Here is a 70,325-nt window from a genome sequence, read left to right as displayed (position 1 = left end):
TCCAGCAAGAATTTGCAAGCTCTCAGTGAAAGAACTGTCAAAATGTCTCTCTCGAATCGCTCTCTTTTGCTGGTTCTTTGTGTTAACAGACGACTTCCAGCAACAATTGGTACAAATTGTTACAAATTTTAGGGTAACCAGACACAGCTAATAAATGTAAATAATGACAAAAACAGCTGTTTTTATATTTTTAGGTTATGTCATGCGAAAATAACACTTGCAGGTATGAACGCACAAATTGAAAATTGTATGGATGACGTCAATTTTGACAAACATAGAGAATGTTGAATGGGTGAAAGAAATGACAGCTCATATGACATTGATAGATGGTGTAAACAGCCCTTAAGTACCACAATACATATCGAAATGGGGGAAATTCCCTCTACTTGTGTCATTTGCAATTATTTTTGCATTGTTGTTTTCAGTGTGTCCATGTTGCTGTGTTTAGCAAGATCGTATTGATACCAACGATTCGCATTCCATTTTAACAACAAAAGAAAATGTCCTCAACAAACACAGAGGTTGGAACTATGGAAAAAATTCGTAATAACCGATACATTTGGAGAATACCTCTCACTGGAAGCATACTTAATTCTCCTGTAATTAACGTGTATAATGATGGTATAAAATCCGAATGGAAATTATTCGGTATGTGATCAGGAGGTTTTTTTTTAAAAAATATATGTGTGTACATAAAAGTCAATTTTACAAGTTTACATGCGGCAATTATTAACTTGTTGAGAATGAACCCTTCACCTCTGAACACTGATAACTGCTACATGTAAAATTGCTTACCCAATGATTACACATGCAAGTAACTTGCAGACAGTTGTGTATACATATTATTGTCGAAACTTCATTTTTTTCGAACTGAAACTTGCATGTGTAAACGGAGTGTTAATGAAAATCAGGGGCAGGGGCAGGGGCTGAATTCCGTTTCTATGAAAATGTGAAATGAAAACATTTATAAAGGAAAAAACTGTCAAATAAAAAAAATTATAAAGGAAATATTTTTCATTTCAAATTTTCATAGAACAAGAATCCAGACCCAGGAAGAACTAAATATCTGATCAATTTACATAAATATGCGAAAATGATTAATACTTAAAGTTTTTTTTTACTTTCACAATTATACTTATAGTTAATAGGACATATGTCCTCGACAACGCATACGCGGACTTCACTGAAGTACAAGTGAAATTGATTTCATCGGATAGCAAGAACGCACAGTTTCAAGTCATCGTCCTTATATCCTCAAATAACAAATTGCAACAAATTATAAATGACAAGATGTCAATGACAGATAAGGAAAAGTCATTTGATACATTGACCGAAAAGGCCACTGAATATCATTTCACAGTAAACGCTATAACAGGTCCAACATTAACTGATGATATTGCCAAGATTTTGTCTAGCGAAGAATATAGTGATGTAACTCTTGTCGCCCAAGGGGATGTTACATTTAAAGCTCACAAAATGATATTATGTGCTCGGAGTGTGGTTTTTGCAGCTATGTTTCGTAATGACTTGGAGGAAAGCCGAAAAAATCGAATCGAAATTAAGGATATGGATGCAAATGTAATGAAGGAAATGTTAACTAACATATACACCGATTCGGAGGTACCTAAGGAAATGGCGGAAAAGCTCTTTTGCGTTGCCCATAAGTATGCCTTGTTTAACTTGCAGAAAATGTGTGAAAAATTGCTAATCGATGCAATTGAAGTAGCGTCTGCTGTGGATACTCTTCTGTTGGCTGAAAAGCATTCCTCATTACGTCTTAAAGTTTCGGCTGTTGAATTTATAATACAACATATTAAAGACGTAATTAAAACGGAAAGTTGGAAAACTTTACAAAAAACTCATCATGAATTATACGTTGTAATTTTGGAAACAATTGTACAACGACTTTTGTAGTTCAATATATAGTGACTGTCACTGAAAATGATGCAACCTGAAATAAAAAATGAAAACGTTGATAACTTGGAAATGAGTTGAGATTTTTTAACAATTCAAAAAACAATTTTGTAGATTGAAAGGTTGTCTTTAAGATGGTATACAAAAAAAGTATACCGTTTACAGTACCGTTATACTAAAATTTTACCGGAAAACAGGAAATGGACATTTTTAAATTGAGCATTGCCATTTTAGTAATCAGAATGGTGGAATAATTGGTTCCCTATAGATTTCAGTAGTTTTGTAATTGATTCCGAGAGCAAAAAATGATGATCCTGACGTAATTTTGGCATGATTATAATTAATGACCCTTTGTAGGCAATTTGGCTAGAAATTTCTAGTTTTTGAAGTTATTTTCCAACAAATGACTATGAAAAATCATTAGTGGCCTGAGTACATAAGCTACTTCGCCTGCTTGCCTTACTTGCTTTTGATAAAAGAATAAAAAAGAAAAGGGCATCCCAGTTCGAAATTTACTCGGCCTCCTTTATTCTTTTATTTTTGTTATGCCAGAAATGAAGCAGAAAGGCAAGGCAAGCTGGCGAGGCAGCTTATGTACACAGGCCTGGGTACATAAGCTGCCTCGCCTGCCTGCCTTGCTTGCTTCTGATAAAAGAATAAAAAAAGAGAAGGGCAACTCAGTTCGAAATTTGCTCGGCCTCCTTTATTCTTTTATTTTTGTTATGCCAGAAATGAAGCAGAAAAGCAAGTCAAGCAGGCGAGGCAGCTTATGTACCCAGGCCTTTATGTTCACAGCACGTACAAACAATCTAAAGGTAGAAACACAATGAAATACGCCGCTTGTTCACGCTCAGTTTCATGTAAAAGACTAAAGGCCAAGTACTAACTAATTCAAATGAATTAGGCAGCATTTGAATTAGGTAGTACTTGGCCTTTAATCTTTTACATGAAACTGAGCGTGAAAAAAGCGCCGTATTTCATTCTGTTCACACCTTTATGATATATGGAAAGTCCTGTATTAGCCAGGCTTGCCCTATATTATACTAGTCATAACGGCGTTGCCCTGATAGAGGTAAAAATCAGGGCATAGAACAAAGTTTTTTGCACTTTTCTTTGAAAATAATTTTCAGAAACATTGTTAACAATGTCGTGATCATGTTTGCTTTTATAAAAGCAAAAAATTTCAACACCCATTGTTACAATTCAAGCCAAACAATAATAATCACTTCGACGCGTTTCATAGAATCACTCCAATTCTTTTTTTGTGCGGGTTTTTTCAAGTTATAAATTCATAGTTGGGATGAATATCAGCATATCTGGCGAAAAATCGATATTTTACTTGTGGAAGTAGCCAACACACACCTGTAGTGCGATTCTCTAAAGCTTAAAGGTAGAAAAAGAATCAGCTCGTTGCTTGCTTGGCTTGTTTTCCAAATATCAAATTATAAAAGAATGCCAAAGCCTTTTCGTAATTCCGCCGGCGTTACCCCATATAATTTGACATTTGGAAAGCAAGCAAGAAGCTGATTGCGTTTCTACTTTTAGAGGAGGCATTATGAGGATAGATTTAAAGGATTTATTTGACATATGCGCAATAGAATTGACATTTGAAGTAAAGCTGATAAAAAATCGATGACACTATCGAGAATATCGATTATTATATAAAAATCTATCTATCACTATTATCGGATTAAAATCCCCTAACCTAAAATCTATTGAAATTAATAGAAATTAAGCGGTTTTTCGGTGTTAAGCTGAAAACGCACCCAACGTTTGAGTAAAGTTTTGTGTCATTTCTGGTAGAAGATTTTTTTTCCTTTATTACTCCTCTTGGGAGCATAGGGCTTCTACAAGATGTTTCCACTTATTTCTATCATTACAATATGTTTTTAATTCATCAAAGGATATATTAAGTTTCTTGATGTCTGTGAGGATTGTTCGTCGCCATGTTGTTATCGGCCTGCCTCGCCTTCTACTGCCTTGGGGGTTCCACTCAAGAGCTTCTCTGCATATACATTGTGGCGGTTTGCGTAGAGTGTGTCCGATCCATGACCACTTTTTCTTCATAATTTGTATATTTATTGGCGTCTCGTTTGTTTTCCTCCATAGATCAGCGTTGGAGATTGTATTTGGCCAAAATATTCTGCATATTCTTCGTAAAAATTTATTGATCTGGGTTTGAATTTTTTGATTAATTGCATTAGTTGTTAGCCACGTTTCACTTCCGTATAATAGCGTCGGTTTGACGCATGCATTGAAAATATGCAATTTAGTTTAAAGGGATATCTGCGTTGAACGCCATATATGGTTTAATCTACCAAAGACTGAGCGAGCTTTCCCTAACTTGTATTGAACGTCGTCAAATATGCCGCCATTGTCCGACATTATACACCCCAGATAGCAAAAGGAGGTCACCCATTCAATTTCTCCTTGTCCGTTTACAAGAAATTTATTGGTATTGTTGTGGTTGATATGCATGGCTTTAGTTTTTTTGATGTTGACTGTTAAACCGGCTTGTGCAGACAACTTCACTATCTCGTCCAGTTTGGATTGCATATCACTGTGTCTATGAGACATAAGACATATGTCATCGGCGAAATCAAGATCTTCGAGGTGGTTTTGAAGATTCCAAACTATCCCCCTTTTCTTTTTACTAATTTCACCCATTATGTTGTCTAGTGTGACGGCGAAGAGTAGAGGTGATAATGGGCAGCCTTGTTTCACTCCAGCGTTAGTGGAAAAGGTTTCGCTGTACGTTGTGTCATGTCGAACTCTTAGCGTGGCCCCTTCGTACATTGCTTTTATTAAGTTGACAATTTTAGGGGGTACTCCTTTGGCTTCCAGTGCTGTCCATATTACGCTTCGGCGGATGGAGTCAAATGCCTTCTGGAAATCAATAAATACCAGGTAGAGTGGAGAGCGCCATTCGATTGACTGGTCTATGATAATTCGAAGCGTGTTAGCTTGGTCTACGCAACTGCGGTGGGGACGGAACCCAGCTTGTTCGTCTCGTAGAGTTCTTTCTATTTCCTGGAGCCTTGTGTTTATTATGACTGCAATTAGTTTGTATATTGTATTAAGTAATGTTATTCCTCTCCTGTTATTGCAGTCAGTTAGGTTGCCATTTTTTGGCAATTTTATAATAATCCCCGTTTTCCAACTTTCTGGGAGTTGTTCCTGTTGCCAGGTTTCCACTATGAATGGGAGGAGGATTTCAGCTGAAACTAGTGGGTCGACTTGGAGAATTTCGGATGGTATGCCATCGTCTCCGGGTTCTTTGTTTCGTTTCATGGCTTTTATTGCTGTTGCGATTTCGCCAATACAGGGCGGATTGATGTTTATAGCTTCTGTCGCCGATGGTGATTGATATGTATTACCAGTTGCGACTTCACTTTCCTCATTTGGATTTATGTTGCTGGTTGTTTCGAAATGTTCCTTCCAACGCTGGGTTTGTTGTTCAGTTGATGTCAGAAGTTGTCCATTGACATCCATAATAGGTTTGTTTTGATTAAAGTTTTGTTTTCCTAGTCGTCCTATGATTTGGAATAGTTGACGCATATTATTTGATCCTGCGGCTTTCTCTGCTTCGTCTGCGAGGGATTCCAGATATTTTCTATTGTCAGCGCGAGCAGAGCGTTTAACTGCTTTGGCTATTGCTCTATATTCAGCCCTTAGGCCGTTGTCTACGTTGCTCTGCATTTTGAGGATGTTTCGCCTTTGAATAAGGTTCCAAGTATTGTCGCTTATCAAATTTTACGTTCATTTTTATTTGCGTATCCTAGATTTGCTTCTGCTATATTGTTTATGGATTTGCAAGTTTCTTCCTACCCTATGCGTTGGTCCGCACTCAGCATTTCTCTCATTGAGTCCGCAATATCTTTTTTCTTCCATTCACTAGAAAGCATTTTTAGGTCATATCGTTTGGTTGTTGCTTGTTTATTGTGCTGTTTATACAATTTGTTTAATTTGGTAGAAGAATAAAAGACCTTTATATTTTTGTGAAGTACTTGTGCAGAATGTCAACAAAAGCATAGACATTTCCGCCATTTTTATTTCCAAATTTAAGCTGAAAACACATTCAACGTTTGAGTGAAGTTTTGTGTCATTTCTGGTAGAAGAATAAAGAAAAATTGGAACTAGGCAGCACTTTGTCCTTTATTCATCTACCAAAAATGGCACAAAGCTTTACTCAAACGTTGGAAGTGTTTTCAGCTTAATGACACCGGCACATACGGTCCGTTAAGCTGAAAACACATCCAACGTTTGAATAAAGTTTTGTGTTGGGCGTTGAGAAAAAACAACAACAACAGGGCTACGCCGATACCAAAGTCCAGCGTTGATATGTTTGTCGGCATATATTTCAAATAAATTTGAATTTTTCGGCATCATGCCGAACAGTGTAAAAACGGCCAAAACGACACAAAACTTTAACCAAACGTTGGATGAAGCGGTCGGCACATACGGTGCGTTGTGCGTCGCGCTACAACAACCACATGAAAAATGTGTAAGTGATGCCAAGTTTTTTGAAAAACAACAACATGGCTGGCGCATTAAAGTTAAACATAATTTAACTGTTTTTGGACAACGCATGTCCCAACGTGTCACTAAACGGACCGTATGTGCCGAGGGCTTGAGTTTTCAGCCTTATGCGTCGCGTCACACGTTAAAAACAACAACCACATGAAAAAATTGTATGTGATGCCAAGTTTGTTGTTGTGACGCTCAACGCGACCTATGTGCAGATTCCTAAAACACTCGGCACATACGGTCCGTTTAGTGACACGTTGGGACACGCGTTGTACCAAAAAAGTTAAATTATGTTTAACTTTAATGCGTCAGCCATGTTGTTGTTTTTCAAAAAACTTGCATATACAAACTTTTCCTGCTTAAGCTTCCGCTCCCTTCCACAAACCACTGTATTTTGTTCAATCTAGTAGCCACAAAGTATAATTTCTAGCCAATTTATTTTTGGTATAGCACTCACCATCAACACCAGATCTCCTCTTAATGATGCTATGGTCATACCTTGCATCTTCATTGCTGCAAATTCCTTCCATGCCATTTTAAAATAAATATTATACGACTGCGAAAACCGGTTCAATGGGTGAGAATGTTATTATGATTAGACGGTACAAGCAGACATTGTGTCAGCATAATTTATTCTGTGAAACGTGATTGTTTTGAGATCGAAATTCTATTTATACAGTTAGTTCCGGATTGGATTGCATTTGTTCTAGAAACCATTTTATTTTTGGAAGTAATTTATCTTTTTGTTTGGAGATAATAAATTGTTAATATCTAACATGAGCGGGATCATTAATGCATTTATTTGAATCGATTAGTATTTTAAGAGTGTCATTAATATACAATATTAAACAGGTTTTAGTGTGGATATGAGTTTTTAATTCCATGCACCACAACCTAACTAGCCGAAAAAATGATACGGCAGGTCAGTAACTAAAGCGCTCGGCACATACGATGCGTTGAGCGTCGTGGTACAACAACCACATGAAAAAAGTGTAAGTGATGCCAAGTTTTTTGAAAAACAACAATGTGGCTGACGCATTAAAGTTAAACATAATTTAACTGTTTTGGGACAACGCATGTCCCAACGTGTCACTAAACGGACCGTATGTGCCGAGGGCTTAACATATGATCAAAGAAAAATAGAAATAAATGTTTTTTGGAAACAAATGATGATGGAACAAATAGAAGATGAAAGGTTTAGATAAGTAAAGGCCGCCTTTATGAGAGAACAAATCACCAGGAGAAAACATCCAACGTTTGAGTAAAGTTTCGTGTCATTTCTGGTAGATGAATAAAAGACAAAGTGGTGCCAAGTTTCAGTTTTTCTTTATTCTTATACCAGAAATGACACAAAACTTTACTCAAACGTTGGATGTGTTTTCAGCTTGAAGTTGTAGTCCACACACTAGTTTTAGCTGAAAACACATCCAATGTTTGAATAAAGTTTTGTGTCATTTCTTGGTAGAAGAATAAAGAAATATTGAAACATGGCACCACTTTGTCTTTTATTCATCTACCAGAAATGACACAAAACTTTGCTCAAACGTTGGACGTGTTTAGGGCTCAAAGCTGAAAACACATCCAACGTTTGAGTAAAGTTTTATGTCATTTGCTTTTTCACATGTATGTTGTCACTCTGGGTATACTAAGTCCCGGGCCACACTAGAGTAATTTCAATGAAATTTTGACATGAAATTATGCGTCTCTAGATTGAGTTCCATAGTAGAGTAATGCCCGTAATTTCAACGTCTGGGTAAACGGGTAGGTAGCTACCTATTAGTTATCTTTACCTACGCGTTTGGTAATTTCTACGTGCCATTTACCGAGGCGTGTAAATTTTGAAATCATGTGGTAATATTGGTGATTTTCATTCATGATTTCGCAAAATCATTGCCACATAGAAGTGTTTTACAACTTTTAACACATGCGTTGAAATTATAAAATGTTGCTTACACGGGAGATATCTGTGAACTCATAGATAGCTACGTGTTGAAATTACGGGCATAAAATCATGAAATTGCTGTAGTGAGGAATTCGACCTAAGAACACATAATTTCATGAAATTTTTTAATGAAATTCACTCTAGTGTGGACCGGGACTAATATACAGAAATCATATATATGGTATGTTCCTTTACTTTTGAAAATGGTAAAACCGGCAAAAGTAGTAAAAATTGTAAACTACTCTCATATGAATTGTATGGTGTCTAAAGTAAAGGAACGCTTTTCGAGTAAAAAGTGGTAAAACTTGAAGATTCTTGCACGTAAAGGAACAGAGCTATAATAATCATCAGATATACATATTTGTGCCTTTTATAGCATTGACAATAATTTCAAATTCAATTTTGTCACTTGGAGTCGATATTAGGAATGCCACATTTGGATTATCTGACATTGACATCTCTAAAGTTTTGATTGCTTCTTTTTGGTTTGAGGACACCTTAGAGATAACTTGAAAGTGTGAGTTTTTGTTGCTCGATGAAATCAATTGTATGGAAGAATAATAGGAGATGCGGCCGGGTACGTCTATTCGTACTAGGGATACAAAAGAAAATGTTTTTAAAGAATAAAAACATTGTATGTATTTGAGATTTATTTCATCTAATAACATTGATCACAACTTCTAGTGATGCTAATTTTTTTTATCAATTTTAGGCTTAATCCTAGTTTAGCAATAACGGATCGGACAGGTCTGAAATATTTACCATGGATAGATCTTGATGTCCTGATATCGAAAATGTTAATGTAAAGGCCTGGGTAGATAAGCTACCTCGCCTGGTTGCCTTGATTTCCTGCTTCAATTCTGACATAACATAAAAAAAAGAATAAAGAAGGCCGAGCCAATTTCGAACTAGGTTGCCCTTTTCTTCTTTATTATTTTATTTTTTATTTGTTTTAAGGCAGCTGATGTACCCAGGCCTTAAAGGCCAGATTCAAAAGTTCGAGTAAAAATATAACCGGTTTTTATAGTCGATAATAAAATAAAATAATTAGCCTGTTCCCGTACTTTATAAAGTGGTAAAAGTCGTAAAAGTTGTAAAAGTCGTAAACGATTTTCATATAAATTTTGTGTACGGGAACGCAAAATGTGTAAAAGTGGTAAAAATTGTAAAAACTTTTTAGTTCTGGAACAGAGCTATTAATAATAATGGCAGACTGCAAAATTTACATTTGCGCTTAAATCAAGATCATCTATCCACGATAAAAATTTCGGATTGATCCGACTTTTATAGCTAAACTAGAAATGTTTCAATTCTTCTAATAACTGCGGTAAGAAAAAAAGAAACAAGTTGAGTTTATGCGCTAAGGTAAGACATTTTTTAATCGCAAGTTTTCTCTAAATAGCCGGCTTCCGGACAGGTGATAATACCGGTTTTAAACAGGGGACTTTTCGTAACTTCAGTGGCCTATATTTCGAGAATTATGTTCTTCCGCAATAAATGCTATATATCGTCACCACAAATGCCCGAAGACGTAACCCACATGGACATCGATGGAATCTGATACATAAAGCAAAAACACGTGCTCTCGCAAAATTTCAAGCTTCTACGATTAAAAATAACGATCCTATTCAAGAAATGTCAATAGACGTAACAGCCATGGCCCAATTATAGGTCCTCCGGCAAAATCAGATGATTTCGATTTGAGCTGTCAAAATTCATATTTGTTATTTGAATTCGCTGTGAGGTATTGAATAGAGTTGTGCAAATTGAACTATATTGAACTACCTAGTTCACAATCTAGTTCAATGGACACCGGTCGTTTCTTTGCACAAAATGCGTATACTTATTATTTCACGTTAGTTTGTATGATGTTACTCATACGTTTTTGAACTAGGACAGTGAACTAGGTCGTTCAATTGCCCAACTCTAGTATTGAAATGTCGAACTGTATAGAAACAGGTAGATGTATCTCGAAAAAAAAACAAATAAACTTAATGTTGTACACGTAACCCTGCGTTTACAAATGACAGGACAGTTGACTTCATGTATTGATTGTCAAAATCCCACAACTTGCTTGTGTGACGTAGGCGTCCCGACAACTGCAAAAACAGTTTTAAAATTTTGAATGAAAATAGTCGATTTATTTTTGTTTTCCGTTCACATATTTTGTTTATTTCCATGTCCTTTTGTTTTCAACACATTTCAATTATTATCTCACTTATTTTTACAAAAATGCCAAAAAATTGTCTTCCTTACTGTCTGTGAAAAAATGATGGACAGCTGGGAGACAAACGACAAATGTATGTATGTGTTAGTAAATCAGAGTTGTATTTGAAGACAAACTGTCTGGTGTAAACGCCTAGTAAAATGTCAACATTTGTTGTGATTGTATGAGAATTTAATTTACAATAACTTATTTTAGCAGTTCAAGTTCGATCAGCTGGTATTTTCTGTTTCGTCAAACAAAAATAACTACGGAAACAACTTTTTCTCGGAAAATGTTTTGTATGTATCTACCTGAATTGGCAGAAAAGAAATTCGCCTTCTTATGAATTTTGACATTTAAAATCTTTGTTTTTCTTTGAATTCGCTTGTTGGAGGACTTGTAATTGGGCCATGGTAACAGCATACTGTAATATTCATAAAACATATTTTCATATTAAAACATTAAACAGCCCGAGGGAGGCGGATCCGGTTATCCGGTCCAGGTTCAAAACCGGTTATCCGGTCCAGGTTCCAAACCGGGTTAGACCCGGTTCTACTGAACCGATTACTTCAAAATGGGTAACGTATGAAAGCTTATGAAGTGAAGCTTATATTAGAGTTGTGCAAATTGAACTATATTGAACTATATATTGCGTATACTTATTATTTCACGTTAGTTTGTATGATGTTACTCATACGTTTTTGAACTAGGACAGTGAACTAGGTCGTTCAATTGCCCAACTCTAGCTTATATGGTGTTGTTACTTTAACAGTTTTGTCTCTTACTCGGCATATTTCCATATGTGTAATATGACTCTTTGGTGACGATATCTCAAGACCATTCTTTTAGTTAATTTTTAAATCAACATCTTTTAATTTAGACGCTTTTTAATGGTCTATCAGAAAAAATCTATAATTGAAATACTTGAAGATGATGACAGAAGGCCTATGCCCTGATTTAAATAAACATCTAAAACGCTATTGCTCATTTTTCCAAGAGAAAGAACGAAGGAAATATTCAAAATTTCTGATATCAAAAAAAAAGATGCACGTGAGGCAGTGAATCCTTCTTAGATGTACACACAAAGGCTAAAAGTTTCAAAAAAGAAATTTCAACACCTGCAAAACTTAAAACGCTTAATTCCAACCCTGTAGGAAGTGTGGGGTCATGTGTTGACATGTCGCCACTTTGTCTACTAATATGGTGACAAAGTCAACACTTTGTCACCAGGTTGTCAACTATTGATACCTTTACCTTAATAAGAAGAAGCATTGTGTATATTGACAGATGATAGCAACGAAGCATCCTTTTTTTAATTTTCTTAATTGTTTGGCGTAAAATAATTTTTGCGGTTGGTGAAAAAAGTGTTTTTGTAAAAATCAATAAAATATCGTGAAAACTTTAGGCATATAATTTCAATAACAAGTATGAGCAAAAGAAAATATAAAAGACATGTGAAAAATAAACAATTCTATAGCAAAGTACGAATTCTGAGGCGACTAACAACATTTGTGGTGAAATTTGGACAATTAGACATTATGTGGAATCTTTAGAGAAGATTGTGGAGCCTGATGTATATATTGTCCCGTCTCGCTGGAAATGCTGAATGCAACTAAACATAATAATGAATTACAATGTTGAAGAATTATTTGGCAAAAATCGATTGTGAGATTTTTCCAATGTTATACAGCTGCAATAGGTAAGCAAATTTAAGGACATATTTTTTATTTATGTTTATTTATACATGTTTATTCTTTTCAATTCCTAGATGTTATATCAACATTCAGCGAATCGCCTGATAAAACGTTAAGTGCAACAGAAGAAGAACTATTTTAAGCAGACAAGTCATTGGTGCGACTTGGCCAAGAAAATAAAACGAGAACGTTTTTTATTATTTATAAGTTAAAATATTTAAGCAGCCTTGAAAACATTGTCTTTATTTACTAACAGCCTGTTTCTGTATGTCGAAAGAAGAATGTGTGCGAATGAAACACGCCCAAACTCTTGTGTGTTTTTCAAATTTGTTTTTTGTATTGAAGCAAAAGCAAAGGTAAAATTATTTCGAAAAATAAAGTTTGGGCGTGTTTCATTCGCACACATTCTTCTTTCGACATACAGAAACAGGCTGTAATTTTTACTTATGTGGAATCTTTGGCTTAGCCATTTAAAATGATAAAAATACTGTAATACGCAATTTGTACATTTTTAGCATTTTCAATATTATTTGTTTTATTCTTTAATGAAATATAGTATTTAAACAAATGTGTAGCTTCATCTTCTTATTAAATGTACTATATAGCTGTTTTATCTATGAAAAGTTCCAAATAAGCTAAAAAATTTAGTATTGAAAATCTGGTACTATTGACTCACTACCTCCAATGTCTATACTGACTCACTACCTCCATTGTCTATACTGACTTACTACCTCCAATGTCTATACTGACTCACTACCTCCAATGTCAACACATGGTTCCTCAGGAACTACTGACTTACTATTGACATACTAGTTCCATTGTCAGTACTGACTTTCGAATGACACGTTCATACAAAATGTCTATAGGAAATTACATTAGTTGTCTACAGTTTGTCAGTAGTACTGTTGACAATGTCAGTAGTAAGTCAGTATAGATTCACTATTGACATTTCCTACAGGGAAGTGATTGTCATTACTTTTATGAATTACTTATGAAAATTAAACGTTACAGGGTCAGGTGATATAACCCAAAAACTGATTTTTGGACCCGGATTTTTCCATAAATAGGAGTCATCTCTAAATATATTAAAGTTTTCTCCCAAAATATTCTTTAATTACTTTTTTTCTATTTGTGAGTAGTTGAATTTTACACAATATAAATGCATTTAATAATTAGTAACATTTTTATAATGAAATTTACAGTTAGAGTAGTTGTCATTTAAATTTTTAGTTATTCATACTTTAAATTGTATTTAAATTGTTGGAGTCTAAAAATGTAGTTTTTATTCAATTTAATATTTTTTTCCATATTACTATACGTTATTTAATCTTTTCAAACTATGTATTGATTGTAGTATACTAGCCACATATGGCCATTTGGCTTGGCTTTGAAATGAATAAATTTAAATAAAAAATACAAAAAATAAAATCCCTCAAAAAGTCGAAAATGGGCGCATTATGGGGTCCCATCATTGTAGCTCACACTTTAGCCTTTCCAAAATGGTGTTATATGTTGTAATACCTTCTCTGGATCCAGAGATATGGCTCTTAGAATCTCGACAACACGGTTTCTTTAAGTGGCTATTTATAGAAAAAAATTATAATTTAAAATAACATTATGTTCCCGTTTTCGAGATTTGCACCTGTCCATAGGAGAAAGGCCAAGTACCGTAACAAGGCCAAGTCAGTTTTACGGAGAGAAAGAAGGAAGTATTATACAAATTTGTTTGATGGTTTAGATAGCTCCCAGATGTGGAAAAGAGTTCGTGCAGGTGGCTATATGGATGAGGACTCCAACCCAGAGGAGATTCCAGTTGATGTTGAAACTCTAAACGATTTTTTTGTTCAACCCCCTTCCACCTTGGGTCCGAGACCTGTTGATCTTACTGGTTGTGTTACTCAAGGCCATACATTCTCATTTAATTGCGTATTTGAAGAGGATGTTGTTCGTGCTTTTGGTGCTGTGAAGTCGGATGCGGTAGGTTCGGACGGTATTCCGATCAAATTCCTGAAGATCATTTTTCCTTATTTGTCTGTTTATTTCCTAAAGTTTTTCAACTCAATTCTTACAACTTCTTGCTTCCCCTCATGTTGGAAAATTGCCCGTGTGGTTCCAATACCTAAATGTAAAGAGTCATTATGTATGGAAAATTTGCGACCCATAAGTATACTTCCCGCTTTGTCTAAAGTAGCCGAGCATCTTATGAAAAATCAGATCATTGATTATATAGAAGATAAAAAGTTGTTAAATAAATTTCAATTTGGGTTTCGTCGTGGTCACAGTACCGTAACGCATCTTCTTCATCTTACGGATACTATTAGAGAGAATATCGACGTTGGAAATTTTGGTGTGCTTGTAGCTCTTGATTTGTCTAAAGCTTTTGATAAAGTTGACCATGTATTATTGATTGAAAAGCTAAAGAATAACTTTTCCTTTGATAGCTCGTCATGCAGATTGATTTATTCATATCTTTCAGACCGTTCGCAGTTTGTTAGCCTTAGTGGTTCTTCCTCAAGCCAACGCATTATCAATAGTGGTGTTCCGCAGGGATCCGTCTTGGGCCCGCTTCTCTTTATACTATATATCAATGATATCGTTAACTGTATAAGTAGTCGAGATTGTTTCCCATTTTTGTATGCAGACGACATGCATTTATTCTTTAGAAATTGTTTGATTACAGATTTAGAAACTGATGTTAATTGTTCCTTAGAAATTATAAATCGTTGGCTTAACTCTAACAACTTTTCGGTTAATGTTCAGAAATCTAAGGCAATATTATTTAAACCCAGGAGAAATATTAGTTCTTCCATTCGTATTTATTTGAATGGCTTAAATATAGTATTTGTAGAAAAGATGAAATGTTTGGGATGCATAATTGATGATAGGCTAACGTTTAGTAGTCACATCACATATCTTCATTCTGTTGTTATGTCCACATTGCGTAGGTTATACTGCAATAATATGTATTTGCCACTGTCTGTTCGTAAGCGACTTGCTTTTGCTTTGTTGATGTCTCGGCTTAGCTACTGCATTGAGGTTATTTCTGGCACTAACCAAGGGAATTTGAAGAGGATTGAGAAGCTTTACAACATGGTTTTGCGCTTTGTTTATAAATTGAAGCGCCGTGACCATGTCACGAGCTACTCTCTAATGTTTTTGGGAGTACCGTTTGACAGTTACGTTAGTCAACGTTTAATGATAACGTTTTACAAGATGATTTGTACTAATTGCCCCGATTTATTGCTTACAAAGTTTCACTTTTCGCATTCAACGCGACATACACAGCTAATTATACCTCGATTTACCTCTTCGATATTTGAGCGATCGTATATTATTAGAGTTGCACGTATTTGGAACCAGCTTCCTCCATTATTGCGCACATTTTCGTACACGGTACATGTATTTAAACAAAAATATACTGATTTTGTTTTAAATCAGGTCTGATAAGTTATCCACAATGGTGGCAACAAGTATAGTAGTTCTCTTAGTTGATTTATATATTTTGTATGCTTATTTAACAGTAATATACATATATACATTTTTTTTCCTCAGTTTGGATTTTTTATACATTGGGGAACCAAATTCTTGGTCTTAAATTGTTAAGTTTACATTTAATATTAATTGCTTGAAATCATGTTGTATGATCCATTGAATTAAAGTAGAACTTACTGTAATGTAATTATTTGGCTGCCTTCAGCTTTTGCATTATTAAGTAAATAAAAATGAAATGAAATGAAATGAAAGTCTTAAATCCCCCGCCGAAGGCCGGCTATGTTAAGAAACATTTATTATTTAATAGAAAAATGTGTTCCCGTTGCCTAGATTTGCACTTGTCCATAGGAGAAAGTTTAAAATCCCCGGCCGAAGGCCGCCTATTTAGGGAAAAATTTAATTTAAAATTTCCCATAGACACCTATAATGTGAAGAAATGAACACTACAGAACTGAGTTCTCAAGGTTCTAAGGGCCATATCTCTGGATCCAGAGAAGATATTACATTCATTAAGCTGGCGTCCATAATGGGCCCATTTTCGACTTTTTCATACGATCACTTGTTGGGTAGGTATTTTCATGAGCTTTCCAATGATACCCATTTTGCAATCGATTCAGTAGAGCCGGGTCTAACCCGGGTTTTGTACCCGGACTTTCGGGTCCAATGACCGGGTCCCGGAGCAGGATGAATGTTTGGACTGGATTCGGATCGACCTGATATTTTTACCATAGATAGGGCTTGCAGTGCTAATCACACCAACATATATATCATGGGCAGGAAGTCCATACTTCCCGAGATATAGGCTCCGAAAGTTCAAAAATCCCTTGGTTCTGACGATATTTAGTTTAAATAGACATTTTTTCATATATAACCGGCCTTCGGCCGGGGATCTCGGCTAACGCGAACAAAATTTTCCTTCAAACCGAAATTTTTTTATCATCGATCCGAATCCAGTCCGTATATTCAACTTATGCCGGAGCTTAGCGCATAAACTCATCTTAAGCAAAAAAAAAACTTGATGACTTACCATTTAGTACCCATTGAGAATTGTTACTCTAGTCCCGGTCCACACTAGCGTGAATTTCATTAAAAAATTTTATGAAATTAGGTGTTCGTAAATCGAATTCCCCACTACAGCAATTTTATGATTTTATTCTACTATGGAGGTCGATCTAGAGACGCATAATTTCATATCAAAATTTCGGTGAAATTACATTAGTGTGGCCCGGGACTAATAACACCTGTCATCTGTTTCACATCGTCAATGTAAACAATAGCTTCGTTCCCGTACTTTTTAATAGAAAAACTCGTAAAGAGAGACCTGTAAAAATTTTTTCTCACACAAAAGTTTTTCAAAAAAAAGTGCGGGAACTCTAAAGCTACACGCTGAAACTTTCATACGAAACTTTCCCATTATTTTGTCGTTTATAGATCGAGTTCCATACTAAAGTGATTTTATAAAATTACTGTATTGGGAAAGTTTCGTATGAAAGTTTCAGCGTGTGGCATTAGAGTAACGGAAAAATGGAAAATACTTCAACAAATCTGGAACAAATGTCAAAGTCGGCGTATTAGCCAATCAGACGCCGGCAACCATGTTACTATTTTTGCACGCTCAAATTTGTCGAGTAAAAAGTTTTTAAAGAGAGCGCCATTCAGCGCCAGAGAAGTGAACATTTTACAACTTTTTTGTGTACGGGAACGTTTTTTCGGGTAAAATGTGTAAATGTCGTAAAAATTGTAAAAACTTTTTAGTTCTGGAACAAATTTTTGGTACTGTACATTTCTGTAAAACTTGTCGTGGTAGAATAATTTTAACAGTTTCCTCTTTTACCCTGTAAAATTATGAATGAAAATAATCGATTTCTTGTTATTTTCCATTTACATATTTTGTTTTTGTTCATGTTCTTTTATTTTTAGTACATTTCAATTATTATCTCACACATTTTACAAAAACTGTCAAAAATGTGTTAATCCTACTGTCTGGGAAAAAATAATGGACAGCTCAAGGCACATTAAAGAAGGTAGCCGACTCGTATCAGCTGATTGAACATGAAACGTCAAATAAAATTGTTGTAATTGTGAAATGTAAACAAACATCTTGTTCTGATTGGCCGAAGCTAAATCGCTGCAAATTTAAGCGCCAAGGCGAATTGATTCTCTTTACAAATTTTGACGTATTATGTTACGGCAAAAGTTGCTTTGTTGTAGCAATTCGCCGAATCGGCTACCTTCTATATTTGCCTTGGGACAGCTGTTGCATTTGGAGACAAAAGCTTCGTTCCCGTACTTTTTAATAGTAAAACTCGTAAAAGAGAGAAAGAGAGAAAAATTGTTGTCACAAAAAAGTTTTTTCAAAAAGTTCGGGAACGGAAAAATGGAAAATACGTCAAAAAAACTGGAACAAATGTCAAAGTCGGCGTATCAGCCAATCAGACGCCGGCAACCATGTTACTATTTTTTTACTCGCCCAAATTTGTCGTGTAAAAAGTTTTTAAAGAGAGCGTCATTCAGCGCCATTTTTGTTTAAAGAGAAGTGAACATTTTACAAGTTTTTTGTGTACGGGAACGCTTTTTCGAGGAATATGTGTAAAAGTCGTAAAAATTGTAAAAACTTTTTAGTTCTGGAACACAGCTAAATTGTCTGGTGTAAATGCCTAGTTATGACTTTTACCATTAAAAAAAAGTTGGTCTGTTCCAGTACTGCAAGAATTTACTAAATTTTACTATTTTTTCCGATATCATATAGGAAAAATTGTTATCGTAGTAAAAAATTGCAGGTTCTTGCAGGTTCTGGAACAGGCATGGTAAAGGAACAAAGTTTTGATGATTGTGCTGTTAACAATTTTATTGGTCTGTTCCAGTACTGCAAGAATCTACTAATTTTTACTATTTTTTTTCGATAACACAAAGGAAAAAATGTTATCGTAGTAAAAATAAGTAAAAAATGTGTAGTAATATGGTCTGTTCCAGTACTGCAAGAATCTACTAATTTTTACTATCTTTTCCGATAACATAAAGGGAAAAATGCTATCGTAGTAAAATATAGTAGCTTCTTGCAGGTTCTGGAACAAAGCAATAGTTGCTCTGTTCCAGAACCTGCATGAATCTACTATTTTTTACTACGACAACAATTTTTCCTTTATGAAATCGAAAAAATAGTAAAAAGTTTTAGATTCCTGGAATTCTGGAACAGACCACATGTTCATCAGCTCAACAGATGCATCTACCTTGATTATTGGGTTTGTACAAAATTTCGAAATTTCCCCGCATTGAAAGGAATATTTTTATAATTTAAATTATTGTGTAAGCTCTGTACTATAGAGAGATCGTATTGGCACGCCGTTTTTTATTCCATTTTAACAACAAAGTACGAAAATGTCCTCAACAAATGCAGACGAATCTGTGATGGGAACTATAGAGAAAATTCGTGATAATCAGTACATTTGGAGAACTCCTCTGCCGCGAACTGGTTCATATAAATCTGCTGTAGTTATCGTTGATAATTATGGTATAAGATCCCAATGGAAACTAATCGGTAAGTGATCAGTGTTTCTTCTTATAATGTGTACACAATTTTACAGGATTAAAATGCGGCATGTAATGAAGTAAACTCCCCAATACATTCATTGAAATTGGAATAATATTATTCCTCTCATTTCTCTTTGTACTCACTCTAGTACGTAAAGAAATAGATGGCCACTACAGCTATTTATTTTCCATAAAAATGATTTCATCGAACAGCAGAAACGCACAGTTCAGTTTCGCAGTTATGTCCAAGGGATCATCAAACGCAAAGAATGGTCCGATGTCAGTGTTAGATAATCCAAATATGTCACTCTCACTATTGACCAAAAGTGACAAAATTGAATTAGACATCACAGTCAACGCTAAAGCCCCCAAAATAGCAGATGATTTTGCCAAAATTTTATCTAGCGAGGAATACAGCGATGTAACCCTTGTCGCCCAAGGGGGTGTTACATTTAAAGCTCACAAGATGGTATTATGTACTCGGAGTGAGATTTTTGCTGCTATGTTTCGTAATGACTTGGAGGAGAGTCGAAAAAATCGTATCGAAATTGATGATATGGATGCCAATGTAATGAAAGAAATGTTAACTAACATATACACTGATTCGGAGATACCTAAGGAAATGGCCGCAAAGCTCTTTTGTGTTGCACATAAGTATGCCTTGTTTAACTTGCAGCAAATGTGTGAAAAAATGTTAATCGATGCAATCGGAGTAGATTCTGTTGCTGATATTCTACTGTTGGCCGAAAAGCATTCCTCTGAAAGTCTTAAAACTGCGGCCGTTGAATTTATAATAGAAAATATTAAAGAGGTGAATGGAACGGAAGGGTGGAGAAAACTAAGAGAAACTTATCTTGAATTATACGTTGAGATTTTGGAAAAAACTTTAGAACAACGTTTGTAATTTGAATGCGGAATTGAAATATTTGCGAAACAAAATGAGTTTATTTTTTTCATAAAAAACAAAGAATTTTTCTAATTCTTTAATTATATTTTAAAAGATCATAAATAGGAATGAGCCCTCATATTCCAGTACCCTGATCCTAACCCCCAAATAAATAAAAACAACATTCTGAATTATATGTAAATATTTTTGTTCTTTAGTAGAGTATTTTTTGGTTTTAATTTATAATAAATTTTGTAGTTCTATTACAAATCGAAATTTGTTGCTATTTGTGTAGGGCGGGGGGACATGTTTTTTCTTGTAGTAAATAAGAAAAATGGTTTGAGATTCATTTGTTTTAATGAAATAAACTTAAAATTTATGGGAACTTGGTTGTGCTTTTGTTTTTCTTTCTACTTAAATGTATTTGTATAGATGAATAATGTGTGTTTGGGTGTGTGGTTTTAGATGTTGTTTTTGTGAAATCATGATTGCTACAAATACATTACAAACTACTAAGGCACATAAATTCGGCAAGGAGCCTTTTTTCTAACATACAAAATAAACTCGTTGCGCGTTTACTTCTTAAAAACTATGACATGGCAATTAAAAATAGCATGAATAATATTTGGTTTGGTAGCTTAAGGAAACGAGACAAAAAAAAATATATATATATTTTAAATCTTGGCAAAGATTAAAATTCATCACGCGACTTCATATCAGCACCGGCTGATGCTGTCTCCAATTGTGGTTCTGGTAACTCTACATTTGGTTGATTGTCTAAACGTGGTTCCACCAGGAATGCTCTTTCAGGATCACTTTTCAATTGTGCAGCAGAGGGTGATTTATTTCCTGCCTGATGCGTTTCAATGATATAGGAATCTTCGGTGTCCGAAATATAACCATAATCTCCGGTATAGTGTGTGGGGTACAATAGCAGAGGGGCAGCACTGAAAGCCAAAAGATCACGTTCCGGGAAGGCCTCTGACCATGTCTTGTTGGGATGTCTGTTAAACATTATGGGCAAGAATTCATCAACTGGTAGCAGTTTTTCCAAGGGTTTGGCTTTTAGCAATTTTTCAGCACCCTTCAAGGTGATAACATAACCCAAAGTCCAATAAGAATAGCCGGCATGGACCAAATTTTCGGTATTCTCAACCCAGGGCTCCACCTCATCCTTTAGGCGTTTGCGACCAAAGTACCTATAACCAGAAAATAGAGGAAAATATTGTAAAAAACTGGAATCCAAGAAATTCTCCTTGTCACACTTACACCAAATCATAATCGATAACTTTGCGTATCTGTTCCATTACACCCAAAGCTTTTTCTTTAAAGTAGGGCTCAAAACGAATATCATCTTCCAAAACCAAAACTTCCTTTTGTTGTTTCTCCACAATGGTTTGCCAAATATGATAGTGGCTCAAGAAACAACCGATTTCACCCAAAGTCATGGGACGCTGATGATAGGGATCTTCATAGCCGGGCAGAAATTTGATGCCCAATTCTTTGATCATTTCGGGGGTAAGGCGTCTGGAATGATAAAGGGCGAATTTTTTTTAATTTAAATGGCCTGAATATTTGACTTTCACTTACTTTCCATCCACGGCAGGGAAATATTCAACATCCAAATTTAAGGCTTCAAATAGCTTTAACATTTTATCACGTCTTTCCGGACGGCGCTCCAAGTTAATCATATAGATGTGGTCCAAGCCAAGCTTGTCTCTGCAAAACAAACAAAAAATGGAATAGAAAATTTGAAGTTAAAAAAATGTCTTGAGGAGCATGTTCTTCGTTAGACCCTTTCTAAAAGAAAGGGTGCTTCGTTAGACCCTTTCTAAAAGAAAGGGTGCTTCGTTAGACCCTTTCTAAAAGAAAGGGTGCTTCGTTAGACCCTTTCTAAAAGAAAGGGTGCTTCGTTAGACCCTTTCTAAAAGAAAGGGTGCTTCGTTAGACCCTTTCTAAAAGAAAGGGTGCTTCGTTAGACCCTTTCTAAAAGAAAGGGTGCTTCGTTAGACCCTTTCTAAAAGAAAGGGTGCTTCGTTAGACCCTTTCTAAAAGAAAGGGTGCTTCGTTAGACCCTTTCTAAAAGAAAGGGTGCTTCGTTAGACCCTTTCTAAAAGAAAGGGTGCTTCGTTAGACCCTTTCTAAAAGAAAGGGTGCTTCGTTAGACCCTTTCTAAAAGAAAGGGTGCTTCGTTAGACCCTTTCTAAAAGAAAGGGTGCTTCGTTAGACCCTTTCTAAAAGAAAGGGTGCTTCGTTAGACCCTTTCTAAAAGAAAGGGTGCTTCGTTAGACCCATTCTAAAAGAAAGGGTGCTTCGTTAGACCCTTTCTAAAAGAAAGGGTGCTTCGTTAGACCCTTTCTAAAAGAAAGGGTGCTTCGTTAGACCCTTTCTAAAAGAATGGGTGCTTCGTTAGACCCTTTCTAAAAGAAAGGGTGCTTCGTTAGACCCTTCTTAAAGAAAGGGTGCTTCGTTAGACCCTTTCTAAAAGAAAGGGTGCTTCGTTAGACCCTTTCTAAAAGAAAGGGTGCTTCGTTAGACCCTTTCTAAAAGAAAGGGTGCTTCGTTAGACCCTTTCTAAAAGAAAGGGTGCTTCGTTAGACCCTTTCTAAAAGAAAGGGTGCTTCGTTAGACCCTTTCTAAAAGAAAGGGTGCTTCGTTAGACCCTTTCTAAAAGAAAGGGTGCTTCGTTAGACCCTTTCTAAAAGAAAGGGTGCTTCGTTAGACCCTTTCTAAAAGAAAGGGTGCTTCGTTAGACCCTTTCTAAAAGAAAGGGTGCTTCGTTAGACCCTTTCTAAAAGAAAGGGTGCTTCGTTAGACCCTTTCTAAAAGAAAGGGTGCTTCGTTAGACCCTTTCTAAAAGAAAGGGTGCTTCGTTAGACCCATTCTAAAAGAAAGGGTGCTTCGTTAGACCCTTTCTAAAAGAAAGGGTGCTTCGTTAGACCCTTTCTAAAAGAAAGGGTGCTTCGTTAGACCCTTTCTAAAAGAAAGGGTGCTTCGTTAGACCCTTCTTAAAGAAAGGGTGCTTCGTTAGACCCTTCTTAAAGAAAGGGTGCTTCGTTAGACCCTTTCTAAAAGAAAGGGTGCTTCGTTAGACCCTTTCTAAAAGAAAGGGTGCTTCGTTAGACCCTTTCTAAAAGAAAGGGTGCTTCGTTAGACCCTTTCTAAAAGAAAGGGTGCTTCGTTAGACCCTTTCTAAAAGAAAGGGTGCTTCGTTAGACCCTTTCTAAAAGAAAGGGTGCTTCGTTAGACCCTTTCTAAAAGAAAGGGTGCTTCGTTAGACCCTTTCTAAAAGAAAGGGTGCTTCGTTAGACCCTTTCTAAAAGAAAGGGTGCTTCGTTAGACCCTTTCTAAAAGAAAGGGTGCTTCGTTAGACCCTTTCTAAAAGAAAGGGTGCTTCGTTAGACCCTTTCTAAAAGAAAGGGTGCTTCGTTAGACCCTTTCTTAAAGAAAGGGTGCTTCGTTAGACCCTTCTTAAAGAAAGGGTGCTTCGTTAGACCCCTTTTAAAAGAAAGGGTGCTTCGTTAGACCCTTTCTAGAAGAGAGGGTGTTTCGTTAGACCCTTTCTAGAAGAGAGGGTGCTTCGTTAGACCCTTTCTAAAAGAAAGGGTGCTTCGTTGGACGCTTTCTGAAAGAAAGGTTGGTTCTTTGGACCATTTCTGAAAGAAAGGTTGGTTCTTTGGACCATTTCTAAAAGACAGGTTGTTTCTTTAGACCATTTCTGAAAGAAAGGTTGTTTCTTTGGACCATTTCTGAAAGAAAGGTTGTTTCTTTGGACCATTTCTGAAAGAAAGGTTGTGTCTTTGGACCATTTCTGAAAGAAAGGTTGTTTCTTTGGACCATTTCTGAAAGAAAGGTTGTGTCTTTGGACCATTTCTGAAAGAAAGGTTGTTTCTTCGGACCATTTCTGAAAGAAAGTTTACTTGTTTGGACCCTTTCTGAAAGGGATGGTGCTTCTTTAGACCCTTTTTAAAAAAGGGGCTTCTTTAAACCCTTTCTAAAAAAGGGGCTTCTTTAAACCCTTTCTAAAAATGGGCTTCTTTAAACCCTTTCTAAAAAATGGTACTTCTTTAGACCTTTTCTGAAATAAAAGGCTGCTTTCTATGCTCCCTTTCTTAAAGAAAGGCTGGCGTCTATAATCCCTTTCTGAAAGAAAAGGTACCTTCTATAGTCCGTTGTATAGTTTATGATTCTTCATAGATTATCAGAACGATCTTCAAATTCTATTTGGAAATGGTGTACATGAATGCGATTGAAAAGAGAGAGGGAGAGAAATCTGTGAGAATCTATAGAATTAAGAGTAAATTGCCCTTTTCTCCTCAACTGGTCAATCTTTCCTTGCATGGAATACTGAAGTGGAATATTGTGTATACAATGTCTGCATGAATATTCTAATGGATACATAAAATGCAAAATTCTGTTTGTATACAGAAGATATTCCAGATTGCATGTGCAAAGAAGACAACACATGTGTCATGGTTTTCGCGCGTTCTAAATAGTTTGTAATTAAATACAATTTAATGTGTTATGTTCTGGACATTTGTTGTTGTTATTGTTCCTTTATTGTGGGCAATGTAAATCTGTGTGGCCGTCTTTTGGTCACTAAGGCACTGATATTTCAATTCCAAGAACACTAAAACACTATACATAAAAAATTAATACTAAAATTTTGGTATTTGTGTAGTCTTCCTCCACAAAAGCATGGATGGTGGTCAGCTACATATTGTGCATTGTTTACATGTGTGTACATCACATCCATGTATTGGTAAAAGTCAAAACAACATCATTTATGTATTCATGAATTGTGTGAAAGAAATTTGATCTGATAGAAAGAAAAAACGAAATATGATCTCAATAATGATGACTTTTGTTTATGGCTGGGGGACAATAAGTGTTGGGCTATGCTGATAAAAATGTTTGAAAGATGCAAAGGGGTTATCAAGTGAATTTGAAACAGTTTTATCAGCATAACACAAAATTTGGTTTAAATTTCTTTTTAATTTTTCTTGGCTTATCAGTTTTTGGAATGCTACTTACTTTTCTTCTTTCCTTTCGAAACGTTTCAAATAGTCCTTAACTTCAGCCACTTGACCCAAATCATGTATTATATTCGTCTTGATATTCTGCAATTGTTTGTAGTCTTGCTCCAAAGTTTCGGTGTTTTCCAATGGTTGTAAAATATAACCAAATGGCACTTCATTGGTGATAAACAATGGTATCCTGGAACAGTTGGCTGATATGGCAAAAACAATAATATCATCAACAGGACCATCATACATGCGACACTGTTCCCCCAAACTGGCAGCATATTCCAAACCATTTTGCAATTGTGTCCTTAGAGTTTCACGATCAAATGTCAAATATGCTGAACCATTATAGTTGACATTAATGAGTACGGCACTGTGGATCATGGGTACCTCAAAGATACCCTCTTGTTGGACATTATAGATCTCACGATACATATCGGTACGTAGATAATAATAATCCGGTGACATGCCACACCAAAAATTCGAATATAAACCCTCGGACAGTAGCATGGGCGCCACAATTGGTAAATTTAAATCTGTCAAATGTTTAAGGGTGCGGGGTTCAGTCAACAAAACATCAGCATCCAAATACTGTGAAAAGAAAAAAAGAGAAGGTGTGATAAGGAAGAATAGAAAAAACATTAAAATGCATTGCTGTGGCGCAAGAAAATTGTGCCACAAAGTGATAAGAAAATGTTTCATTTTTCTTTTTGAGATTTACTTACAAATATATAATCAGCCCAGTTTTGTTGAGCATATACCAATGCTTCTTCTTTTAAGCTGATAAGATGGTGAAAACGTGCTTGGGGCCAATCCAATTCAGATTTTTCATTTTGATGACGTTGCTCGGTATCATTGAATAGTTTGTCAACTTTGTGATAGAGTGGCTCCACATGTTTCAACCATTCGGTTAGGATTTCCACGCTGTTATCGGAATTGTGATCAGAGCGTATCCTGAAAAGGCAAGTAGGAGTACATATTTAAAATCATTTTTAAGAGGAGACGACAAAGTTTACCAAAAAAAATCAGGAAGATTAAAATATTTCCTTGAAGAAGTCCACAGAAAATGTCTTCATATGGAAGGACAAATGGACTTCTTAAACAAGGCCAAGCGGACCTCTTAAAGAAGGCCAAGCGGACCTCTTAAAGAAGGCCAAGCCGACCTTTTTAGAAAGGAAAATATGTATGCTTCTTATAGAGGACCAAATGAACTTCTTACCAAATGAACTTCGTAGAATGCAATATCGACTTCTTAACGAAGGGGGTGTAGAAGGTAGGGTGGATTTCTAATAGAAAACAAAGTGGACTTTTTTAGATCCCCGATTGGATTTTTTAAGGAAGGCTTCTCAATGAAGGGCGAGTGGAATGTCCAAAATGGACTTGTTAAAGAAGGACAAGTAGAAGTTGACTTCTTACAGATGCTCGAAATGGACTTCTTAAAGAAAGCAAAATGCACTTCTTATAGATGCCCAAATTCATTTCTTATATACATTTTCCTTTAGAAAATTAAAATATGTTCTTGAAGAAGACTTACAAAGACTATTTGAATACCTCTTTGGTTTCAGTAAGAACTTCCATTCATGTTTGTTGGAAGACTTTTTTGGTCCAATTTCTAGTCTGCAATAAAAATACCCGTTGGCTTAAAAAAATTATAGTTTTTTGGGCTCTAATAAAATAACTGTTTGGCGTCCTATAATTGGACCTTTTAGTCCTTTAGGAGATAACCTTATACCATCTGTTTGTCTTCTACAAGGTAGACATTTTAGCATCCTTTCTTGTCTGCTAAAAAAATTGGACTTCAAAATATCTTTTGGACGCCAATAAAAGGTGCTTTTGGCCTTCCTTTTCCCCGAAAATATCTTTTTAACTGTTCGTCTTTTATAGGGTTATTTTCTTCTAGATGACTTCGTATGAAGAATTAAACCTTTTCGATGAAAATATCAATGTTAAGAAGATAAAACAGTCCTCTCATTGGTCTTATTCTTTGAGAAGAGCAAAAAGGTTTCCCATAATAGATTAAAATCCGTTTTAGGAGATTAAAATGTCTTCTTCCAGAAGATAAAAAGGTTATTAAATAGATGGCTTCATCGACTTCGCAAAGAAATGCAAGAAGCTTTCATAGACAAGGCAAATTGGAGGATCGATCGTGTAGGACTAAGACCACACCAACGTATGCATCTGCCTATAAAATATTATTTTTAACACATCGTAATATTTTTTGTATATTTTATTCGAACAATTTCAAATAATGTCCAAATGGCATCCCGAAATTACTTTCTGGATGGGTCTTCTTATAGAAAACCAAAAAGTAATTTTAGAAAGAAGTATTTTAATATTTTCGTAGATGTCTGAAAAATCTTATGGTCTTTGGAAGGCCTAGAGGTTTTCAGTTAGATGAGAAAAAATCCTCTTAAAGAAAATTAAAATGTCTTTCTTTCGAAGACTAACAGATGTTCTTTCCGAAGAATAAATACCTGAGGAAAGTACCTCTTGGTCTATTTGAAGATGTAGACTTTTAGATGCCTCTTTTTAAAGACTAAAAGGTCTTCTGTTTAATATCAAAATACTCTTAGAAGAGCTTTTAATTTTTTCACATCATAATCTTCACCCACTCCTTTATTTTCTCAACTATAGTATGCGATTCTTTAATATACCTCAGAAACCATCAATATTCTACTAAAGTAGACTTCAATAATTTAAACATTTAATTTTAACATCTTATCAACTATTTCTTATGTCCGCACCAAGCTTCGTATTCAGGATAAAAAATCTAACTCTGGTAACAATTTTCATGAAATTCCTTTGAAGGCGTTCCACCTAAACATAATTTATTCCCCCTAAATCAAATTTCCACACATTGTCCTAGTTCATTATTCCAACAAATGCAATAGGATGCAAATTATCTCAGAAGCCATAGACATTCCTCAAATTCCTCTTTACATCTTACATCTATAATTATCAGAATTAAATAACTCCACAATAATAAGTTCCTGCATCACTAAGCCGCCCTACATCTTATCTCGTCACTTGCAACATCTTCTTCACACACAGAGATAACCCAAATCATAATAAAAAAAAATCGAATAACATCTTCAAAATCAATTTAAGTTTTTTTTCTTGTTTCAACTCACCACAATGCAATTCGATTTTTTGGATAATCCAATTGATCCAAATAGGTTAATGCTAATGGCAGGATGTGAGCTTTATTTCTTACCAATAAAGCAATCACTATCTTCGGAGACAATTCCCCGAGATCTTCTGGTAGTAAATGGGCAATTTGTTGAACGGAGGCGGGTGGAGATTTGCCATATGTACCCGTCCAGCCGCAACAACATCCGGTTAGAAGAAGAATCCATAAAATTTTCATTTTAAATAACAACACTACACTTTTGTTTTTGATTGTAAAGGTTGGTGTATGAGAACTTCTCGTCTTCGTGGTTCAACTGATACTGATGAAAATTATCTCTGCGCTACATACGGATTTTGAGAGTTTATTCTTTTTTTTCTTTTCAAAACTATCTATCTTCTTTTGTTTTTGTTGCTATTTTCGCTATTTTCATTTAAGGGCTGTTTACACCATATGTCATATGAGCTGTCATTTCTTTCATCCATTCGACATTCTCTATGTTTGTCAAAATTGACGTCATCCATACCAAGGCAAATATAGAAGGTAGCCGATTCGGCGAATTGCTACAACAAAGCAACTTTTGCCGTAACATAATACGTCAAAATTTGTAAAGAGAATCAATTCGCCTTGGCGCTTAAATTTGCAGCGATTTAGCTTCGGCCAATCAGAACAAGATGTTTGTTTACATTTCACAATTACAACAATTTTATTTGACGTTTCATGTTCAATCAGCTGATACGAGTCGGCTACCTTCTTTAATGTGCCTTGATCCATACAACTTTCAATTTGTGCGTTCATACCTACAAGTGTTATTTTCGTATGACATAACCTATAAATATAAAAACAACTGTTTTTGTCATTGTTTACATTTATTGTTGAGTTGCAAATTTGGGCAAATTCATGGCAGAACTACCAGGTAGTGGCATCGTAAAATTTTGAATATGTTATGTCAAAACTTTCTTTATGTTGTTGGGGAAATTACAACAAAAATAATTTTTTTATAAAGGGATTTGACTTTTCATATTCGATCAGCTGGTGTGATACCACTACCTGGTAGTTCTGCCATGGGCAAATTTTAATTTTGGTTGAAGGAAAATGAATATGTAGCATGTTTGTGGTAGAATAGGTTTTTGGGGTTATAGAGGCATTCATGTTTTTGCCACAAAGCAATCATTTCCAAGACTGCTTCTTTCGACCAATCGATCTGAAAATAACATTATAAACACCCTTTATTTACTTTTCTAAATATTTTAATATGCATAACTTTCCATTTTCTTTTTTAAAAGATTTTGTTTTTCATTTTTTTTTTTTTTTTTGAGAATGCCAGAAAACAGCTGACAAATTTATGTTTACATACGAGAATGCCGTATCAAATAGAGCGCTCCCTAAATGAAAAATGTACATATGAGTTGCCAAATCATTTTGATAGATGAAAATTTTCATAGTGGTCACACTATTGGTCTGTTCCTTTACTTTTGAAAATAGTAAAACCGGCAAAAGTAGTGAAAGTTGCAAACTACCCCCATATGAATTGTATGGTGTCTGAAGTAAAGGAACGCTTTTCGAGTAAAAAGTGGCAAAACTTGAAGATTCTTGCACGTAAAGGAACAGGCTTATGTGTACAACATTCGCAGGTAGAAAATTTGACATCTCATACGACATTGATAGATGGTGTAAACAACCCTTTAGAGTTGTATAGTTCATGAACGAACTAGTTCAATTGAACGATTCATTGAAAAGAGCTTATGAACTAGATCAGTGGATATAGTTCATTATAGTTCAATAGTTCACTGAACTATAATCAGTCGGTGACCGTACGATCAACGAACGATTCACAATCTAGTTCAACATGTCGTTCACAAATACCATGGTACAATTAGAAAGGTAGATGCCTCAGCCCAGCTGATCGAATCCATGATGAAACAATAAGGTGGCGTAAAACGTCCAGCTGATTGGTTTCAATCTGTCAAATTTTTTGTTATTGTGAATAAATTGTATGAAAACGTAAACAAACATTTTGACATATTGAAGAATTTTCCGCCAAAAATGAGTTGTTGTTGTGCTACTTACGTGAACTGTTAAATAGATCTTGATCGAATCTAAAACGTCAAAAAACTAGGAATTCGCCATGAAAAATCAAAACAAAAAACCATATGAATCGGTAAGTAAGACTATGTTTACATTTACGAAATCCACTCGATTTCATCTGTCAATTCCTTTGTGTATACGTCAAATGAAAACTCATCTGAAATCGATTGGACTTCATTTGACGTTTGAGCAATGGAATTGACAGTTGAAATCGAGTGGATTTCGTAAATGTAAACATAGTATAAGAGATAGCATGTGTTCACTTTATAGACAAACACAAGCAATAAAAAGAGACAACAAGAGATCATTTTTCGAAAATTTTGACATTTTACATTACAAAAAAAGTTGCTTTGTTGTAGCAATTCGCCGTTGTTTCTACCTATTTAATTGTACCATGGTTTACACGATGAAGTTTTTCAGTTGATGCATGGCTCAATTACAGGTCCTCCACCAAGCGAATTCAAAGAAAAACAAAGATTTTAAATGTCAAAATTCATAAACAAAGCGAAAAAAAATTTTTGGGGCGAATTTCAATTCAGGTAGATACATATAAAACATTTTCCGAGGAAAAGTTGAAAAAGATTTATTTTTGTTTGACAAAACCGAATATACCAGCTGATCGAACTTCAACTGCTAAAATAAGTTATTGTAAATTAAATTCTCATACAAAACACAACAAATGTTGACATTTTACGTCTACAACATTAAGTTAATTTATTTCCTTTTTTAGAGATACATCTACCTGTTTCTGTGTTTCCTCACAGCGAATTCAAATGTCAAATATGAATTTTGACAGCTAAAATCGAAATCATCTGATTTTGCTGGGGGACCTGTAATTGGGCCATGAGTCATGGTACAATAATACAGGTAGCATTATCATGCCAGCTGATGGTAACATAATGTGTCAAGTGCATTCAATTGATGTCAAATTTTGACACCTTATGTTACCAACAATTACCGATGCGGCTACCTGTGTATTTGTACCATGGTACAATCATGGCCCAATTATACAGGTCCTCTCTCAAGCGAATTCAAACAAAAACAAAGATTTAAAAAGTCAAAATCATGGTACAATTAGAAAGGTAGATGCCTCAGCCCAGCTGATCGAATCTAGAACATCAAAAAACTAGGAATTCGCCGTGAAAAATCAAAACAAAAAACCATATGATTCGGTAAGTAAGAGATAGCATGTCTACACTTTATAGGCAAACACAACCGATAAAAGGAGACAACAAGAGACCATTTGGCGAAAATTTTGACAGTTTACATTACAAAAAAGTTGCTTTGTTGTACCAATTCGCCGATGCATCTACCTTTCTTATTGTACCATGGTCTAAATTCATAAACAAAGGCGAAAATTTTGTGTTCGCCGACACGGAATATGTTTGAGGCGAATTTCTTTATTGTCAATTAAGTGATTTTTGTTTGGCGTAACAGAAAATACCAGCTGATCGATCTTTAACTGCCAAAATAAGTTATTGTAAATTAAATTCTAATACAAAACACAACAAATGTTGACATTTTACGTGTACAACATAAAGTTGATATGTTTTTTTTTTTCGATATACATCTACCTGTTCCTCTACAGTTTGACATTTCCCTACCTCACAGCGAATTCAAATGACAAATATGAATTTTGACAGCTCAAATCGAAATCATTTGTTTTTGAGAGAGGACCTTTATAATTGGGCCATGCTGTTCCTCTACAGTTTGACATTTCTCTACCTCACAGCGAATTCAAATGACAAATATGAATTTTGACAGCTAAAATCAAAATCATTTGTTTTTGAGAGAGGACCTTTATAATTGGGCCATGGGTACAATTAAATAGGTGGAAACAACGGCGAATTGCTACAACAAAGCAACTTTTTTTGTAATGTAAAATGTCAAAATTTTCGCCAAATGATCTCTTGTTGTCTCTTTTTATCGCTTGTGTTTGTCTATAAAGTGCACACATGCTATCTCTTACTTACCGAATCATACGGTTTTTTAATTGATTTTTCATGGCGAATTCCTAGTTTTTTGACGTTTTAGATTCGATCAGCTGGGCTGAGGCATCTACCTAAGTAATTGTACCATGATTTGTACCATGGTACAATAATTCTTAGGTAGGCCACAGCTAACAGCTGATTACAATTTTTTTTTTTGTTATGGCTTAATCTGTCAAAACCGTGTTGACATGCAGAGTTGATATTTATTATTGATCAAAAAATACAACTCTGTTTTGTTTTCATTTCAACATTTCGTTCTTCTTCTTTGTTTACTCATCCGTTATCATTCATCAAAACAATTTTGACGTTTTAAGCCATAGCGACAGGGTTGTATTTTTTTGGCGATTCTCATACCTGGCCTACCTATGAATTATTGTACCATGATTTGTACCATGCCATGAGTTGATGGTTGAAATCAGTGTTGCCAGTATTTTTCTGTGCCTCATCCCCAAATTCAGAATCGTTCATCCCCAAATACATGTATTCCGTTTTCCCCAGAAAAAAAATAGTGAAAATTCTTAATAATTTCATAGCTCAAACGTCAAATGAAATCTCATCTGAAATCCATTGGATTTCATTTGACATTTAATCTATGGATTTGACAGTTGAAATCGAGTGGATTTCGTAAATGTAAACCAAGCTTAAGACTTGATTAATATGTAAAGAAGTAAATTAATTAATTTTTTTTCCCAATTTACATTAGGCGAGTCTTAGTTACCCGGCGCCTTTTTTTCTATATTTTATAAATTTATTTATTACCTGCAGACAAAAATCCTACCGCTTTATAAGGTGGAAATGGCTCATTCGAAATTATTTTCCAGACAATTTCCTCGTAAAGGGCTCAAAGAATTGGGGTAAAAACCAATTTAAGACTATGGAACGACAATCACAGGGTATCGTTTATAGCGTCATCAAGGGGATGGGAGGAAGCCAAATCTGTGGTTTTAGATCACAAAAATAAAATAAATTCGTCAAATTATGGGCAAATATTTGAAAACGTTATGTATGTCCTAATTATCAAACTTAAACTCAATAATGTGTACCATTGAAGGACATTTGATACCAAAAATTAATCAAAGTAACCGATTTCTAAAATACATAACGATATATTCGCATATTGTGTATGAAAATTACCTTTAAGTAACCTTTAGTTATATCGTTCTTATACCCAAGACAGACGGCAGCGTTAATTTGCATTAACTGCCTTAATTCAAATTAATTCGTGCATTATCCACATTCTTAATGCACAAAATCAAAGGAAATTTAAACTGAATTTAGCTATTTCAATATGGCAATGCTGTTGAAAATCATTTGTCTTTTGTCAAATTTCCATGTTTAGGAAAATAAAAAGGGAAAGCAAATCAGCAATTTTCGCGTTTCTTCAAAATAAGTAGTGGTCTTTCGCGAGTAGAATAGCAGCTAATCGTTTTTCACGCCTTCTAACAAATCTATTTTTCAAATTTTTATTTTCACAAAAAAGTTTATTACCCACCATACCAATTCTATCGAAAATTATATCTTCCTCAAATGTTCCTTTAAAGTTTTGCAATATTTTTATAATATAAATAGATATAAAAAGACTCAAAAATATCGCGAATAAATTAAATTTATTTTTGCTTCATCGTGGTGAAAATTTCAAAGATAGAAACGGTTTTTTTTTCGCATATTTTGGCGAACTTTTGTAAAGCTTTATGAAATGGTCTGCTGGGTACAAACAAGACAAACAGCTGTTTCATAAATGCAGATACTATCGTCTGTCAGGGTGAAAAATTAATTCAAATTAGGACATTTTTAATGCAAATTAACTCTGCCCTCTGTCTAGGGTATTAATTATGTGGCCAGGTCGATTTATAACTATTTTAATAAATCGTGGTTTCTTTCGTATAAACGAGGGGGAATTAAAACATGTTTTGGCTTTATTTGAAAGTGCTTACCGTGTACTTTATTTACAAATTTTATTCCATATAAATATTCAAATATTTGGAACGTAGCAAGTCAAATACTTTTTAATACGTTGTCGTTCTTAATTATATGGTCGCCACTGTATATACATTTAAAATTAATGTAACAATTAAAAAAATATATTTCAATTTGAAATTAAATATTGGATTAGTATATATAATTTATATATACATTAAATTAATTTAAAAATTCAAAAAATTTATTTCAATTTGAAAGTAAATATTTTATTATATATATATATATATATATATATATATATATATATATATATATTAAATTAATGTAAAAATTAAAAAAAAATTCCAATTTAGGAAAAAACGTTGTATATATATTTCAAATTTATGTAATATATTAAAAAAATAAACTGTACTTCTGCATTGAAACGTTTAGAATCAATCACTATTTCCTTCAATTGATCATCAAAATCACCATTGCCTCCATTGCCTGCTGATTGACCACCATTGCCAATACTATTGGCAATGGGGGTGGACCATTATGGTTGCCAGCTGGTTGACCACCATTGCAATTCTTGTTTCTGTATTTCTTAGGGTTGGTGGAATAATTTCGGTAGCTCCGATATGCTGGCGTTACCTGAACCCGATTCCCCACGCAGAAAAAGGTGAAGGGTTGGTAATTTGGGTATGGTTGGTAGTACCGCCCATAACGTTGGTGGTAGCGTCGGGCGCGGTTGCTGTTCGAGGTGGTACTGCTATTGTTGCCCGAGGTGGTACTGGCGGTACTGTTGTTGTTGCCATATTTTATGTATTTTTATATTTTAGATGCAAGTGTAAATTAGAATCAATCACTATTTCCTTCAATTGATCATCAAAATCACCATTGACTCCATTGCCTGCTGATTGACCACCATTGCCAATACTATTGGCAATGGGTGGACCATTGTGGTTGCCAGCTGGTTGACCACCATTGCCATTACCATTCTTGTTTCTGTATTTGTATTTCTTAGGGTTGGTGGAATAATTTCGGTAGCTCCGATATGCGGGCGTTACCTGAACCCGATTCCCCCCGCAGAAAAAGGTGAAGGGTTGGTAATTTGGGTATGGTTGGTAGTACCGCCCATAGCGTTGGTGGTAGCGTCGGGCGCGGTTGCTGTTCGAGGTCGTACTGCTGTTGTTGCCCGAGGTGGTACTGGCGGTACTGCTGTTGTTGCCATATTTTATGTATTTTTATATTTTAGATGCAAGTGTAAATTAGAATCAATCACTATTTCCTTCAATTGATCATCAAAATCACCATTGACTCCATTGCCTGCTGATTGACCACCATTGCCAATACTATTGGCAATGGGTGGACCATTATGGTTGCCAGCTGGTTGACCACCATTGCCATTACCATTCTTGTTTCTGGAATAATTTCGGTAGCTCCGATATGCGGGCGTTACCTGAACCCGATTCCCCCCGCAGAAAAAGGTGAAGGGTTGGTAATTTGGGTATGGTTGGTAGTACCGCCCATAGCGTTGGTGGTAGCGTCGGGCGCGGTTGCTGTTCGAGGTCGTACTGCTGTTGTTGCCCGAGGTGGTACTGGCGGTACTGCTTGCCATATTTTATGTATTTTTATATTTTAGATGCAAGTGTAAATTAGGCTTAGGTTAGTTATATGTGTGACACAATAAAGGCCTCGACACATAAGAAGCATGACATTCTTGCTTAAGTCATATCTGGTAAATGACTAAAGACCAAGTTCGACCTTATTCAAATGTGATTCTGAAATCTTTTTATTACGTCGAACATGGTCTTTAGTCTTTTATCAGACATGACTTAAGCAAGAATGCCATGCTTCTTATAGGGATAGGTAAGTCGACTTTCGATTAATCGATTAGTCGACTTTTTGCAGTTAAAAGTCTAAAAATCGTGGTCGACTTTTGGTTGGAGGGAAAATCGCATAATCGATTATCTTGTGATCGATTTTCGAGTTTGTCATTAGTTGCTGACTTGGCGGTTTTACATTTTCAAAAGAAAACTCGAAAATCGACTAATAATCGATCATAATCGATTTTCTGCGGTTATGAAAAAGTCGAAAGTCGAGTTTTAAGACAACTGAAATAATCGCAAGACCGAAAAATCGCATTTTTAGTTTTAGACCGAAAAGTCGAAAAATCGATTATTGCTTTACATTACCTATCCCTAGCTTCTTATGTGTCGAGGTCTTAATTCAGGTACTACACTATAGCTGTGTTCCAGAACTAAAAAGTTTTTACAATTTTTACGACTTTTACACATTTTACTCGAAAAAGCGTTCCCGTACACAAAAAAGTTGTAAAATGTTTACTTCTCTTTAAACAAAAATGGCGCTGAATGTCGCTCTCTTTAAAAACTTTTTACACGACAAATTTGGGCGAGTAAAAAAATAGTAACATGGTTGCCGGCGTCTGATTGGCTGATACGCCGACTTTGACATTTGTTCCAGTTTTTTTGACGTCTTTTCCATTTTTCCGTTCCCGAACTATTTCAAAAAACTTGTGTGTGAGAACAAATTTTTTGCACTTTTCTCTTTTACGAGTTTTACCATTAAAAAGTACGGGAACGAAGCTTATTTGTCAATATTCATTATTGTGAATAAAATCATCTACAAAACGTAAACGAGCAATCACAGTAATGCGTTATTGTGAATAAATTTGGACGTTTAACTGCTAACACCTCTTTATTCCGCCATGATTATCTATATGTCTATTCCAGAACCTGAAAAAATCTACAAATTTTTACTACGATAAAAGATTTTCCTTTATGTTTAATAAATCCACTCGATTTCAAATGTCAATTCCTTTGCGTATAAGGAACTGTAACAATGAGTTTACATTTACGAAATCGAGTGGATTTCAACTGTAAATTCCGTTGCGTATACGTTAAATTAAATCTCATCTGAAATCCATTGGATTTCGTTGACAGTTGAAATTGAGTGGATCTCGTAAATGTAAACATAAGACCATGGGCTGGATTCTTGTTCTATGAAAATTTGCATGGTACAAGAATAAAGGTAGTTTCATGCTAACATATGATTCAAATTTTTTTTAAATTTTGAATTTGAAGTACATTCATTGTCAAAATGAATTTGACAGAGAATGTTTATATGTGTGTTTACATGTACATATGTATCTATAAATGTCAGTTAAAATTAAATTTGCATTTGAATTTGTTTTAAATTGAAACGAAAAAAATCGTTATAATCAATCCAGTTTTCAAAAAATGCAAGCGATTTACATATTTAAAATGCTGATTTTGTTGTTGGTGTACCCTACACTGCTCCAACCGTTGGAGCTTTGCAAAAACATGAAGTAATTGATGATAATCATTGTATTTTTACACAGCCAGCCTGCAAAGATTTGGACAAACTTCATACTCTGGCTAAGTTGTCTCACGAATCCAAATGAAAGATAATTACTGCCCTCTGCCTAACGAAGAAATGCCGAAATTTGGTGTCTGGTTTATGCAAAATTGGCAATGATGGCAATCTATTTAAGGTCTGGGACTTTTCTAGGAAAGAAACCAAAGCATTTACTCCTGCAAAGCGGTTAAACTGAGTTTCAATATAAATAAATAAATATAAATTTAAAAAGTGAAACAACGTTTGTTATGCCTTTTTATTAATAGAAGTTCACAAAGAATGAGCAAGATTTTTATATCTATAAAAGTAATGATGTCAGGAATTGTCTGTCTAAACTTTTCAGTGTGGTGTATCCTATGTAATAGACTATCTCAATAGTCTATTACACATTATTTAACCATGGCTGTAACACTGGAAACGTCAGCTTGGAATATTGATGATTTGACCCAGCCAATTGTGGGAATGGTCGTGAATGTTTGTGTTTGCATAGGTATTTGTTGTTCTTGCTGATTCGGTGCAATATTGACAACAGCCAATAGTTGCTGTTGTTGTGGTGAAGGTGTTGGTCAGAAGGCAATTCTCAATATATATTGTTGTGTTGTTGTAGCATCACAAACAGGTTTGTTAGTATATTTTATTCTGGTACTTGGTTCCTCTGTATCCAGATTCAAAAATTCTGCAACCTTAAAGAATCAAGAGACTGGTGAGTGGGGCTAGCTGGGCAGTTGAAAACATGCAACGTATTGTGTGGTCCCAATACACATGCCGGGGATGTGTTGGGTATCGTGGCATCAATTCGGGCCCAATATGGGCGGCTGCATCGCCCGGATCTTAACTGGGCTAAAACCACTGTACCTTTGTAGGCCTGCGCAACTGCGTAAGTATGAATGCTATTGAAGTCGGCCTGAAAGTCTTGATCTAGAAATTCTCGTTTATACCATTGGACCTCTCTCTCTAGGTCATGCAAATCTCTACTAAATTGCTTGGATGGGGAAGCCTGTCCACATGTCGTGACGGGAATGCTCACGGCGGTAAAAACATAAACAGGTACTGACTGTATCGACAACATCTTGTTGTGTTGATTTATCGGTAAAATCTTCGTATCCTCATGAATATAATGAGGATGCACGCTGTCCAAGGGCGACATTCTGGCAAGTTTGGATATTCTTCTACTACTAAAATTTTCGTACCACGCTGGCGCCGCATATCTTACCACAGACCGGTCCATTCATTAATAATTATGTGATTATGTCGATGCGGCTGTAGTTAATCTGTTTGAAATTGATGCAGCTGCGGCTTTTCCAAAATGTATGTCATCCTTGACTTTGTGCATTCGATTTGATTGAATCCAAGAAGTTTCCACAGTCAATTACTTCATATAAATACATATATTCGGTGTTGTTGCATGAAGATTCTTTTGTTATTTTGATTAATTTCCCAATCGTTTCGTTTCCGCAGCATCTAGAAGTGTGGGGTTGTTGAGACTTTGTGGTGTTGAAATTGGTTTTTATATGTGCGCCTTACCAGCCATGGGAATATAACATAAAAATAATCACAAATAAATGTTTTTGACTTTTGTTATGAAATGTCATTTCACATTGTTGTTGTTCTGTATTTGACACGCTCCCGTACAGACATACAGGGTTGTATTTACCTGAATTTGGCAGATGCGACTACCTTTTATCATTCTACCATGGAAAATTTGAAATGAAAAATATTTCCTTTATAATTTTTTCATTTGACAGTTTTTTCCATTATAAATGTTTTCATTTCACTTTTTTTAGAAACAGAACTGAGCCTCTTGTCTGTATATTAGTATACCCAAAGTGATAACATACATGTGAAAAATCATATGGTGTAATATAGCCATTACTGAATTTTGACAACTAGTGGTCTGTTCCAGAACTGCAAGAATCTACTAATTTTTACTATTTTTTCCGATAACATAAAGGAAAAAATGTTATCGTAGTAAAAATTAGTAGATTCTTGCAGGTTCTGGAACAGAGCACTAGTCAAGGCAAATATAGAAGGTAGCCGATTCGGCGAATTGCTACAACAAAGCAACTTTTGCCGTAACATAATACGTCAAAATTTGTAAAGAGAATCAATTCGCCTTGGCGCTTAAGCTGAAAACAGATGCAACGTTTGATTCAAGGCACATTAAAGAAGGTAGCCGACTCGTATCAGCTGATTGAACATGAAATGTCAAATAAAATTGTTGTAATTGTGAAATGTAAACAAACATCTTGTTCTGATTGGCCGAAGCTAAATCGCTGCAAATTTAAGCGCCAAGGCGAATTGATTTTCTTTACAAATTTTGACGTATTATGTTACGGCAAAAGTTGCTTTGTTGTAGCAATTCGCCGAATCGGCTACCTTCTATATTTGCCTTGGTTTGATTAAAGTTTTGCGTTGGGCGTCGAGAAAAAAAACAACAACAACAGGGCGACGACGATACCAAAGTCCAGCGTTTATCTGTTTGCCGGCATATATTTCAAATGAATTTGAATTTTTCGGCATCATGCCCAACAGAGTAAAAACGGCCAAAACGACACAAAACTTTACCCAAACGTTGTATCTGTTTACAGCTTTAAATTTGCAGCGATTTAGCTTCGGCCAATCAGAACAAGATGTTTGTTTACATTTCACAATTACAACAATTTTATTTGACGTTTCATGTTCAATCAGCTGATACGAGTCGGCTACCTTCTTTAATGTGCCTTGGCACTAGTGTAATAATCAATTGTTTTTGATGAAACAACTCTAGGAATATTTCCATTGAACTAGTTCGTTCCGTTACTACACAACTCCATTGTTATTTGCATACATTTTTGCATTGTTGTTTTCAACGTGTCCAAGGTGTGCTGGGTTCCGTATTGATACCTTTGTTGTTTTGTATTGCATTTTAACAACAAAGGAGGAAAATGTCCTCAACAAATGCAGATGAACCTGAGATGGGAACTATAGAGAAAATTCGTAATAATCAGTACATTTTTAGAATGCCTCTACCTCCGCCGCCTACTGGTTCATATAATTCTCCTGCAATGAAGGTGGAGCATGATGGTATAAAAGCCGAATGGAAAGTGCACGGTATGTGAACATGAGCTTTTTTGTTTATTCGCATTGATATGGATGAATAAAACTGTTTACTATATTCAAATTCGTTCATCCGGCGCCAAAAGGTTTCGGTTTTTTGTTGGAATAGAGCGATATTTTAATTGCTTACCACCTTCTCTTAAGCTTTACATCCGATTCCTTACACTCTTTTAAGACTAAAATTTATATCTATGCTTTATCTCATAATATTTGGTTGAATTTCTTAGCTGGATTTTTCCACAGCTGGGTCTGATTGTCATATCAAATTAATTTTTCTCCATTATGTTATTTTATTTAAATGCCCATGTTCCAGAAGTGCTAGGATATACTAATTTTTACTATTTATTCGATATCATAAAGGAAAAATTGTTATCGTAGTAAGATTTATAGATTCTTGCAGTTCTGGAACATACCAATTATTACAAATCATCGATATTCATACACAATTTTTCTCCTTATTGATTGTATCACTCCAGTTTTTAGGAAAACAACTCAGTCCGCCGCCAACTGCACTTCTTCAACTTGTATAAAAATGACGGAGATTTCATCGAGCAGTAGAAAAGCACAGTTCCAAGTAGTTATATCAAAGATATCCTCCAACAAATTACAACATCTTAGAACATTTAGGATTCCAAAGCCAATGTCAAGGCAATTCTTAATATTGAACGAAAATGACACTGAATTTAACTTTACATTCTACGCTGTAACAGGCCCGATAATAGCTGATGACTTTGCCAATATTTTATCCAGCGAAGAATATAGTGATGTAACTCTGGTCGCCCAAGGGGGTGTTACATTTAAAGCTCACAAAGTTATATTATGTGCTCGGAGTGAGGTTTTTGCTGCTATGTTTCGCAACGACTCTGAGGAGAGTAGAAAAAATTGTATCGAAATTAAGGATATGGATGCGAGTGTGATGAAAGAAATGTTAACTAACATATACACGGATTCGGAGATACCTAAGGAAATGGCGGCAAAGCTCTTTTCTGCTGCCAATAAATATGCCCTGTTCAACTTACAGAAAATTTGTGAAGAAAAGCTAATCAATGAAATTGACGAAGATTGTGTTGTCGATACTCTAATGTTAGCTGAGCAGCATTCCTCAGAACGTCTTAGAAATGAGGCTATTGATTTTTTTATACATAATATTAAAGCTGTTAATGATACGGAAAGTTGGAAAATTCTACAAGAAAGTTATCATGAATTATACGTTGAGATTTTGGAAAAAACCATAGAAGAACTTTTGTAGAGATCGATATATTTGTATATAACGAATTGCAGTATATGTATATAAAATCAGAGAATTTTTGTAACATCCTAATTATGGTTGAATTCATAAACGCAACATTGAGTTGTCGAGTTTCATATGAACGCTCACATACCTTTTTATGACGATTTTTATATTTGAATCCCAGTGGGTTTGTGAAATCTCATTATATGTAAACGTACATGATTATAGAAGACGGTCATGTCTTCATATAGAAGACTACAATATCTTTCTTGCAGGAGAACGCAAGTTATTTTGTTCTTCTTATAGAATTCCAAAAGAAACAAGTACTTCTTATGGAAGACCTGTAGAGGTTCTTATAAATGCAGTTTATGAGGTCTTTCTATCGATGTCCAGAAGATCTTCTATATATTTCCACAAATTCTCGTTGGAGAAATCAACAAAGCTTTCTTTTTAGAATACCAATATCGTCTCCCATAGAAAATCACTCCATAACATTCTTTCGTTTCTCAATTTGTTTTTGCTCACTTTTGTCCACATGATTTCAATAAAAAATAACAACAACTACAACAATTTTACGCCGCCGCAACATTATGGGGTTTTGCATAGGATGGGAAATTCAATTTTAAACCTTCTCTCGCCTCAAAGAATGTATATGACAATGTTATGCTATCGACATTTTCCAATTTTGGATCTTTAACATATTCCGGATCAATGTAGAAAAATACCGGCATATCAACCTAAAAGAAGATAAATGAAAATGTCATCACAATTTAAAAATGTCTTTGGAACCTACCTCTTCGTGAGGATTCAATTGTTGTTCTTCGAAACAAAAACATTGTATCTTATTGAAATAGGCTCCCGCCTCAAAGGGCACCACATTGTAGGTACTAATACCGATTACCGGATGATCTGTTGGATTTTTTGCTGTATAAAAAGCTAAAGCCGTTTCTCCGGGTGCAACTTTAATTTCATATTGTTGTGGTCGAAAATTCCAACGCATCGATGAAGCAACATCAGCATTGAAACGTACTTTGATTATACGATCTTTTACCTTTTCCATGGTTTCGACTTTTTCCGCATCATGTCCCTGGCTTGTGGTGCCACCATAGCTATAGGCCTGTAAAGATAAAGGATGTATGTATGTAAATTTGACGCCTCCAAACAATAGTATGCTAAGTCGACTTATCATCTTTTCAAGTACATTTTTATATTTAACGTCCTTTAACTTAAATTCTGTCAAATTTTGGTAATAATCGGACAATCCGAACAGAAGTTATAAACAAATATTTACTTAGCATAGTACTGAAGGTCAAAGAAATTTCCAAACTTTTAGAGCTTGTCCTGCAAAAGTCACTGTTCAGAATTAGCAAACTATTATTTGGAGGTGTCGAACGTCCTTTAACTTAAATTCTGTCAAACTTTGGTAATGATCGGTCAATCCGAACAGAAGTTATAAACAAATATTGACTTAGCATAGTACTGAAGTTCAAAAAAATTTCCACACTTTGAGAGCTTCTCCTGCAAAACTCACTTTTTAGACTTAGCATACTATTATTTGGAGGTGTCGAATTGTACATGAAACAAATACCAAGTTTGTTAATCTTACTTGACAAAACATTCTGTAAAGAGGTACGGCAGCATAGCTCAAACCCACAATCAGCACTCCTCCTGCTGTGACATAGTAGAGTGTAGACCTCAGTTTCATTTTCCTTATGGATTCAGCTGTTGTTCCACCTCCTCGTTGTGATGGCTTTGGAATTTGTGCAGAAAATGCTCGCTGGCTTGCTGTTTGTATGCTTGGAGTTATGCATTTTGTACTAAGCTGTCTTATAAACCGAAACATGTTATTTATTTAATTTATTTATTATTTTCTAGATTTTTAATGTTTATTTCATCCGAATGTTTTGTAACTTCACTTCTGTTGCTGTTCTGTTAGGTTAGATCAGCTGTTTTTTGGCAAATAAATAAGTTGAATAAATAAATAAGAAAAAAAAAAACAGCTGTTACTCGATTTCTTAATGTTATCTATTTACTGTGGATGACAACAGTTCTCAAACTGTTAACTTGATTGTCAGTGTTATCTGTCAAGAGTCAATGCCTAATATAAAGTTTATTTTATTATTTTACGCCTCTACTCAGAAAAGAAATAATGAAAAGATTATTTTTTGCTGTCTTTTTGTACTAAAAATAATTTCCACCTTGCTAAAAACATTCTGCGAGTAATTTCCGCTATAATTTGTATATGTTTAACAGTCTTATTTCTCTAAGCAATGCTTTTTAAACTGTAAACAATTTGAAGTGTGGTTGTCAAAGAAACGGTAACAAACAATGGAACAATTAAATTATTTTTTGGTGTTAAATTACTTAAAAGTAATGTTTATATTAAAAAAGTAATTTTTCCGCCATAATTTGTATAAGTTTAACAGTCATATTTCTTTAACCAATACCTTTAAAACTGTAAACACTTTGAATGGTTGTCGGTTGTCAAAGAAACGGTTGTTGTCAAAGTAACCACAAAAGGGTGGAAACGGGAGGCAATAACAAAGTAAATTCATTAAAATAATTACTTTAATATATTAAATATATTAAAATTAAAATAAATTTGCAATTTTACGTTTAAAAAGACTAAAGAAAGGCGGTTGATCAATGCAAAGGTAACAACTGTCAGTTCAGCAAAGTTGTTCATGCAGTTAAAGAAGAAATCTATTAAACTTACTGACAAATTGCTTGTAATCGATTAAGTAGCTCAAGAAAAAGCTAATACGGGGATAAAAACTCCTACAAAAGGTAAACTAAAGTTAATATTTATAATTAAAATTAATTTAATGTTTTATTTTATTGTAGTTTTTGTTTTGATGTAAAGGCCGTTATTACACCAACTCATGAAGACTTTTTTACACATTTCAATAGTACGAGGGCATAATTTAGGTAATTTAAAAGTTTTTTTCTTATCAAAGTAGAAAACAATATTAAAATTGCTGCCAATATTTTGGATATTTTATTACTTTGAGGTGCAGCAGAAAGCCCACTTCTCCATGAAGAACAGTAGATTATATTTTATGTGAAGACCTTCTTGGTGTCTTTTGGTATTCATCGGTATTACCTCCCGGGCTTCTTGTAGCCTTCGATGGGAACAACTTCTGGTCTTCAAAGGAAAGATCTTCTGGACTTCAATGTGAACGCTTTATGGCCTTTAATGAGAGAATAGAAATCGTACGATATTCAATAAGGCATTTTAGTCCTTTCAGAAGATTTCATATCTGTTCCATGGGAAGACCTCCATCTTTTCCATGAGGAGATTTTTATTTGTATTTTTTGTATCTTCTACGAGAAGACTTTTTAACTTTTCTACGAGAAGACCTTGCTCTACTACTTCTAGGAGAAGACCTCTTAGCTTCCCTACGAAAATACCTTTCAACTTTTCTGATAGAAGACCTCGATGCTATTCTATGAAAAGAATTATAAACTTTTCTACGGGAACACCTTCTTAAAAATTTTTCTATATCTTCTAACTTAAAATTCTTTTTGTTCCGTTCCAGATAAACCTCAGAAACCTTCCCTCACCTTTCGGTTACCATGGATTTTAGTGATAATGGTGCTGATGATTTTGACAACTTTTTTGGGGCAAAGAAAACCAAGAAACCAACAACAAAAATATCTGACCCCATTGAAGATCTATTTGGTCTAGATGATGGCAAAGATGCTCGGGTACCGGCACCACGAAAGACCGTAACGAAATCATTGGGTGTAAAATCTCTTCTTGCCGCCTCAAAAGGCGAAGATGATGATGATGATTTAGGATTTGATCCCAAAAAACCAAAGGGAGGTGTAAATAAATCTCAAAGTCTTTTCGATGATCTACTGACACCGTTGGAAAGCAAAAGGCCACAAACAGCGGGACCACCATCAAAACCACCAGCTATATCAAGGCAATCTACCGATACCACCACAGATACATCGAATATTTTCCAAACTCAAGCAAGGCCAAAAACTTCTCAGGGTCGTAGAAGTTCCAATTTACAAAACGCTGATCCTTTGGGTTTGTTCAGCAAAGAAAAGGAGCCGCCAAATGTGCCCAGTTCGTCTGGTCGGTCAACACCAAAAACAAAAAAGAAAGGGGGTAGCACAGCAGATTGGTTGGGTTTAACCACGGAAGCAGAACCAGAAACAAATGCACCACCGGTTGTAGCAGCAAAAATCACAACTCGCCCCGAAACTCCTAAGGCCAATATTCTACCACCAGCACCAACCACAACCCAAGATAGTGCAGAAATTTTACAAATTCCCGATGTAAGGGAGGAACACTATGAAGACTCCGCCGATGAATTGCTAAACACTGAAAGAAATCCACCAGTGGAACTAAAGACCAAAGATCTCCAAGATAATATTATGATCGATTCCACTGCCCATAACATTCGTCTAATGAATACCATGAATCTGGAAGCCAAACAAAGTTTCACCGCCCTAAAATATCAAGAACAACAACTACTAATGGCTGCCCAAATGAAACAGCAAGAAAAGGTTCTCATGGAAATGCAACAACGCCAAAATTCTCTGCTGCAACAACAAGAGAGGCAATTCCAAACTTTATTGCAACAACAAATGCAACGTCATCATCAATTGGAGGATCTTATCAAGCAACAGCAGGCTCGTATTAATACCCATTTGCATTTGTTAATGTCTCAGCCACCAGTTGTGGATAATCCTGTAAGGGAATTCGATGAAGGGGATCAAGAGAATGTGCCTTATCGTGCGAATCAAAACAGAGAAAAGCTGGAAGAAGATAGGGAAAGAGAGAAACAGGCGGAAATGAATGTAATACAACTGGAGGCGGATAACAAACGTTTGGAATTGGAAAATTTACGTTTGGAAGAATTGGTGGCCAATAGCAAAAATAATTACGAAAGGGAAATTGAAATACTGGAGAAGACGTATAAGTAAGTAAAGTGGATAAGAAGAAGAATTTATCACAGAATGTCTGGAATGTATATACATTGAAAGAAGCAGGCTTTCTTTCAGGAAGGGTCTATAGAAGCACCCTTTCTTTCAGGAAGGGTCTATAGAAGCACCCTTTCTTTCAGGAAGGTTCTATAGAAGCACCCTTTCTTTCAGGAAGGGTCTTTAGAAGCACCTTTCTTTCAGGAAGGGTCTATAGAAGCACCCTTTGTTTCAGGAAGGGTCTATAGAAGCAGCCTTTCTTTTAGGAAGGGTCTATAGAGCACCCTTTCTTTCAGGAAGGGTCTATAGAGGGACTACAGAAGCACCATTTCTTTCAGAAATGGACTATAGAAGCACCCTTTCTTTCAGAAAGGGTCTACAGAAGCACCATTTCTTTCAGGAAGGGTCCATAGAAGCACCATTTCTTTCAGGAAGGGTCTATAGAAGCACCATTTCTTTCAGAAAGGGTCTGTAGGAACACACTTCCTTTCAGGAAGGGTCTATAGAAGCACCCTTTCTTTCAAGAAGGGTTTATAGAAGCACCCTTTCTTTAGGAAGGGTCTATAGAAGCACCCTTTCTTTAGGAAGGGTCTATAGAAGCACCCTTTCTTTCAGGGAGGGTCTATGGAAGCACCCTTTCTTTCAGGAAGGGTTTATAGAAGCACTCTTTCTTTCACGAAGGGCCTATAGAAGCACCCTTTCTTTCAGGGAGGGTCTATGGAAGCACCCTTTCTTTCAGGAAGGGTCTATAGAAGCACCCTTTCTTTCTGGAAGGGTCTATGGAAGCACCCTTTCTTTCAGGAAGGGTTTATAGAAGCACTCTTTCTTTCAGGAAGGGTCTATAGATGAACCCTTTCTTTCAGGAAGGGTCTATAGAAGAAACCTTTCTTTCAGGAAGGGTCTATAGAAACACTCTTTCTTTCAGGAAGGGTCTATAGAAGAACCCTTTCTTTCAGGAAGGGTCTATAGAAGCACCCTTTCTTTCAGGAAGGGTCTATAGAAGCACCCTTTCTTTCAGGAAGGGTCTATAGAAGCACCCTTTCTTTCAGGAAGGGTCTATAGAAGAACCCTTGCTTTCAGGAAGGTTCTATAGAAGCACCCTTTCTTTCAGGAAGGGTCTTTAGAAGCACCTTTCTTTCAGGAAGGGTCTATAGAAGCACCCTTTGTTTCAGGAAGGGTCTATAGAAGCAGCCTTTCTTTTAGGAAGGGTCTATAGAGCACCCTTTCTTTCAGGAAGGGTCTATAGAGCACCTTTTCTTTCAGGAAGGGACTACAGAAGCACCATTTCTTTCAGAAAGGGACTATAGAAGCACCCTTTCTTTCAGAAAGGGTCTACAGAAGCACCATTTCTTTCAGGAAGGGTCCATAGAAGCACCATTTCTTTCAGGAAGGGTCTATAGAAGCACCATTTCTTTCAGAAAGGGTCTGTAGGAACACACTTCCTTTCAGGAAGGGTCTATAGAAGCACCCTTTCTTTCAAGAAGGGTTTATAGAAGCACCCTTTCTTTAGGAAGGGTCTATAGAAGCACCCTTTCTTTAGGAAGGGTCTATAGAAGCACCCTTTCTTTAGGAAGGGTCTATAGAAGCACCCTTTCTTTAGGAAGGGTCTATAGAAGCACCCTTTCTTTCAGGGAGGGTCTATGGAAGCACCCTTTCTTTCAGGAAGGGTTTATAGAAGCACTCTTTCTTTCACGAAGGGCCTATAGAAGCACCCTTTCTTTCAGGGAGGGTCTATGGAAGCACCCTTTCTTTCAGGAAGGGTCTATAGAAGCACCCTTTCTTTCAGGAAGGGTCTATGGAAGCACCCTTTCTTTCAGGAAGGGTTTATAGAAGCACTCTTTCTTTCAGGAAGGGTCTATAGATGAACCCTTTCTTTCAGGAAGGGTCTATAGAAGAAACCTTTCTTTCAGGAAGGGTCTATAGAAACACTCTTTCTTTCAGGAAGGGTCTATAGAAGAACCCTTTCTTTCAGGAAGGGTCTATAGAAGCACCCTTTCTTTCAGGAAGGGTCTATAGAAACACTCTTTCTTTCAGGAAGGGTCTATAGAAGAACCCTTTCTTTCAGGAAGGGTCTATAGAAGAAACCTTTCTTTCAGGAAGGGTCTACAGAAACACCCTTTCTTTCAGGAAGGGTCTATAGAAGCACCCTTTCTCTCAGGGAGGGTATACCGAAGCACCCTTTCTTTCGGGAAGGGTATACCGAAGCACCCTTTCTTTCAGGAAGGGTCTATAGAAGCACCCTTTCTTTCAGGAAGGGTATGTAGAAGCACCCTTTCTTTCAGGAAGGGCCTATAGAAGCACCCTTTCTTTTAGGAAGGGTCTATAGAAGCACCCTTTCTTTTACGAAGGGTCTATAGAAGCACCCTTTCTTTCAGGAAGGGTCTACAGAAGCACCTTCTGTTTCAGGAAGGGTCTATAAAAGCACCTTCTGTTTCAGGAAGGGTCTATAAAAGCACTCTTTGTTTCAGGAAGGGTCTATAGAAGCAGCCTTTCTTTCAGGAAGGGTATATAGAAGCACCCTTTCTTTCAGGATGGATATATAGAAGCACCCTTTCTTTCAGGATGGATATATAGAAGCACCCTTTCTTTCAGGAAGAGTCTATAGAAGCACCCTTTTTTTCAGGAAGGGTCTATAGAAGCACCCTTTCTTTTAGGAAGGGTCTATAGAAGCACCCTTTCTTTCAGAAAGGGTCTTTAGAAACACCCTTTCTCTCAGGAAGGGTATATAGAAGCACCATTTCTTTCAGGAAGGGTCTATGGAAGCACCCTTTCTTAAAGGAAGAGTCTATAGAAGCACCCTTTCTTTCAGGAAGGGTCTATAGAAGCACCCTTTCTTTTAGGAAGGATCCATAGAAGCATCCTTTCTTTCAGGAAGAGTCTTTAGAAGTGCCCCTTCTTTCAGGAAGGGTCTTTAGAAGTGCCCTTTCTTTCAGGAAGTGTTTATAGGAGCTCTATTTCTTTCAGAAAATGTCTTTAGAAGCACTTTTTCTTTCATAAAGCGTCTATAGAAGCACTGTTATTTCAGAAAGGGTCTTAGAAGCACCGTTCTTTCAGAAAGGTTCTATACAAACACTCTTTCTTTCAGAAAGGATCCATAGAAGCACCGTTCTTTCAGAAAGGGTCTATAGAAGCACCGTTCTTTCAGAAATGGTCTATAGAAGCACCGTTCTTTCAGAAAGGGCCTATAGAAGCACCGTTCTTTCAGAAAGGGTCTATAGAAGCACCCTTTCTTTCAAGTGTCTATAGAAGCACCCTTTTTTTAAGAAGGGTCTATTGAAGTACCCTTTTTTAGGAAGGGTCTATAGAAGCACTCTTTTTTTAGAAAGGGTCTATAGAAGCACCCTTTTTTAGGAAGGGTCTATAGAAGCACCCTTTTTTAGGAAGGGTCTATAGAAGCACCCTTTCTTTCAAGTGTATATAGAAGCACCCTTTTTTTAAGAAGGGTCTATTGAAGTACCCTTTTTTAGGAAGGGTCTACAGAAGCACTATTTTTTTAGAAAGGGTCTATAGAAGCACCCTTTCTTTCAAGTGTATATAGAAGCACCCTTTTTTTAAGAAGGGTCTATTGAAGTACCCTCTTTTAGGAAGGGTCTATAGAAGCACTCTTTTTATAGAAAGGGTCTATAGAACCACCCTTTTTTAGGAAGGGTCTATAGAAGCACCCTTTCTTTCAAGTGTATATAGAAGCACCCTTTTTTAAGAAGGGTCTATTGAAGTACCCTTTTTTAGGAAGGGTCTATAGAAGCACTCTTTTTTTAGAAAGGGTCTATAGAAGCACCCTTTTTATAGAAAGGGTCTATAGAACCACCCTTTTTAGGAAGGGTCTATAGAAGCACCCTTTCTTTCAAGTGTATATAGAAGCACCCTTTTTTTAAGAAGGGTCTATTGAAGTACCCTTTTTTAGGAAGGGTCTATAGAAGCACTCTTTTTTTAGAAAGGGTCTATAGAAGCACCGTTCTTTCAGAAAGGGCCTATAGAAGCACCGTTCTTTCAGAAAGGGTCTATAGAAGCACCCTTTCTTTCAACTGTCTATAGAAGCACCCTTTTTTTAAGAAGGGTCTATTGAAGTACCCTTTTTTAGGAAGGGTCTATAGAAGCACTCTTTTTTTAGAAAGGGTCTATAGAAGCACCCTTTTTAGAAAGGGTCTATAGAACCACCCTTTTTTAGGAAGGGTCTATAGAAGCACCCTTTCTTTCAAGTGTATATAGAAGCACCCTTTTTTTTAAGAAGGGTCTATTGAAGTACCCTTTTTTAGGAAGGGTCTATAGAAGCACTCTTTTTTTAGAAAGGGTCTATAGAAGCACCCTTTCTTTCAACTGTCTATAGAAGCACCCTTTTTTTAAGAAGGGTCTATTGAAGTACCCTTTTTTAGGAAGGGTCTATAGAAGCACTCTTTTTTTAGAAAGGGTCTATAGAAGCACCCTTTTTAGAAAGGGTCTATAGAACCACCCTTTTTTAGGAAGGGTCTATAGAAGCACCCTTTCTTTCAAGTGTATATAGAAGCACCCTTTTTTTTAAGAAGGGTCTATTGAAGTACCCTTTTTTAGGAAGGGTCTATAGAAGCACTCTTTTTTTAGAAAGGGTCTATAGAAGCACCCTTTTTATAGAAAGGGTCTATAGAACCACCCTTTGTTAGGAAGGGTCTATAGAAGCACCCTTTCTTTCAAGAAGGGACTACAGAAGCACCATTTCTTTCAGGAACGGTCTAAAGAAGCACCTTTTCTTTCAGGAACGGTCTAAAGAAGCACCCTTTCAGGAAGGGTCTATACAAGCACCCTTTTTTTCAGGAATGTCCATAGCACTCTTTCTTTTAGGCACCCTTAACCTTCACTAATTTTTTGTTCTTTCTTCCCCTTTCGTTTCAGAAAACAAATCGAAGTCCTCGAAAAACATCTCGCCAACTTAGAGAAACGTCTAAAATCCGAAATAGAGGAACTTCAAGACCACTTCCAGAAGAAAATCGAAATCTTAGAGGAAGAAAAGGCTAACATCAAAACTAACTATAACGAAGAAATTCAGAATCTCAAGCAGGATCATGAAGATGAATTGCGAAAATTGAAGAAAAATCAAGAAGAAGATTTGGAAATGATAAAAGAGGAACATCGCCGTATGTTGGACAATATACGACAAGCCAAGATGTTAGAGTTTGCAGCTGTACAAGAAAATGGTTCCTATTTGGACTGTTTGCGTGTCGCCTCTTCTAACCTCAGCGATTTGACCGGAGGCCTTAATGAATTAAAAGAAAATATGCAAATGAAAATTGATCAAATCCACACAGAAAGAGAAAAGAAATTGGAAGCCCGAGAGAAGAGAATAGAAGATGCTGAACGGCGATTAAAACTCAATGAAGAATCCAATGAAACTGAGAAACAAAGACTTCTGGAATTGGTCAGCACACTGGAGTTACAAATGTCAAAAATGTCCAAAGATTCGGCAGAGGAAAATTGGCAACTGCGACAAAAATTGGCCAGTCTCGATGCTGAAAAGGCTGCATTTGCCAAGGAACGTGAATTTTTCCGCGAACAAATGTTGCGCGATGAGGAGCGTATAAAAGACCTTAAAGAATTACAGCTACTGGAGACACAACGCTTGCAAGCACAAATCCAAGAAGAACGGGCCCAATTACAGGTTGAAAAATCAAAATTCGATTTAGAGAAACGTCTTCATGCCAATGCCGATACACAAAAAGAACGTCAAGAGATCGAAGCTGCAATGCAGGTGGCCCAAGATGCTGCCCGCAAAGCAGATGCAGAACGTGAACGTTATTACAAAATGCAACGGCAATTGGAACAACAAAAGCGTGAGTTGGCCGACAAAGAACATTCGCTTAGCGTTAAGGAGGAAGAACTGCAACAGGAACTTATGTCATTCCGCATGGCAGAGCGGGTGGCCCAGGAGACCCAACAAAAAGCCAAAATGGCAGAACAATTCTTTCACAATAAAATACAAATGTTACAGCAGCGTAACCAAGAAATTGCCGAAAAAGAATCAAATTTATCTCAAGAGCGATTGCTATTGGCCCAAGATCGCATTGCCCTGCATGCCCTTAAAACCAAATTATCTCAGCAAACAAAATGTTCTCTTTGTCAGCTTTCTCAGCAAAATAAAGATATTAGTGATAATTTACACAAGAATATCTCATTGGTTTATGATAAACCATTGGAAGAGTTCCAGCTGCCTCAACATCGTCAAACAAATTTCAATATGGATTTTATGGGTCAAAGTAATGCTGTGGAACGTTTACTGGATGCCAATATTGCAGATTCCTTGCGTAAAATGACTTCCTCTTCTAATTTGCCCGGTTGGGAGATGTTGCTACTCGATGATGATCACAAGAAAATGGTGCAGTCGCATAGCACTGCCAACCATAACAACAATATTAATAATGATGATGATGAATATGATGTAAAGAGAAGCTCAAATATATAACAGATTTTATCATTTATTCTACAAGGGGATTACCAAATTAAAAGCAATTAATTTTTGTTCTCAATAAATTTGTTGGCAGCCAAAACAAGCAAGAAGCATCCTTTCTTTCAGAAAGGGCTATAGAAGGACCCTTTCTCTTATAAAGGGACTATAGAAGGACCCTTTCTTTAAGAAAGGGACTATAGAAGGACCCTTTCTTTAAGAAAGGGACTATAGAAGGACCCTTTCTTTAAGAAAGGGACTATAGAAGGACCCTTTCTTTAAGAAAGGGACTATAGAAGGACCCTTTCTTTAAGAAAGGGACTATAGAAGGACCCTTTCTTTAAGAAAGGGACTATAGAAGGACCCTTTCTTTAAGAAAGGGACTATAGAAGGACCCTTTCTTTAAGAAAGGGACTATAGAAGGAACCTTTCTTTCAGAAAGGGACTATAGAAGCACCCTTTCTTTCAGAAAGTGACTATAGAAGCACCCTTTCTTTCAGAAAGTGACTATAGAAGCACCCTTTCTTTCAGAAAGTGACTATAGAAGCACCCTTTCTTTCAGAAAGAAACCATGGAAGCACTCTTTCTTTTAGAAAGGGTTTATAGAAGCACCCTTTCTTTGAGAAAGGGTTCATAGAAGCACCCTTTCCTTGAGAAAGGGTTTATAGAAGCACCCTTTCTTTGAGAAAGGGTTTAGAGAAGCACCCTTTCTTTGAGAAAGGGTTTAGAGAAGCACCCTTTCTTTGAGAAAGGGTTTATAGAAGCACCCTTTCTTTGAGAAAGGGTTTATAGAAGCACCCTTTCTTTGAGAAAGGGTTTATAGAAGCACCCTTTCTTTGAGAAAGGGTTTATAGAAGCACCCTTTCTTTGAGAAAGGGTTTATAGAAGCACCCTTTCTTTCAGAAAGGGTTTATAGAAGCACCTTTCTTTGAGAAAGGGTTTATAGAAGCACCCTTTCTTTGAGAAAGGGTTTATAGAAACACTCTTTCTTTGAGCAAGGGTTTATAGAAGCACCCTTTCTTTGAGAAAGGGTTTATAGAAGCACCCTTTCTTTGAGAAAGGGTTTATAGAAGCACCCTTTCTTTGAGAAAGGGTTTATAGAAGCACCCTTTCTTTGAGAAAGGGTTTATAGAAGCACCCTTTCTTTGAGAAAGGGTTTATAGAAGCACCCTTTCTTTGAGAAAGGGTTTATAGAAGCACCCTTTCTTTGAGAAAGGGTTTATAGAAGCACCCTTTCTTTGAGAAAGGGTTTATAGAAACACTCTTTCTTTGAGAAAGGGTTTATAGAAGCACCCTTTCTTTGAGAAAGGTTTATAGAAGCACCCTTTCTTTGAGAAAGGGTTTATAGAAACACTCTTTCTTTGAGAAAGGGTTTATAGAAACACTCTTTCTTTGAGAAAGGGTTTATAGAAGCACCCTTTCTTTGAGAAAGGGTTTATAGAAACACTCTTTCTTTGAGAAAGGGTTTATAGAAGCACCCTTTCTTTGAGAAAGGGTTTAGAGAAGCACCCTTTCTTTGAGAAAGGTTTATAGAAGCACCCTTTCTTTGAGAAAGGGTTTATAGAAGCACCCTTTCTTTTAGAAAGGGTTTATAGAAGCACCCTTTCTTTGAGAAAGGGTTTATAGAAGCACCCTTTCTTTGAGAAAGGGTTTATAGAAGCACCCTTTCTTTCAGAAAGGGTTTATAGAAGCACCCTTTCTTTGAGAAAGGGTTTATAGAAGCACCCTTTCTTTGAGAAAGGGTTTATAGAAACACTCTTTCTTTGAGCAAGGGTTTATAGAAGCACCCTTTCTTTGAGAAAGGTTTATAGAAGCACCCTTTCTTTGAGAAAGGGTTTATAGAAACACTCTTTCTTTGAGCAAGGGTTTATAGAAGCACCCTTTCTTTGAGAAAGGTTTATAGAAGCACCCTTTCTTTGAGAAAGGGTTTATAGAAGCACCCTTTCTTTTAGAAAGGGTTTATAGAAGCACCCTTTCTTTTAGAAAGGGTTTATAGAAGCACCCTTTCTTTGAGAAAGGGTTTAGAGAAGCACCCTTTCTTTGAGAAAGGGTTTAGAGAAGCACCCTTTCTTTCAGAAAGGGTTTATAGAAGCACCCTTTCTTTCAGAAAGGGTTTATAGAAGCACCCTTTCTTTGAGAAAGGGTTTATAGAAACACTCTTTCTTTGAGAAAGGGTTTATAGAAGCACCCTTTCTTTGAGAAAGGGTTTATAGAAACACTCTTTCTTTGAGAAAGGGTTTATAGAAGCACCCTTTCTTTGAGAAAGGGTTTAGAGAAGCACCCTTTCTTTGAGAAAGGTTTATAGAAGCACCCTTTCTTTGAGAAAGGGTTTATAGAAGCACCCTTTCTTTGAGAAAGGGTTTATAGAAGCACCCTTTCTTTGAGAAAGGGTTTATAGAAACACTCTTTCTTTGAGAAAGGGTTTATAGAAGCACCCTTTCTTTGAGAAAGGGTTTAGAGAAGCACCCTTTCTTTGAGAAAGGGTTTATAGAAGCACCCTTTCTTTGAGAAAGGGTTTATAGAAGCACCCTTTCTTTCAGAAAGGGTTTATAGAAGCACCCTTTCTTTGAGAAAGGGTTTATAGAAGCACCCTTTCTTTGAGAAAGGGTTTATAGAAACACTCTTTCTTTGAGAAAGGGTTTATAGAAGCACCCTTTCTTTGAGAAAGGGTTTATAGAAGCACCCTTTCTTTGAGAAAGGGTTTATAGAAGCACCCTTTCTTTGAGAAAGGGTTTATAGAAACACTCTTTCTTTGAGCAAGGGTTTATAGAAGCACCCTTTCTTTGAGAAAGGTTTATAGAAGCACCCTTTCTTTGAGAAAGGGTTTATAGAAACACTCTTTCTTTGAGCAAGGGTTTATAGAAGCACCCTTTCTTTGAGAAAGGTTTATAGAAGCACCCTTTCTTTGAGAAAGGGTTTATAGAAGCACCCTTTCTTTTAGAAAGGGTTTATAGAAGCACCCTTTCTTTTAGAAAGGGTTTATAGAAGCACCCTTTCTTTGAGAAAGGGTTTAGAGAAGCACCCTTTCTTTGAGAAAGGGTTTAGAGAAGCACCCTTTCTTTCAGAAAGGGTTTATAGAAGCACCCTTTCTTTCAGAAAGGGTTTATAGAAGCACCCTTTCTTTGAGAAAGGGTTTATAGAAACACTCTTTCTTTGAGAAAGGGTTTATAGAAGCACCCTTTCTTTCAGAAAGGGTTTATAGAAACACTCTTTCTTTGAGAAAGGGTTTATAGAAGCACCCTTTCTTTGAGAAAGGGTTTATAGAAGCACCCTTTCTTTGAGAAAGGGTTTATAGAAACACTCTTTCTTTGAGAAAGGGTTTATAGAAGCACCCTTTCTTTGAGAAAGGGTTTATAGAAGCACCCTTTCTTTGAGAAAGGGTTTATAGAAGCACCCTTTCTTTGAGAAAGGGTTTATAGAAACACTCTTTCTTTGAGAAAGGGTTTATAGAAACACTCTTTCTTTGAGAAAGGGTTTATAGAAGCACCCTTTCTTTGAGAAAGGGTTTATAGAAGCACCCTTTCTTTGAGAAAGGGTTTATAGAAGCACCCTTTCTTTGAGAAAGGGTTTATAGAAGCACCCTTTCTTTGAGAAAGGGTTTATAGAAACACCCTTTCTTTGAGAAAGGGTTTATAGAAGCACCCTTTCTTTGAGAAAGGGTTTATAGAAACACTCTTTCTTTGAGAAAGGGTTTATAGAAGCACCCTTTCTTTGAGAAAGGGTTTAGAGAAGCACCCTTTCTTTGAGAAAGGTTTATAGAAGCACCCTTTCTTTGAGAAAGGGTTTATAGAAGCACCCTTTCTTTGAGAAAGGGTTTATAGAAGCACCCTTTCTTTGAGAAAGGTTTATAGAAGCACCCTTTCTTTGAGAAAGGGTTTATAGAAGCACCCTTTCTTTGAGAAAGGGTTTATAGAAGCACCCTTTCTTTGAGAAAGGGTTTATAGAAGCACCCTTTCTTTCAGAAAGGGTTTATAGAAGCACCCTTTCTTTGAGAAAGGGTTTATAGAAGCACCCTTTCTTTGAGAAAGGGTTTATAGAAACACTCTTTCTTTGAGCAAGGGTTTATAGAAGCACCCTTTCTTTGAGAAAGGTTTATAGAAGCACCCTTTCTTTGAGAAAGGGTTTATAGAAACACTCTTTCTTTGAGCAAGGGTTTATAGAAGCACCCTTTCTTTGAGAAAGGTTTATAGAAGCACCCTTTCTTTGAGAAAGGGTTTATAGAAGCACCCTTTCTTTTAGAAAGGGTTTATAGAAGCACCCTTTCTTTTAGAAAGGGTTTATAGAAGCACCCTTTCTTTGAGAAAGGGTTTAGAGAAGCACCCTTTCTTTGAGAAAGGGTTTAGAGAAGCACCCTTTCTTTCAGAAAGGGTTTATAGAAGCACCCTTTCTTTCAGAAAGGGTTTATAGAAGCACCCTTTCTTTGAGAAAGGGTTTATAGAAGCACCCTTTCTTTGAGAAAGGGTTTATAGAAGCACCCTTTCTTTCAGAAAGGGTTTATAGAAGCACCCTTTCTTTGAGAAAGGGTTTATAGAAGCACCCTTTCTTTGAGAAAGGGTTTATAGAAACACTCTTTCTTTGAGCAAGGGTTTATAGAAGCACCCTTTCTTTGAGAAAGGTTTATAGAAGCACCCTTTCTTTGAGAAAGGGTTTATAGAAACACTCTTTCTTTGAGCAAGGGTTTATAGAAGCACCCTTTCTTTGAGAAAGGTTTATAGAAGCACCCTTTCTTTGAGAAAGGGTTTATAGAAACACTCTTTCTTTGAGCAAGGGTTTATAGAAGCACCCTTTCTTTGAGAAAGGTTTATAGAAGCACCCTTTCTTTGAGAAAGGGTTTATAGAAGCACCCTTTCTTTGAGAAAGGGTTTATAGAAGCACCCTTTCTTTGAGAAAGGGTTTATAGAAGCACCCTTTCTTTGAGAAAGGGTTTATAGAAGCACCCTTTCTTTGAGAAAGGGTTTATAGAAGCACCCTTTCTTTGAGAAAGGGTTTATAGAAGCACCCTTTCTTTGAGAAATTGTTTATAGAAGCACCCTTTCTTTGAGAAAGGGTTTATAGAAGCACCCTTTCTTTGAGAAAGGGTTTATAGAAGCACCCTTTCTTTGAGAAAGGGTTTATAGAAGCACCCTTTCTTTGAGAAAGGGTTTATAGAAGCACCCTTTCTTTGAGAAAGGGTTTATAGAAGCACCCTTTCTTTGAGAAAGGGTTTATAGAAGCACCCTTTCTTTGAGAAAGGGTTTATAGAAGCACCCTTTCTTTGAGAAAGGGTTTATAGAAGCACCCTTTCTTTGAGAAAGGGTTTATAGAAGCACCCTTTCTTTGAGAAAGGGTTTATAGAAGCACCCTTTCTTTGAGAAAGGGTTTATAGAAGCACCCTTTCTTTGAGAAAGGGTTTATAGAAGCACCCTTTCTTTGAGAAAGGGTTTATAGAAGCACCCTTTTTTTGAGAAAGGGTTTATAGAAGCACCCTTTCTTTCAGAAAGGGTTTATAGAAGCACCCTTTCTTTGAGAAAGGGTTTATAGAAGCACCCTTTCTTTCAGAAAGGGTTTATAGAAGCAGCCTTTCTTTGAGAAAGAGTTTAGAGAAGCACCCTTTCTCTGAGAAAGGGTTTATAGAAGCACCCTTTCTTTGAGAAAGGGTTTATAGAAGCAGCCTTTGTTTGAGAAAGGGTTTATAGAAGCACCCTTTCTTTCAGAAAGGGTTTATAGAAGCAGCCTTTCTTTGAGAAAGAGTTTAGAGAAGCACCCTTTCTCTGAGAAAGGGTTTATAGAAGCCCCCTTTCTTTCAGAAAGGGTTTATAGAAGCACCCTTTCTTTCAGAAAGGGTTTATAGAAGCACCCTTTCTTTCAGAAAGGGTTTATAGAAGCACCCTTTCTTTCAGAAAGGGTTTATAGAAGCACCCTTTCTTTCAGAAAGGGTTTATAGAAGCACCCTTTCTTTGAGAAAGGGTTTATAGAAGCACCCTTTCTTTGAGAAAGGGTTTATAGAAGCACCCTTTCTTTGAGAAAGGGTTTATAGAAGCACCCTTTCTTTCAGAAAGGGTTTATAGAAGCAGCCTTTCTTTGAGAAAGAGTTTAGAGAAGCACCCTTTCTCTGAGAAAGGGTTTATAGAAGCACCCTTTCTTTGAGAAAGGGTTTATAGAAGCAGCCTTTGTTTGAGAAAGGGTTTATAGAAGCAGCCTTTCTTTGAGAAAGGGTTTATAGAAGCAGCCTTTCTTTGAGAAAGGGTTTATAGAAGCAGCATTTCTTTGAGAAAGGGTTTATAGAAGCACCCTTTCTTTGAGAAAGGGTTTATAGAAGCACCCTTTTTTCATTAGTGGAATTCTGTTATAATTTCGGTAATTAACGAACATTTTCTGTAAGTTAACAACCAAAGCAAAGTTGTTAATAACTCGAAAAATAAATTACAGAATTCCACTACAGGTATACCAATAATTCTCAAATTCTGTTTGTCTCAATTAGACCAAATAAATATCTGGCTTGCTGTATTTCCTTTAGCTTTTCGCTGTTGAAACTTTATTTAAATAAATAAATTTGTTTGTTTCATTTATTCTCTTTTGGATACCCTCCTCACCGTCGCTTGTGTTTGCCGCAATGTAAATGTCTAAACAAACATTGTATCATTGGTTTTTGGTTTATTTACCGACTTTGCCTTGAAATTTAAATAAATAATTCAAAATGTAATTAATTCGTGGAAATGCGACACTTTTTTTGTTGTTGTCGTATATTTGTCGTTCTTTATGTGACTCCTTTCATTACAGTTACAAATTTTGCTTTTCCGTTTTCTTCTCTACAAAGTGTTGTTTCTTTTCTAAGAACTCTTTCTCGTTGCTCAAATGCCGTTCTACCACCTCCCCTACACCTTGGGAACAATGGAAGAACAAGACATTTAATGTAAATATTAACCTCAAAGAAGAACTGGCGTTCTTTAATATACGAACCTTAAGTAAATGTTGGCTTGGTTGCCGGTTGGCTTCTGTTCCTCTTTGTTCTCTCTGTGTTTTTTCTTTGATCCAATTGCCGCCTGCTACCACTTGGCCTGTAATCAAAATTTTTGTAGAATAACACCGCCAATGCAAATATTTAAATAATATGGTTCAATTTTTTTTCAATTCGAGGTTATGTTTTTGGGGTTATAAAAATTTGTTAGTTGCTCTAAAACTATTTAGGTTTTGTTTGTTTTTGAATATTTCATTGACATTTCGAGTTGAGTACACAAATTAGTAAATAAATTAAACAACCAACAAACATGTTAAGGGATATTTAAAGTGGGTGGTAGTAAGGGGAGAGGGGTAAAAGCAGGTTATTGGATGTTAACTAATGCCTATTACAGAGTAAATTTAATTAAAAGGAAATTCTATAGGAAATCTTCAATTCAGCCTGGCTGAATAAAGATTTCTATAGGAAATCTTCAATTCAGCCTGGCTGAATAAAGATTTCTATAGGAAATCTTCAATTCAGCCTGGCTAAATAAAGATTTCTATAGGAAATCTTCAATTCAGCCTGGCTGAATAAAGATTTCTATAGGAAATCTTCAATTCAGCCTGGCTGAATAAAGATTTCTATAGGAAATCTTCAATTCAGCCTGGCTGAATAAAGATTTCTATAGGAAATCTTCAATTCAGCCTGGCTGAATAAAGATTTCTATAGGAAATCTTCAATTCAGCCTGGCTGAATAAAGATTTCTATAGGAAATCTTCAATTCAGCCTGGCTGAATAAAGATTTCTATAGGAAATCTTCAATTCAGCCTGGCTGAATAAAGATTTCTATAGGAAATCTTCAATTCAGCCTGGCTGAATAAAGATTTCTATAGGAAATCTTCAATTCAGCCTGGCTGAATAAAGATTTCTATAGGAAATCTTCAATTCAGCCTGGCTGAATAAAGATTTCTATAGGAAATCTTCAATTCAGCCTGGCTGAATAAAGATTTCTATAGGAAATCTTCAATTCAGCCTGGCTGAATAAAGATTTCTATAGGAAATCTTCAATTCAGCCTGGCTGAATAAAGATTTCTATAGGAAATCTTCAATTCAGCCTGGCTGAATAAAGATTTCTATAGGAAATCTTCAATTCAGCCTGGCTGAATAAAGATTTCTATAGGAAATCTTCAATTCAGCCTGGCTGAATAAAGATTTCTATAGGAAATCTTCAATTCAGCCTGGCTGAATAAAGATTTCTATAGGAAATCTTCAATTCAGCCTGGCTGAATAAAGATTTCTATAGGAAATCTTCAATTCAGCCTGGCTGAATAAAGATTTCTATAGGAAATCTTCAATTCAGCCTGGCTGAATAAAGATTTCTATAGGAAATCTTCAATTCAGCCTGGCTGAATAAAGATTTCTATAGGAAATCTTCAATTCAGCCTGGCTGAATAAAGATTTCTATAGGAAATCTTCAATTCAGCCTGGCTGAATAAAGATTTCTATAGGAAATCTTCAATTCAGCCTGGCTGAATAAAGATTTCTATAGGAAATCTTCAATTCAGCCTGGCTGAATAAAGATTTCTATAGGAAATCTTCAATTCAGCCTGGCTGAATAAAGATTTCTATAGGAAATCTTCAATTCAGCCTGGCTGAATAAAGATTTCTATAGGAAATCTTCAATTCAGCCTGGCTGAATAAAGATTTCTATAGGAAATCTTCAATTCAGCCTGGCTGAATAAAGATTTCTATAGGAAATCTTCAATTCAGCCTGGCTGAATAAAGATTTCTATAGGAAATCTTCAATTCAGCCTGGCTGAATAAAGATTTCTATAGGAAATCTTCAATTCATCCTGGCTGAATAAAGATTTCTATAGGAAATCTTCAATTCAGCCTGGCTGAATAAAGATTTCTATAGGAAATCTTCAATTCAGCCTGGCTGAATAAAGATTTCTATAGGAAATCTTCAATTCAGCCTGGCTGAATAAAGATTTCTATAGGAAATCTTTAATTCAGCCTGGCTGAATAAAGATTTTTATAGGAAATCTTCAATTCAGCCTGGCTGAATAAAGACTTCTATAGGAAATCTTCAATTCAGCCTGGCTGAATAAAGATTTCTATAGGAAATCTTCAATTCAGCCTGGCTGAATAAAGATTTCTATAGGAAATCTTCAATTCAGCCTGGCTGAATAAAGATTTCTATAGGAAATCTTCAATTCAGCCTGGCTGAATAAAGATTTCTATAGGAAATCTTCAATTCAGCCTGGCTGAATAAAGATTTCTATAGGAAATCTTCAATTCAGCCTGGCTGAATAAAGATTTCTATAGGAAATCTTCAATTCAGCCTGGCTGAATAAAGATTTCTATAGGAAATCTTCAATTCAGCCTGGCTGAATAAAGATTTCTATAGGAAATCTTCAATTCAGCCTGGCTGAATAAAGATTTCTATAGGAAATCTTCAATTCAGCCTGGCTGAATAAAGATTTCTATAGGAAATCTTCAATTCAGCCTGGCTGAATAAAGATTTCTATAGGAAATCTTCAATTCAGCCTGGCTGAATAAAGATTTCTATAGGAAATCTTCAATTCAGCCTGGCTGAATAAAGATTTCTATAGGAAATCTTCAATTCAGCCTGGCTGAATAAAGATTTCTATAGGAAATCTTCAATTCAGCCTGGCTGAATAAAGATTTCTATAGGAAATCTTCAATTCAGCCTGGCTGAATAAAGATTTCTATAGGAAATCTTCAATTCAGCCTGGCTGAATAAAGATTTCTATAGGAAATCTTCAATTCAGCCTGGCTGAATAAAGATTTCTATAGGAAATCTTCAATTCAGCCTGGCTGAATAAAGATTTCTATAGGAAATCTTCAATTCAGCCTGGCTGAATAAAGATTTCTATAGGAAATCTTCAATTCAGCCTGGCTGAATAAAGATTTCTATAGGAAATCTTCAATTCAGCCTGGCTGAATAAAGATTTCTATAGGAAATCTTCAATTCAGCCTGGCTGAATAAAGATTTCTATAGGAAATCTTCAATTCAGCCTGACTGAATAAAGATTTCTATAGGAAATCTTCAATTCAGCCTGGCTGAATAAAGATTTCTATAGGAAATCTTCAATTCAGCCTGGCTGAATAAAGATTTCTATAGGAAATCTTCAATTCAGCCTGGCTGAATAAAGATTTCTATAGGAAATCTTCAATTCAGCCTGGCTGAATAAAGATTTCTATAGGAAATCTTCAATTCAGCCTGGCTGAATAAAGATTTCTATAGGAAATCTTCAATTCAGCCTGGCTGAATAAAGATTTCTATAGGAAATCTTCAATTCAGCCTGGCTGAATAAAGATTTCTATAGGAAATCTTCAATTCAGCCTGGCTGAATAAAGATTTCTATAGGAAATCTTCAATTCAGCCTGGCTGAATAAAGATTTCTATAGGAAATCTTCAATTCAGCCTGGCTGAATAAAGATTTCTATAGGAAATCTTCAATTCAGCCTGGCTGAATAAAGATTTCTATAGGAAATCTTCAATTCAGCCTGGCTGAATAAAGATTTCTATAGGAAATCTTCAATTCAGCCTGGCTGAATAAAGATTTCTATAGGAAATCTTCAATTCAGCCTGGCTGAATAAAGATTTCTATAGGAAATCTTCAATTCAGCCTGGCTGAATAAAGATTTCTATAGGAAATCTTCAATTCAGCCTGGCTGAATAAAGATTTCTATAGGAAATCTTCAATTCAGCCTGGCTGAATAAAGATTTCTATAGGAAATCTTCAATTCAGCCTGGCTGAATAAAGATTTCTATAGGAAATCTTCAATTCAGCCTGGCTGAATAAAGATTTCTATAGGAAATCTTCAATTCAGCCTGGCTGAATAAAGATTTCTATAGGAAATCTTCAATTCAGCCTGGCTGAATAAAGATTTCTATAGGAAATCTTCAATTCAGCCTGGCTGAATAAAGATTTCTATAGGAAATCTTCAATTCAGCCTGGCTGAATAAAGATTTCTATAGGAAATCTTCAATTCAGCCTGGCTGAATAAAGATTTCTATAGGAAATCTTCAATTCAGCCTGGCTGAATAAAGATTTCTATAGGAAATCTTCAATTCAGCCTGGCTGAATAAAGATTTCTATAGGAAATCTTCAATTCAGCCTGGCTGAATAAAGATTTCTATAGGAAATCTTCAATTCAGCCTGGCTGAATAAAGATTTCTATAGGAAATCTTCAATTCAGCCTGGCTGAATAAAGATTTCTATAGGAAATCTTCAATTCAGCCTGGCTGAATAAAGATTTCTATAGGAAATCTTCAATTCAGCCTGGCTGAATAAAGATTTCTATAGGAAATCTTCAATTCAGCCTGGCTGAATAAAGATTTCTATAGGAAATCTTCAATTCAGCCTGGCTGAATAAAGATTTCTATAGGAAATCTTCAATTCAGCCTGGCTGAATAAAGATTTCTATAGGAAATCTTCAATTCAGCCTGGCTAAATAAAGATTTCTATAGGAAATCTTCAAATCAGCCTGGCTGAATAAAGAGTTCTATAGGAAATCTTCAATTCAGCCTGGCTAATTAAAGATTTCTATAGGAAATCTTCAATTCAGCCCGGCTGAATAAAGATTTCTATAGGAAATCTTCAATTCAGCCCGGCTGAATAAAGATTTCTATAGGAAATCTTCAATTCAGCCCGGCTGAATAAAGATTTCTATAGGAAATCTTCAATTCAGCCCGGCTGAATTGGGATTTCTATAGGAAATCTTCAATTCAGCCCGGCTGAATTGGGATTTCTATAGGAAATCTTCAATTCAGCCCGGCTGAATTGGGATTTCTATAGGAAATCTTCAATTCAGCCCGGCTGAATTGGGATTTCTATAGGAAATCTTCAATTCAGCCCGGCTGAATTGGGATTTCTATAGGAAATCTTCAATTCAGCCCGGCTGAATTGGGATTTCTATAGGAAATCTTCAATTCAGCCCGGCTGAATTGGGATTTCTATAGGAAATCTTCAATTCAGCCCGGCTGAATTGGGATTTCTATAGGAAATCTTCAATTCAGCCCGGCTGAATTGGGATTTCTATAGGAAATCTTCAATTCAGCCCGGCTGAATTGGGATTTCTATAGGAAATCTTCAATTCAGCCCGGCTGAATTGGGATTTCTATAGGAAATCTTCAATTCAGCCCGGCTGAATTGGGATTTCTATAGGAAATCTTCAATTCAGCCCGGCTGAATTGGGATTTCTATAGGAAATCTTCAATTCAGCCCGGCTGAATTGGGATTTCTATAGGAAATCTTCAATTCAGCCCGGCTGAATTGGGATTTCTATAGAAAATCTTCAATTCAACCTAGCTGAATTAGGATATTTTTAGGTTTTTCTCTGTCTTTTTAAAAGTTTAATTTCCCCGCATCTGCGAAACTTCGCATTTTCAAGTTCCCAGCTCCAATTGACTGTCATTATTTCCTCATTGTTCTTTTGGCTTGCAATTATTTTGTAATTATGATAACCGGAATTAATCAATATTTTTTCCAAATTTCAGTTGAGGCCTGATGAGAACACATGTGTCGGGATAATTACAAAATCTATTTTTAAGAAATTGCGTTTTATTTGAAAATGTTTTCTTGTGGCTTATCAATCATTTCTTTTCGACTGGTGGAGAGGGGTTAATCCATAATTGTTATGCATACCAAAGTATGGAAGGTAATTCATCATCTTTCGCCACTATACCCCCTTCATCAACCAACCTTCATCAGCATCGGTTGCCAAAGAACAAACAACTGGTTGTTGGGTGTTTAAAGTCAAAGTATGGAAATTCAAGGGTTGATTTTTTCCAATATCTTCTCCTGCGCTTTCACATTGACATCTGTTGCAAAAATGCTGAGAAATTGTTGCTGAATGTTTAACGCCAGCCGCCATAATATTAGGCAAATTATATGCGGGAATCTTTTCCCCAGAGATACTAGGCAATTTATTCCATTACAAATGAGTTTTTAAAATGAGGAAACTTTAAAAGAGAGAAGCAGGAAATGGAAATATTTGGACAATCATTGGTGGGAAAAGCATGCTGTCGAGTCTGGAAATTAACATTTTTCCGGAATAGTGGCTGATTTTTGTATCATTTAAGGCTTTGCCAACCAAATGGGAATTTATCAATGAAAAACATATCTTCCAAATCCCTACGAATTAAGCCTCGAACTAATCAGTTAACAATTACAACAAAGGCCATAACAAAAATAAAATCTCCAAATAATTTTTGTCCTCAGCTACAACTAATTCACATTGTCTTTGGGATATTTTTTTAATTAAATTTCTAATAATCCTCCGAAAATCGCCTTCAATCCCAAGGTGTCAGAAAAACAAGAGAAGGTGTCAAACGGTATTAGGGCCAATGGTTTGACCTTTCAATCGTCCATTCATGAAGCATTGAGGGAATGAAGAAAATGAATGAAAAACAAATCTAAAACTAAAGCCAATGAATAAATAAATCTGATAAATGGGAAACCGAAAACAAAGAATAAATCACAAAACAAAGGTTTGCTATAATTAAGACAAGAGAGTGTCCTTACAAAGCCACCTTGTCAAGAATACCCTAAAACGAGGAAAAGAAAGAACCTGGTATAAAAATTAAAGGTATCAAGGAGTGCTGTCAATCACACACGCTTGGACACACATACGCACGATAGTCAATATATCCTGTCAAACAGTTTTGTGTTCTAACAAAGGTGTCACTCATTTATTCATATACATACACACATGTGTGCGTATGTCGCACAAACACCGACCTCATTATAATAAATAACCGAGATTTTGCAGGGGATTTCATATTTGGGTTTAATTTTTGTATTTCTTTTCATTAGAAATAAGAATAAGATTTTGGGTTCCTTTGTTACGCAAAACTGTTTACCAGGGAATACTTCTTTGGAGAGATTGTAAGGCGAAGGTTAAGTTTTGCAGAAAGGGACTATAGATGCACCTTAAAAGCACGCTTTAAAAGCACTCTTTCTTTCAGAAAGGATCTTAAAAAACACACTTTCTTTGGGAAGAGGTCTGTAGAAGCAACTTTTTTTGAGAAAAGGTCTGTAGAAGCAGCTTTTCTTTCAGAAAAGGTCGTTAGAAGCAGCCGTTCTATGTGAAATGTTCCTTAGAAGCACCCTTTCTTTAAGAAAGGGTCCTTAGAGGCACCCTTTTTTGAGAAAAGGTTTGTAGAAACACCATTTATTTCAAAATGGGTTTATAGAAGGACTCTTTCTTTCACAAAGGGTCTTTGGAAGCACCCTCAAATTCAGAAAGTGTCTTTGGAAGCACCCTTTCTTTCAGAAAGGGACTATAGAAGAGGCCTTTCTTCTCGAAGGGGTCTGTAGAATCACCCTTTCTTCTGGAAGGGGTCTATAGAAGCGGCCTTTCTTCTGAAAGGGTTCTAAAGAAGCACCCTTTCTTCTGGAAGGGGTCTATAACCGCACCCTTTCTACCGAAAGGGCTCTATAGAAGCACCCTTTCTTCTGGAAGGGGTCTATAGAAGAACCTTTTTTCTGAAAGGGGTCTATAGAAGAAACCTTTCTTCTGGAAGGGGTCTATAGAAGCACCCTTTCTTCTGAAAGGGGTCTATAGAAGCACCCTTTCTTCTCGAAGGGGTCTATAGAAGCACCCTTTCTTATGAAAGGGGTCTGTAGAGGCACCCTTTCTTCTGAAAGGGGTCTATAGAAGCAACCTTTCTTCTGAAAGGCGTCTATAGAAGCACCCTTTCTTCTGAAAGGGGTCTGTAGAAGCACCCTTTCTTCTAGAAGGGGTCAATAGAAACTCCCTTTCTTCCGGAAGAGGTCTATGTAAACACCCTTTCTTTTGGAAGGGGTCTATTGAAAAACCCTTTCTTCTGGAAGGGGTCTATAGAAGCACCCTGTATTCTGGAAGGGGTCTATAGAAGCACCCTTTCTTCTGAAAGGTGTCTATAGAAGCACCCTTCTTCTGGAAGGGGTCTATAGAAGCACCCTTTCTTCTGGAAGAGGTCTATAGAAGCACTCTTTCTCCTGGAAGGGGTCTATAGAAGCACCCTTTCTTCTGGAAGGGGTCTATAGAAGCACCCTTTCTTCTGGAATGAGTATAAGGGGCTCTATAGAAGCACCATTTCATCTGGAAAGGCTCTATAGAAGCACCCTTTTTTCTGGGAGGGGCCTATAGAAGCACCCTTTATTCTGGAAGGGGTCTATAGAAGCACCCTTTTTTCTGGAAGGGGTCTATAGAATCACCCTATCTTCTGGAAGGGGTCTATAGAAGCACCCTTTCTTCTGGAAAGGGTCTATAGAATCACCCTTTCTTCTGGAAAGGGTCTATAGAATCACCCTTTCTTCTGGAAGGGCTGTATAGAAGCACCCTTTCTTCTATAAGGGGTCTATAGAAACACCCTTTCTTCTGGAAGGGGTCTATAGAAGCACCCTTTTGCTGGAAGGGGTCTATAGAAGCACACTTTCTTCTGACAGGGGCCTACAGAAGCACAATTTCTCCTGGAAGGGGTCTAAGAAGCACCCTTTCCTCTGGAAGGGGTCTATAGAAGCTCTTTCTTCTGAAAAGGGTCTTTAGAAGCAGCCATTCTTCTGGAAGGGGTCCATAGAAGCACCCATTCTTCTGGCAGGGGTCTATCGAAGAACCCTTTCTTCTGGAAGTGGTCTATAGAAGCACCCTTTCTTCTGGAAGAAGTCCATAGAGGTACCCATTCTTCTGGAAGGGGTCTATCGAAGCACCTTTTCTTCTGGAAGGGGTCTATAGAATCACCCTTTCGGCTATAAGGGTTCTGTAGAAGCACCGTTTCTTCAGGAAGGGGTCTATAGAAGCACCCTTTCTTCTGAAAGGCGTCTATAGAAGCACCTTTTCGTCTGGAAGGTGTCTATAGAAGCACCCTTTCTTCTGGAAGGTGTCTATAGAAGCACCCTTTCTTCTGGAAGGAGTCTATAGAAGCACCCTTTCTTCTGGAAGGGGTCTATAGAAGCACCCTTCCTTCTGGAAGGGGTCTATAGAAGCACCCTTTCTTCTGGAAAGGGTCTATGGAAGCACGCTTTCTTCTGGAAATGGTCTTTAGAAGCACCCTTTCTTCTGGAAAGGGTCTAAAGAAGCACCCTTTTTTCCGGAAGGGGTCTATAGAAGCACCCTTTTTTCTGGGTCTGTAGAAGCATCCTTCCTTCCGGAAGGAGGTTTTTGAAGCGCCCTTTCTTTTGAAAAGGGTCTATAGAAGCATTCTTCTTCTGGAAGGGGTCTATGGAAACACCCTTTTTTCTGAAAGGGGTCTATGGAAGCACCCTTTTGTCTGGAAGGGGCCTATGGAAGCACCCTCTCTTCAGGAAGGGGCCTATGGAAGCACCCTCTCTTCAGGAAGGGGTCTATAGAAGCACCCTTTCTTCTGTAAGGGGTCTATAGAAGCACCCTTTCTTCTATAAGGGGTCTATAGAAGCACCCTTTCTTCCGGAAGGGCTCTATAGAAGCACCCTTTCTTCTGTAAGGGGTCTATAGAAGCACCCTTTCTTCTATAAGGGGTCTATAGAAGCACCCTTTCTTCCGGAAGGGCTCTATAGAAGCACCCTTTCTTCTGGAAGGCGTCTGTAGAAGCACCCTTTCTTTTGGAAGGGGTTTATAGAAGCACCCTTTCTGCTGGAAGGGGTCTACAGAAGCCAGGCTGAATTCAGATTTCTATAGGAAATCTTCAATTCAGATTTCTTTAGGAAATCTTCAATTCAGCCTGGCTGAATTCAGATTTCTATAGGAAATCTTTAATTCAGCCTGGCAGGGGTGTAGAGAAGCATCCTTTCTTCTGTAAGGGGTCTATAGAAGCACCTTACTTCTGGAAAGGGTCTATAGAAGCACCTTACTTCTGGAAAGGGTCTTAAGAAGCACCATTTCTTCTGAAGGGGTTTATAGAAGCACCCTTTCATCTGGAAGGGGTCTATAGAAGCACCCTTTCGTCTGGAAGGGTTCTATACAATCACCCTTTCTTCTGGAAGGGGTCTATAGAAGCACCCTTTCTTTTGGA

The 70,325-nt window shown here is 36.3% G+C and overlaps 6 protein-coding genes across 11 annotated transcripts; 4 read left to right on the top strand and 2 right to left on the bottom strand.

The window, feature by feature from the left end:
* The first annotated feature begins 423 nt into the window (after positions 1-423).
* LOC141401639 (speckle-type POZ protein B-like) lies at positions 424-1,987 on the top strand. The gene is made up of 2 exons (XM_073981971.1): positions 424-648; positions 1,142-1,987. The coding sequence occupies exons 1-2, from the start codon at positions 501-503 to the stop codon at positions 1,912-1,914; spliced, it is 921 nt and encodes a 306-aa protein (XP_073838072.1). The 5' UTR covers positions 424-500; the 3' UTR covers positions 1,915-1,987.
* Positions 1,988-18,313: 16,326 nt separating this feature from the next.
* On the top strand, positions 18,314-20,577 carry LOC141404009 (speckle-type POZ protein-like). Of its 3 annotated transcripts, none has more exons than XM_073987178.1 (3): positions 18,314-19,017; positions 19,087-19,313; positions 19,456-20,577. In XM_073987178.1, exons 2-3 carry the CDS (start codon positions 19,154-19,156, stop codon positions 20,208-20,210), a joined length of 915 nt encoding a protein of 304 aa, XP_073843279.1. In that variant the 5' UTR covers positions 18,314-19,017; positions 19,087-19,153; the 3' UTR covers positions 20,211-20,577. The 3 variants fall into 3 exon arrangements, with proteins under 3 accessions (XP_073843279.1, XP_073843280.1, XP_073843278.1); XM_073987179.1 differs by having other exon boundaries at positions 18,899-19,017; positions 19,100-19,313; XM_073987177.1 differs by lacking the exon at positions 18,314-19,017 and having other exon boundaries at positions 19,041-19,313.
* Positions 20,384-28,838, bottom strand: LOC141404008 (glycosyltransferase 25 family member). Its single transcript, XM_073987176.1, has 6 exons — positions 28,348-28,838; positions 25,942-26,170; positions 25,227-25,807; positions 21,783-21,911; positions 21,462-21,719; positions 20,384-21,391 (listed from the first exon to the last, which is right to left on the bottom strand). The coding sequence occupies exons 1-6, from the start codon at positions 28,581-28,583 to the stop codon at positions 20,884-20,886; spliced, it is 1,941 nt and encodes a 646-aa protein (XP_073843277.1). The 5' UTR covers positions 28,584-28,838; the 3' UTR covers positions 20,384-20,883.
* An 11,588-nt stretch (positions 28,839-40,426) lies between these two features.
* twy (fas-binding factor 1 twitchy) lies at positions 40,427-53,432 on the top strand. 4 transcript variants are annotated; one of them, XM_073981460.1, is made up of 5 exons: positions 44,528-44,595; positions 44,675-44,837; positions 44,895-44,978; positions 45,590-46,987; positions 51,855-53,432. In XM_073981460.1, the coding sequence occupies exons 4-5, from the start codon at positions 45,627-45,629 to the stop codon at positions 53,416-53,418; spliced, it is 2,925 nt and encodes a 974-aa protein (XP_073837561.1). In that variant the 5' UTR covers positions 44,528-44,595; positions 44,675-44,837; positions 44,895-44,978; positions 45,590-45,626; the 3' UTR covers positions 53,419-53,432. The 4 variants fall into 4 exon arrangements, with proteins under 4 accessions (XP_073837563.1, XP_073837561.1, XP_073837560.1 ...); XM_073981459.1 differs by having other exon boundaries at positions 44,560-44,837; XM_073981462.1 differs by lacking the exons at positions 44,528-44,595; positions 44,675-44,837; positions 44,895-44,978 and adding an exon at positions 40,427-40,813.
* Positions 41,352-42,068, top strand: LOC141403293 (speckle-type POZ protein-like). Its single transcript, XM_073985481.1, has one exon. The coding sequence runs from the start codon at positions 41,352-41,354 to the stop codon at positions 42,066-42,068; it is 717 nt and encodes a 238-aa protein (XP_073841582.1).
* Cox11 (Cytochrome c oxidase copper chaperone COX11) lies at positions 42,548-44,012 on the bottom strand. Its single transcript, XM_073981463.1, has 3 exons — positions 43,657-44,012; positions 42,844-43,167; positions 42,548-42,787 (listed from the first exon to the last, which is right to left on the bottom strand). Exons 1-3 carry the CDS (start codon positions 43,891-43,893, stop codon positions 42,623-42,625), a joined length of 726 nt encoding a protein of 241 aa, XP_073837564.1. The 5' UTR covers positions 43,894-44,012; the 3' UTR covers positions 42,548-42,622.
* Positions 53,433-70,325: the final 16,893 nt, after the last annotated feature.

The sequence above is a fragment of the Musca autumnalis genome, unplaced genomic scaffold, assembly GCF_047663935.1.
Source record: "Musca autumnalis isolate F117 unplaced genomic scaffold, ASM4766393v1 scaffold_4, whole genome shotgun sequence".
Lineage (NCBI taxonomy): Eukaryota > Metazoa > Arthropoda > Insecta > Diptera > Muscidae > Musca > Musca autumnalis.
The sequence above is the reverse complement of the archived record's forward strand: the minus strand, read 5'-3'. Positions and strand labels throughout refer to the sequence as shown.

Coding starts and splice junctions, on each gene's coding strand:
- Cox11 (XM_073981463.1), bottom strand. CDS start 43,893: ATGTTTCGGTTTATAAGACAGCTTAGTACAAAATGCATAACTCCAAGC. Junction 43,168..43,656: donor TTTACAGAATGTTTTGTCAA/GTAAGATTAACA, acceptor TTATCTTTACAG/GCCTATAGCTATGGTGGCAC. Junction 42,788..42,843: donor AATTGAATCCTCACGAAGAG/GTAGGTTCCAAA, acceptor ATCTTCTTTTAG/GTTGATATGCCGGTATTTTT.
- LOC141404009 (XM_073987178.1), top strand. CDS start 19,154: ATGTCCTCAACAAATGCAGACGAATCTGTGATGGGAACTATAGAGAAA. Junction 19,314..19,455: donor ATCCCAATGGAAACTAATCG/GTAAGTGATCAG, acceptor TACTCACTCTAG/TACGTAAAGAAATAGATGGC.
- LOC141403293 (XM_073985481.1), top strand. CDS start 41,352: ATGACGGAGATTTCATCGAGCAGTAGAAAAGCACAGTTCCAAGTAGTT.
- LOC141404008 (XM_073987176.1), bottom strand. CDS start 28,583: ATGAAAATTTTATGGATTCTTCTTCTAACCGGATGTTGTTGCGGCTGG. Junction 26,171..28,347: donor AAAAATCGAATTGCATTGTG/GTGAGTTGAAAC, acceptor TTGCCTTTTCAG/GATACGCTCTGATCACAATT. Junction 21,392..21,461: donor GTTATCGATTATGATTTGGT/GTAAGTGTGACA, acceptor TTCTGGTTATAG/GTACTTTGGTCGCAAACGCC.
- twy (XM_073981462.1), top strand. CDS start 45,627: ATGGATTTTAGTGATAATGGTGCTGATGATTTTGACAACTTTTTTGGG. Junction 46,988..51,854: donor ATACTGGAGAAGACGTATAA/GTAAGTAAAGTG, acceptor CTTTCGTTTCAG/AAAACAAATCGAAGTCCTCG.
- LOC141401639 (XM_073981971.1), top strand. CDS start 501: ATGTCCTCAACAAACACAGAGGTTGGAACTATGGAAAAAATTCGTAAT. Junction 649..1,141: donor ATCCGAATGGAAATTATTCG/GTATGTGATCAG, acceptor TTATACTTATAG/TTAATAGGACATATGTCCTC.